The following is a 55,119-nucleotide window of genomic DNA, read 5'->3' on the forward strand; positions in this document are numbered from 1 at the left end:
TTATTCCTTGAGTCTGCCTTTTTAAATATTTGCTAAGAACAAGCATAATTGCTCCCATGCTGACCTATTCTTTGGCAAACAGCAATGTGTTTTGGCACAAATTCCAGTACCACTCTTTAGCAGCCTCTGCTGGTCATCTTGAATGTAGGAGGCTCATCTTGGTCCCAGAGAAGCCTTTATAGAAGGTATAAAGATACAAGTGGCTTCTTTTTAAAAATATTAAAATATAATGGTGAATGATCTTAATGCTTGGCTGATACCTACAGCCCCTTGTTACAAGCAGCCATGTTTGAGCGTAATTCAAAATCTCCCTGGCAGATCCTTCTTCCAAGGATTCCCAAATGAAAGAGCCTCACCACAGGCTGCCAGCAGTCAGGCCGGATCTCCAGACACCCTTTAGTCTTTCAGTTGGAGAGGTCTTAATCCTTCTATCCAAGGCTCCCTTCTCCAGCCCAGGTCTAGGGAAATACAAAGGAAGGGGCTTTGGCTTTTCCTGCCCAAAGCCCAGAGATATGGAATTTAACAAACCTTATGCCAGTCCCAAAACACAAGGAATGGCTATGTATCTGTGTATAGCTTCTATACAGAAAGTTTTAATGAGAAATTCCCATATGAAACCAATGAAGCCCCATCTCTAGATATAAAAAACTAATTTATTGTGAAAGGAAAAACAAGGAAAAGCAAAAATTAAACATGCAGAATTCTAAATTAAATCTGTACAGCTAGCCTAGCTAAATTAGATACTTATCCCCTTTCAATAAAGTGGAATTCCACACATGTTCAAAAAATCCATTGCAGAGAGAAGAATTAGTGAGAGATCATCTGGTCCTCATGCTTAGATTTTTGCTAGGCAGTCTGTTGCAGCTGCTGCTACTTCTTTTTGGAGCACGATGCCTAATTTTACTGAATATGGAGGACAATTGAAAACCAGCCTCTTGGAGAAGGCTGATCATTGCATTGCAACATCAAAGACAATGTTCCATCTCTGTTGTCCTGTGTCTTGCTGAAAAATGAGAAATTATCTAGGCCCTAAATCCTTCCTTATAACCTTTGGTGGGAGGCAATCCAGGGTTCACCAGTTGAATTTCACTTATGTCTCTCAGTATTGTCAGGTTATCATACCAAAACTAGAGACTTGCCAAAGCCAACCATCAATTATTACACTGAAAATCATCATGAATAATTGTTTGCATGACACTGAATCACAAAGCAGTCAACTACATTTTAGCTTAGCATATGGGGCAAATTAAGCCTGTGTGGTTAGTTTAGGATTCCATGTATTATGCAAATCTAGAAAACTAGGTTGAGAAGTTAACTGCGATAAGCACATAACATGAACACATCCCCATGATGGCTAGTGAGAACGTATGCATTATTAATTTACTTACATCAAGTTTTTCACTTTATTTTTATGCTGGATGGGACTGGACATTTTTCTCCTGTCCTTAATCCTGGTATCTTATTGTTAACAGCAGGTGTTATTCCTCCCACCAGCTCACACCACAAATCCTGAAGCATCAGCTTTGCTTCCGCCACAGCAAATTGAGAGACATGATCAATGAGATCAAACTATTGTAAGGACATTCCAGTGGTATTTAGTTGTCTGAAGTGGAATAGTGAATGGCGATGGTCCATGCATTAAGCCTATGACCAGTCTGGCCAAGTTGTTTGCACAGCTAAGACAGAAAATTAGAAAATTCCTCTCACTGAAAAAGAATAGTAGTAGTAATAGTACTAATTTGCTGCCCTTTCATGATAAGCAAAATCAGTATCTTCACTGCCTGCTGGCCTTGCCTGGGAAAGGTTTATGTGCAGCTCGGAGCACCCTTTTAGTCTCCTGACGGAACAGCACTTTGTTGCTTTATGTGGACAAGGATGTGAATTGGACAATGCAGCTCAAAACTCACCTTGACCTTTATATGATTTTTTTGGCCAAGTGATTGGTGATGCTAATTGATTTATCTTCTGTGAAATGGGGATTACTGCAAAAATATATACATTTAAGAACAATTAATTTTGCAGCTCTGATGTCACCTATGCCTAGGACATATTATTTGAAAAAGTTTTTTTTTAATAATTCCCTTTTAATATCCATTTTATGCCCTTCTAAGCACAATTCTATAATTTGCATTCTATTATTTTAAAATTTAACAGCTTTAACGTAATGTTTACAAAGGCATGAATTGAAAAATCTACTAAAATCTTTCCCATACCACCTGAATTTTTTTTTTTTTGGTACTAAAGGTGACTTTTCCTCCCCCCTTAACAAAAATATACGCCTCTTTCTTCTGTTGTTCTACTCTTCACTTTTTTCCTGCAAATTTTTTCTTCAAATTTTTCTTGCTTGAGCTTAACACTGCCTCAGAAGGCTGGGAGATCAAATAACCACTCTTTTGTGTTCTAGAACCTTAAAAAGTTCTAGAACCAAATCTGCAGTTTGGGAACTTCCTATACCTGCTTTTGCCACCTGGATGCTTCACTGAGAGCTTCTTGAACCTTTCTTGCCAGCAAAATAATATATGTGGCTTTACCTATGCTCTGACCAGAACAGGATTAGACTTTGCACAGTGGGCTTGCAAACTGAAGACTGCTTTGCACAACTGTCTCCAAAGAATAAATCATTACCAAGGTTTTATTACAAAACTTTATGGGCCAATTCAGCATCTAGGATTCTGTTCTCAAAAATGATGACACATGAAAGGAATTATCCTCTCCCAGGCTACTTCTTTAACATCCTGGTACTCACAGATGACACCACCATCAATGGACATTCAAGATTAATGCTAAAGGGAATACTCAGATGCTGTAACATGTCCAAGAGAAGAGGTACTGGCCAATAGCAGGGCCAGCCCAATGCCTCTAAAGGTCATAGACCAAGGGTCAAGATAGGCAAATGTCTCACTTTGTGTAAAATGAGAATGCTGTTACCAGTCATGTAGGAACTGTGGAGTCCTAGCAAGCAAGCCACCAAGCTCAGAGAGCACCAAGGACTCCACAGTTCAGTCATGAGCTACAGATATTCTCTTCTATTGGAATCCTTTAGGAAATTCAGAGGCAATGTGGGTTGGCACACACTAAGATTGCTAAGCCTCCCACCCTCTCATCGAGAACATGTTGCTTCCATGCAATAACCATAGGTATGATTTCTACTGAATGGAAAAATTCTACTTTTAATGGCATTCCTGGGAAGAAATGGTGATGATTTGGAAGCTTGCCCCATCAGTCTCTGTATGCTAATTATAAACACCACAATTGGCCAACCACTGAGTGCCTCCATATGTACTGTACTAAACTACAGTTTTCATCAGTCCCAGCCACCAAATAGCAAATTGCTCATTATGGAGTTGGAGTCCAAAAATCTGGAGGGACCTAGGTTTCCCACCCCCACAAGTGGCTAAGCAAGCCTTTCTTCCTCCATGAAACCCACTGTTCCCTTGCCGACAGTAACAGATTGGGAAACCAAACTTGGGGAATACACAGCAATGGCAAAATTCACAGTATACATCCAGAATTTGATTAAATTTAAGCAAGAATGGCTTCCCTATATATTTTATGTCACACAAGGCAAACTCAAATTCTTAAGAGTACAGTTTTTATCTTGATGTAAAGATAGTAACCAGAAGCAATTTAATGTTTACAAATAAACTGATGTAATCACCAGTTGGGTACAATGAGAGGGAAACTAGAACTTAATTTTTTTTACTGATTGCTTTTAACATTATTTTTTTAAAATAAGATCATGTGTATATATTTTATATAATGACAAATAGTGGTAGTATAAATATTAACGTTGACAGTTCTGCAGTGATTTACAATTGTTTCTAAAGGTAAGTAGTTTTATATATTCAATTAATCAATGAAATAATTTTAAATTTTATAACAATTGTAAATATTATTTGCTGATTTTTTATTTCCTATCCACTATGTCTTTTCTCATTTTCTTCTTTTGTGTAATCATTTATTTTATTCTTTAAATAAATGTTTTAAAATAAATTTATAAACCCACTGTTCTATAGCAGGACTGCAAGGAATCAAAAAAGGACACAGCAAAACACCAATCAGTTTCATGATTTTATTTTATGGTCAGAAAAGGGGAAGCCAATGATTTCAAATCTGTTAATCCAGATATACGATTTATAGACAAATCAATTTAACAAAAATCTTCTCTAAGGAAGGATTAGGGGAGAGGAGTTGGGGCAGAGACAGAGCAGTGAAGGAACCACACACACATACATGTGGTTCCAGTTCTAGCACAACTTTGGGACTCACAATAGTCCATTGAGCAAGGTTGTTGAGCTGGAACACACCCACCTGACAAGCAGAGGAGAAGCTCTGCAGACTTTCTACTTCTGACTGCCAGATTAATGGGATTTTGCTGGGGACAGTTGGACTGCTTGGGCACCATGAAGGAAAAGAATCTAATCAAGGCAATAATAAATACTGACAGGCCAGGCACATGATTTCAAAGGCAGACCAGACACATAAGGTATTCTCTGCTCTTGAATATTTGTCCATAACAAGCTCTTTGTTCAGATCAGATGAGGAGCAGCTCAGCTAGGAAAATGCCCTAAAAACTAGAAGCCACCCTATGACTTCAGTGCTCTGCATCCGGCTGGGGAGTGACAGAACAGAGAAATGGCAATGGCACTAGGAATTTCTACACCTATCAACAGGTCACCTCTCTCTAATCAGAAGCAAGGGCTTCTCTGGCCCCAGGGAGCCCACAAAGATAGTAGTCTGAACCGTGCTTAAGCTCTTGGGAGACCTCAGCTCAGCAGGAGGATTATCTGCCCAGAAGATGCAAACTGAAAGAAGGCAGGAGGGTATGCATGAATGGGACTGGGAAGCCTATTAAAAAAAGGGTAAGAAGGTTGAGCCCCTCCCTGGAGGATGTGTGTTATGTTACAAACATTAAGGCATCATGGTTACAAGAAAAGTATCACAAATGGAAAGGCAACCCACATCCCCCAAAGAGAAAGTGTAGGCCATGAACATGACGAAGCCTGGCAAGTGCCTGCCACCCCAACTGTTTCCAGCCTGCATGGAATGATTACTTCTCAGCACCTCGCCCTTGCTCAGAGACAGCAAGGTTTCCAAATCCTCTCCCTTACAGACAGAAATGTTGCTTGCTTCCCCTTTACCACCTGCCTGAAATGTACTGAAATGGGACAGAAGCAGCAGACCTCTTACTCAAGGCCAGAGAGGAACAAGAAGCACTTCTGCCTCTGCACTTGGGAGACACAGGGCAGGTTTGGTCATTGTTATTGATTCTCGGGAGGAAATACATACGGGGCATTGAGCCAAAAGGTCTTCCTGGTGAGCTAAAAATGGGAAGGGAAGGTTGTCCAATGCCAGCACTTTGGTACAGGGAGGGGTTTCTACTGTAGCCACTGTCTGAACAACCCTTGGGTCTTGGCTATGAAAGGGCTAATCTTTCCATTCCTTCTTGATGGTCAGGTTCCACTCCCAGGAAAGATGGTCTGTCTTATCATCATCTGTAAATTTAGAACGGATGTTATAAGTGCCCCGGGCCAGCATACCCTTAGGGGCTTCCTCCAGGGGGGTCAGGAACTCATATTCCTCAGCACGGGGCCCGTAGCTTCCAACCATATAGTCAGTCTTGTCAACTGGAAAGAGAAAAACAACTGTAAGGCATGAATGGCAAGAACAAAGTTACTGGAAGTCATGCACTATGAGCTGTAGATATCTGAGCAGCACTGGAATTTAGCTTTATTTTGCATGTGCTCAAGCACCCCAATATCTTTCAACGGCAGCTTTACTCCCATTTTTGGATGGGCCTATCGATCGTTCATACTTCTCTTCTGAAATCTAATTCTTATCCTTAAACCTATGTCCACTGCTGTTTTGCTCTGTTGTTGTAGGTTCTTAATAAACTCTAAATACTACCTTAAACAGGTATTTTTGGTGCCAAACGGTGTCTTCAGGGTTGTAATATGTTAACATGCCTCAGAAGGCCTAGCCATATCCAGACTGACTACCAGATACTGGACTTAACGTGCCCTTGTATCTGTCAATCAGCAGAAGGAAAAGTGTCTTCCTTCTTTTGGCAGTAATTCCATCATCTTGTTCTGACTGGGTGTAACACTCAGCACAGAGAGCGCAGCAGCATCAATGGATCTTCACACTGAATAAAAGGTGCCAATGCATCTTCAAATTGAAGAAAAACCAAAAGCCACCCACAGCAATTGAGGGTTGTGTGTTCTTTTGCTATTTCACCTCTTTTTTGGCTGTCATTCAAACACAAATTAATTTTCTCTCCATTAAGTAAGTACCAAGTTTCAACTCTACTCTGCAACTCTTGTTCCAGAGCTAGACACTACTCGCGGGAACACAAGGTAGGACCAAAAGAATAGAACCGACACTTACTTTTTACTCCTTTCCTGAATGTGTGTTGAATGTACTTCAACCCTGAAACAATCTCCTTCTTTACCTATAGTGAGAAAGAATATATCAAATCAATACACACCTTTTTGACAAATGCCTTCCCTCAAAATTATATGCTGAATTATTCACAGAATAATTGACAGGCACTACAAGAACTCAAAAGGAGATCTTACCTGAAAAGAGATCTTTATCCGGTACTCTACACCTTCCTTCAGCACAAATGCCTGCTTCTTGAAACTCTCCAAGTCACCTGAAAGGAGAAGATAGGAATGAGGCAAATTTCTCCCAGAAGATGCAAAAGTGACAAGCAACCTGTGGAGTCACTTCTATGTGCAGTATTAGCTTTAAAGCCTGGCTGCAATCACCATGGAAGTGAAGCTTTAAGTCAGAGGTAGGAACATAGGGTCCATGGGCACCAATATGAACCAGACAGGAAACTAAATAGGAAGCTCTGTGCAACAAAGCAAAGCATTTGTCTCTAATATACCTATTTACAGGAACACTTTTGGTCCCTGCAAAGCTGCCACTGGAAAATTAGAGTATCCTGGTAGGTTCCTCTGCTAAACAGGTCTGACTGAACAGGCCCACCAAGGCAGCCTTGTTGTGAATAGGCAGGTTTCCCTTAGCGGCTGTTCTGAATGGACCCAACTAATGTTCTCACAATTCCAGCCCACAAAGATTGCTTACTCATCCTTTGAGCTTACACCACCAACTTGGCTGATGATGTTCATCCACAGCATTTTTTAAACCAGTGAAAATCAAAATAGCAGCATAATGCATAGCACCAATCCAGGCTCTTCTAACATTAATGCCAGCAATGGCTTTCAAACATCCTACTAGATCATATGTATCAGATAGTTAGCTAACTACTGAGTACAACATCCTGAGGTTAAAATATGAGCCAGCTTAGGCTTTATAGAATAGATGAAATGTTTTGATTTCCAGAAGGACAGTCATGCTTACTGGGGTTTTTTTGCTGCAACAGACTAAGCACCCTGAGGCATCCTCATGGCTTACCAATTTATTGTGACATAAGATTTCATGGACTATACTTTGTTTTATGCATCTGATGAAGTTATCCAGAAAACCATACACCATAAACATATTTGTCTTTAAGGTGCCATAAGTATTTGCTGTATTTTTTGATCCAACCCATTTACCTGTCAGATCCAATTCCAAGGGACCAGGAGCAGTTGCACAAATCAAAGTCAGTTTTGTTACCACCACATTTGGACTATTCGGGTCTGCAAGAGAAGAGAAAATATGCCTCAGGGCAAAACATCAAACCTGGCCTCCTGTTCCTGCAGTGCAGCAGAACCCAAGTGTGTGCCTAGAAACGCTGGCCTTCCTTTGAAGAGCTTTCTAGCCCTCAGCACTGCAACCATGGATCCTTATGCAAATCTCCCCCAATCTGGTGCCCTCCAGATATCTGAAGGCTCATTAATGTCCTTTGTTCTCACGTTGTCCTTATACATGTGTTTCCTTTTCCTTCTATGCCTCTGCTTTTCCTGTCTTTCAAAAAAAGACAAATTGCAAAAAATCCCCAAACGCAAAACTCAAATTCTCATTCAGTATTACTTCTGGTTTAATTCTAGCTGGAAATACGTTTTATTTGTAGAGTTCACTCAAACTCTAAGCTTTTGGTTTGTTATTAAACAGCACAAAGGCTCACTTCAGGGTTCAATGGGCATATTCAGATAATATGCTAATTCCAGGGGTCTCATGAACAGTTCAAGAGCCTGAACTCTGAAGCCTCATATAGTGATAGAAAAGCACATCACAGTACTCAGACATAGACATACTGAATAAACCAGAATCAGGGATACATTTTTGCCATTTCTCTTTGGCCTATTAGGCCATTGGCTCTTGCTTGGAGAGTGGTTAGGAGCAATGGAGCTGTTGGTTCTGCAAAAGAGATCCCAGGACCTCCACTGAGATGCAGAGAAACTGACATTCCAGACAGACGGGGCTTCCCCCTTCTTGCTTCTACAAGAGCTGGCCCCACGGTATCACTCTGCGCTGGGCCTGCAAATCTTGCCATTGTCCCCCAATGCAGGGTCTCTCCTCTGCCTGAGATGCTCTACAGAGCAAGCAAGGCTGACACGGTCATACACCTGAAACAGACCCTGCACAAGGACCATTGGCAGCAAGGAGCAGCTGTAGGGTTGGAAGAAGCAGGCCCCAAACCTCGTGGTGATGATGCCAACCACCCCTTGGCCTATCCTGCCAGGCACAGAGCCATGTCTTCTTCTTGGCCTGGAACTGCTGGCCTCAGGATCTGCAATGAAACTGATGAATGCCAACCTTTCACATCTCTTCCAGTCAGCTGGCAAGAGCAAACTAGGCATATGGACAGAGATAAGAAGGATGGTAAGAAAAGAGTGCCAACTTGCCTAGAGCAAGAGAAAGTGCCTCACTCACTTCACACAGCTCAAAGTAGGAGAGCAGCTTGCTGATCTTAGCCAGGCACTCTGAATCCTCCCTGGAGTTGTAAGTGACCTCCTCCACTTGCTACACCCAATGAAACAGGCAGCAGAAAGACACAACCCAGAGGGCTGCCTCTTTCTTCTAAGTATTGTTGCAAGACCACATAAAGTGAGGTCAACACATTTCAGACCACTATGCTAAGCCAATGTTTCCTTAACTGTGGCTTACTATACAAACCTCAATTTGCTGAGTTCACCACAGCATATAAATTATGGTTTCTAAACCACATTTGCTATGTTCACATAATTTGGTGAGCTACACACCATGAAACCATATTGCAGCTCAGCGTAGCATATGAATCCAAGGGCAGCCAGGAACTCAAAAGAATCCAATACTTGGCACAGGCCAGCTGGATTCCATACCCCCATCCAGCCTATATGGAACATTCCAGTTTGTTAGGCTAAGTCAGGCTTCTCAAGCTGTCGCTTGTACTGCTCACACACACTCCCCAGTGAAAGACTGTGTCTTCCAGGAACCCACCAGCAGTAATGGCGACGTTTCCCAGTAGGGCTTCCTTATACTTGCGTAGACTCTCGTCATCTTTGTCCAGCTCCTGGATCTCCTGGATGCTCTTTTGGGCGGGGGGCTTGTAGTTGACGGAGTGCTCATCCTCCTCATTTTCAGCTGCAATCTGGGCCAGCTGCTCATGGGTAGGCTCTTGCTCAGCCATCTCTGCAACTCTGTCCTATGTCTGAGGGATACACACAAGGACATTAGTTAGTACCTTGGGGACCGCCAGTTTTATCTGCTTTTCACCTGGAAAAATAATGGCTTTTTAAAAGCTGGCCACGTTCTTTGGCTTTTTAAATAGTCAGGTCCACATTAAGACTCCTCTTTGGGAAGCAGAAGACAGTAGATTCCTAGGTGAAGTCCTGCCATCCTCAAGAGAAAGAGCTCAGAATTTGCACTTTGCCCTCTAGGAATAAGATTTTCATGGGGTGTATAAATTCTGCTCTTCCCACATCAAAAGAAGGTCAATTAAGCAAAGTCCACTGCTGTTTTGTAGCCTCCAGTGCAATACATTAGTTTATATCTGGCAAGTAGTACCCTACATAAGCTGATCACCCCACAAGTCACAAAACTGCAAAGTCTGCAGCTGCCTCTTTGGGGGAGGTGGGCATGCCCAATGCAGTCAACTGGAGAGTGCCAAGACTAAACAAGGCCAGCTCAAGGAGCTGTTTCATTTGGGGGAGGGAGCAGTAAATAAACTTCAAAGTACTCTCAGGACAATTAATAAAAAACAACGAAGCGGGGTGGCAAAAGTAACTAACCATTTGCAGTGTTTATAATCTGAGCAATTATTTCACACCTTCTCAAGTCTTCTGCAAGCTACATAAAGCACATAAGAATAGCTTTCACTGCTTCCTTTTGTGTCTCTTTCTCAGACTCAATTTGCATAAATATGCAGAGATCAGAAAAAAACTTAAGTTGTGCCATCAGACGCTTAGCAAATGCTGGAACCCAGTCAAAGAATAATTTACGCTTGGGACACACTAAACTGCCCAGATGTGAACATGCTGCTTCTAAAGTACACGCTTATTTGTATCACACAGTAGAGAGAGCAAAATCAGGCAGGGCAGACCCATAAGTTGAAATACCGCCAGATGCTTTGCCTCAGAATGTTACAAACAGGAAAGTAATGAAGAGATGCTAAATCAATTCCTTTAAAGCAGGGAGAAGCAACTTCTCTACTCTTGTGAGCACAGGTAAGATTTTGAGAGCTAATTATGGTGATTCCACAAAATGGCTACCATGAGGAACTTGCCTATTCACAATATGGCTCCCAGAACATGTATGGAAGTCCCCAAATATCAAATTACTAGATAACTAACTAGTGAGAATATACCTCGTTATCCTCCCCCCCACTAAAAATGTTTTTTACTATCTTCACTTATCTGAATCCTTTTTTCCGAGCAGGTAGGCATGCTGCCAAACAAATAACAAAATTGTAATTATCCATTTTTATCTTTCAAGAATGCTTAGAGAACTTATGTGGGACCCAGAAGCATTCCTGCAAGTAAAGCAGCATGCCCCTATATTAAAAAAAAAAAGCATTAACAGATTTTTTTTGTGAGTGTCAAAACAGGGGCTCCATTCATGTATTCATAGGAATGAGGACAGTGGACTTCTACAAACTCAACCTAATGATGCATTTAGCTCTCAATATGCATTAATTGCAACTCCCAGCCAAAAACGGTCACATGGAAAAGTATGGGAGCCATGGGAACTGTAGTTGAACATGGCCAGAGGACACCATCCTCCCGAACGCAGTTGCAAACTGACTAGGAGCAGCTCTCCAGGGTTTCAGGTGAAAAACCAGAAATGCTGGGGGTTGAATTTAGGACTTCCAGTACAAAAACATGGGCTGGACTAGAGCTGCAGTCCATAGCTGCACTCCTATGTGCAAAGCTCTGATGTCTGGCACATATCCCAGTCCTGGGAACACCAGAATGCTAGACAGCTAGTCACAGATTAATGTTTCACCTGAGTTGGCTTGACACAGGAAGCTCAGAAGCAGCAGTCTCTTTTCACACCTTCCACCTAAATTGTTCAATATACCTTAAGAAAGATTGTTCCGCCCTTGTTAAACAGGTAGAGTTGGAGCCAGAAATGTACTGCATTAAAGATTCAATCAGAAAATTGGGCTGCTAGTTTGTTTTCTAGAACAGAAATAGCAAATACCAGTCCTGAACACAGCACGGAATAATTTTTAGTGAGAACAAGGAATATACACAGTCAGGTGTGAAGCACTGGATCATCTATAAATGGGAAAATACAATTAGCCACATGGAACACCATGTAGTTTCTACCAATAAGCACTCAAGCCTCCTGAAAGATGAGACAGACAGGCAAGCGACTGGGAATTCAATTGTCTCATCCAGCCTCGAGTCTAAGGGCAGCAACCACTCTCTCCTCTCATCAGATGTGCTTATCTACTCCGGCAATTTGGCGACAGTCTCCACATCTTTTACACCTGGCTGTTTCAAAGGGATGCTTGGTTCCCAGCTTTTCACTACCCTAAGCCTCTTCCAGGTTTGTTTCAGCCATTTATTCTTGGCAGGGTTCTGTTATAGGATTAGTTATGACACCATGCAAACCCACATGCTGGCCACCTCTTACAAGCATCAGGTGTACATGATATACCACTGTGAAGAGGTAACTTGTAAAACAACAGTTTTCTACTACAATTTAGTATTAAGCCAAAATGCTGGAATATGTCAGGCCCTCTCACCTTTTACTTAGAGGAGAACAGAGAATGGGAAGAACAAACAAGGGGAGGGCTTTCTCAGACAATACAAAGGAACAGCTTCTTTCCCGTGGGAAAGGAAGCTGGTAGATTTAAAACCACATTGGAGATACGTTTCTGTAGAGTAACAAATCATCTCAGCCAGTCAACGTACGTGGCCGTTCCAAGGAAACCAGGTGTATGCTGCTCCTGAATGCTTTTTGTATCCAAGCTCCGGAAACCCCGTCTATCTCAGAGGACTGACACTGGATGTGCAGCATCTGCTCTTTACTGTGCAGCAAACTCTCCTTGGAACAGCCACGGCAAGACTACATGAAGAACTACAGAAGCTATGATTCTGCAGACAGAAAGTCTGATGCAATATCAAGGGAGCTCCTCTGTGATCCGAAAGGCTACTCAGAATAAGCAGCCACTCAGTCCTCATCAAGTCTTCACCGGTGTGCAAGGTGGCATCCATTTCCAGTCCACAGAGCCCTTGAGAGAACAGCTCCAGACAGCAGTGGCATTCCTAAGGCAGAGGAGCTGGCTCTCATGACTGAAAGTACAAAATGATGTAGCCAAGCCTTACGGCGCTGGAAGCAGCATGCCCTCCCTTCAAGTCAGGAAGTTGGCTTCTATCCCAAGGGTGTGTCCACATGCCTTTAACATTACTGAAGACTTTGCTACTAGTGGTACAACTCAGTTGCTCTCCTGAGCTAGGCTGAAAGGCTTCTGTTCCTGTTCCATTTTCCTCTCAATAAAGGGGAAAAGAAGCATTACGCTGGCCAAAAGCAGAAGTAGTTCTTACTCCACATATACTATACCTTGATATTCAAACTTATACTGCCAAGTTCACCATCACTCCTTCTCCTTTTCTAAAAGTTACCAAGAATATCCATAGATTTTTCAGACCCCCAACTTTGTGAAGATTTCATATATGTATGTGTTTATGCATGAGTAAGTATATTTAAAGAAAAATACATACAGTAATCACCTATCGCTGACCCCTACCCTGGGATCCATATGTGGATTATGCTTAAAAAATTACTTCAGGATGTGGGCCCTGACAGGGTGTTTATGTATTGGGAGCTGCTTGTGCATTAGGGATTTCCTGTGTCACTCTGGCTTGTTCTGGTTTGATCTGATATGTGACTAGTTAAAAGTCGAACTATAGTACCCTTTATAACAGTAAAAAACACACCCCTAGGAGTAAATATAAGATGCTAATGAGCCCCCCTCATGGCTTACTGTGGGGTACCTAGTCGTAGTATGCATGTGCATGATGTAATACACCCATGGATTTGTTTTAGCCAATACAAATTGTGATGAATATTATCTGCTTAGTGAAATGTATAAAAACCTTTGGACAATGCCCCTTTGGGCGCTCAATTTGGATTTTGGTCCCGAGTACGCCTCTTTGCTTCTGTACAGAAATAGAATGTGAAAGCCTTCCCTCTAATCTGTGTGTAATTTGGCTCTTTCTCGCACTGGGTAAAAATGTGCCCCAATTAGTGGGTCACCCCGTGGCCAACAAGGATGAGAATCTCATACTTTTGAGGCACCCTAGAAACTTAACATGTCCCTAACACAGAAGGAGCAACCGTAAGAGACAAGGACTGCATGCAGTAAAGGTGGACCATAAGAGGAACTAATCATAAACATGCAATGGTGTCCTAGCAGCACTGCCACAAAATGAGAATATTTTCTTCTGACGACCCTTGGTCAAAAAGCTAATCCTCTAAAGACTGCCAAAATGGTAGTGTGATGAGCTGTTTTGATTGCCAAATTTCCTAGGGAAAGCCTGACTCCACAACACAGGAGGAAGAACCATCTTAGAAAGATTTACACCTGCTTTTCTTCCAGACATGGACATCTGCAGTAATAAATATTGCTTTAATAGTAACAGGAATAGACAAAGAGGCCCAGAGATCTGTGCAGGGAGGTAAAGCAAGGTTTTGTGACTCCAGAGGTCAGGTGCTGCCTCTTGTATCATCAGATCATAGATACCATGCCCACATTAACAGAGGAAGGCGGTGCTAGAAATAGCTTGCCAGAACTTCTAAGCCGCCTCCTCCTCCTCTTAAGAGTTTACTAAGAGTCACTGGAATCAAGATGTCTAGAAGGAACAAAAGCCTTTTATCTGTCATTTCCAGGTGTAGCTAAATACCAGCAGATTCATTTAAATTACATTCTCAGGTCCCCTGTCAAGGAAACTTACAATGAGGGAAGTGCTGTGTGCAGTCAGAAACAGCTTGGAAAGGACTCCACAATCCCATTTTAACTTTTCATCTCTTTAAAATGAGTGAATGTAAACAAAGAATAAAGGTGCCAACTCTTGCAAGATCGAAGTCCCAATATCTTTGAAGTAGTACAAAGTAGATATTATGGCAAGGGAAAAAGACTCAAAGAGAAAGCATATCCCATTGCTCAAGGTTTCCAAGAAGTCCTAAAATCAATCTAACTAGTGTGTTTACACAGAAAAGGGGCTCAGATTTGAAATATTCCAAACTATTGGATGTTCCAAATATTATTTGTTAGCCTGTTCAGTAAGGGAAATCGCAGTACTGAAACAATGGAAAAACTAAAGAATAGTAACACACATGCAGCAGAACCCATATGCAGCATATTCAGTTTGCAGATAGGTATCTATAGGAAGTATAAATTACAAAAGGATGACAGTATTCTTCATACATTTATGACTTTTGCAGGTCTGAAAAGCAAAGGAAAGCTGAAGACAGATCATAAGCACAGTCATGGTTTCACTTAGCAACTGCTTCACTTAATGACAAAATTGCCAGTCCCAATTGTGGTTGCTAAAGAAGGACTACCTGTAGAATTCTATTCCACTTTTCATTCAGGCGCTGAAAGCAGTATATACAGCATTCCTTCCCCCTACTCTTCCACAACAACCCTTTGAGGTTAATTCTCTCATGTTCATCCTGCAGGAATCACTTTGCTTTAATTACCTCTGCATATTAAGATGTTTAAAATATTACCAAGTAGAACACACAGCAAAATTAGTAGAGATCTACATGCATATAATGTACCTGAATATACAGTATTCATTTGATTTCTCTGGTACTCATAAATGTATCATTTATTAACAAGTTTCATAGGAACTGCAATTATTGGCAAGTAACTTCATATTACCTAGAAGAAATATTAGATTGAAAATGAAGAAAGCACAAGCCAAGTTGCCTGATATTGTGTTTCTTTCCTGATTTGACTGGCAAGTGTTCCTTAGAATATCAGAGGGGACAGGAAGAGGGAGGAAGGTCAGAAAATGATGACTGTGAGAGCTTCTAGGAGTACTAAGAATGCTTCTAGTACCAATATAGAATAACAGTTTTTTAGGTACAGAAACATATCTAGTCCTAAATACAGCTACAGAAGACCAACTTGGAAATGTGCACCCTTAAAAACGAAGAGCTGTTTTCACATTAATACATTCATTGAAGATATAACCCCCAAGGAAGAGAAGGGAATCTCACAGCTGAAGCTGAATTTAAAGATTTAAGGCAGCTCCAAGTGTAGGCTAAGAGGTGCAAAACACATAAGAAAGCTGGCCTGCACACAAGTAGGCAATGCATCCCTGAAAACTGGTGTCTTGGTTTTAAATGAGCAGCTCTTTATATTCTGGGCAGCAATGAATGATTCTCTCGTTCATTGGAAACACTTTTATAGAGCAAAAAGATAGTGTAAAATAGTCCTTTAGTTCTTATCCTCTATTAATGCCCAGGATCCACTGTGATGACTGTGGAATGGAGAAAACCTGAGCATCCTATTTGCAACTTGCCCTAATCAATCTTTTTAAAGAGATTTTCTACTCATTCAAGCCTTGCAACATACATCAATTCTTTGGAGACTTCTAAAAGAAAGGAGAAACTAAATGGAAGCAAACTTTCAAGAACTTTCTCTTCTAAGAAAATAGAAATGGGCTTAATCAGATTATAACCCTGAAAGGGAAACATTCAGCGATGTAAGACAGGGGGCTTTGCTACTAGGAAAATCTGCAGCCAAATGGTCCTCAAGGTTGAATAATTAATTCACTTGGGTTCCAGCTCAATGAATGGAGATATCGTTAGCTTCAGACATAATGCATTATGCTAAAATGAGGGAAAATGAAATTAGTGAAAAGTAGGGATATATCAATCTTATATGCATCAATCTTATATATATCAGATACTTATCTAAGTATCATAAAAATAAGTAATAAACAGCTAGAGGGCTCAAGGAATCACTGTTAGATAGCACTTTGAATACAATGAAAAATATTTTGGCAAGAAAGTTCCTGGCCTTTAGTGTTGAAGAAAAAAACACTTTCACAAAGGCTCAAAATGATTCCACTAAGCACTGGATCTTCTTTGCTTGAATATTCTGAAATTGTCTTCTGGTGGCCAGTTAATCATACCACACACCAATTCTGACCTACAGCCTGCGTTCATCCTTCAGTTAACATTTACAGCCTTTGTGCATTAGCTGATAGTACAAGCTTACTAGGCTACAGCATATAAAACTTTTCACCAAGGAAACACTGCAGTGAATATTGACAAGGGTAAAAACAAGTCATTTCAGCAGCTTTCACTTTTACTGGAAATACTATGCTCCTAATTGCAAATATCAGGAAGTCCTCAGTCAGCAAATACTGGACTAAAAGTTTTGAGCCACCCAGAGTTGCGCAGATGAGATGGGTGGCCATACAAATCAAATAGCAGTAGATGAGATGGGTGGCCATACCACTAGTAGTAGTGGTAGTAATAAGAGTTGTGTGCTTGCAGCATTCTGAATGCTGGAAGAAATACTTTTAGAAGGACAAGGATCCTTACAGAAGGGTGCCACAAGACTAGCAGATGAAGAAAACCACGATCAGGCAATTAGGTAGACTAATTTTGGCACAGTGGTAGTTATTACTGCTGTTAGCACTTACTGTATTTGGGCCTACATGCAATCCTTTATCTGAGAGTACCTAAACCATGATTATGTGCAATCCACTAAATTATACCAGGCTGCAGGCACTGTAATTCACATATCACTCAGCTACAGCTAGTGTATTTCCACAACATATGGCAAAATAGTAACACCGTATCTTCATTAGCATTTTTTTTTTATCAGGAAGTTTTTCAACCAAGAGTGGTTAAGTCAAGGCCAGGCTTCTGCCCTATCACATTTACCTCTGCAGTGTTTCACCATGCATCAAAACTGGCCAGATTTTAGTTCCTCTAAAGGAAGCACAAGATGAACAGGCCCACTGAAAGGGCCCAGAGAGCATCCAAATTAACTGAGAAGGGACGGATATGGTTACTGTGGGCCTATAAGAATGGCACATACAGGTCTATCCTCATTCCTGCCACAGAATGAGGATAAGGCAAAACATTCCTTCAGAGGCTTTGTATTCAGGCCAGGACCAACTTCCTATACAGGGAAGTTTTTAAACACTGTTTTCAGACCTAAAAAGTTGTCAAAGAGTTCACATGCGGTAGTCACCTGTACAAGCAGCTTGTTGAGACAGGACCTCGTCCACATTCATCATCTCTGCTACTAGTGGGTGTTACAACAGAGTATCACCATCACTGCAGGTAATGTGTAAAAATACCCACTTGCCATCTGAGATCAACCCAGAAACCAGAACAGACTGCATGTTCCTTATAGTGATTTGATTTTTATCTATGCCATTAAATCTGATGCCAAAAGATGACCCCATTTTCATGGCAAAAACAAAACCCTGACATATATGTGACAATAGTTTTAAATTAATTAAATTAAGCTATAATGATCATAATGCTAATACCAAAATAGCTATTATTTATTACTCTGTTTTTCTCTTTACTGAATTTTAATAATTAAAAAAAACATTCTCTTTGATAAACTTCCTGAACAGTAATAGGTGGGCAACGTACTTCTAGTTCCCTTTTTATGCATAGTATCCCAGCCTTAACCTGTAATAGTCAACTCCAACATTACAACCAGTTTTCTGAAAAGGTTCCTCCTTAATCTGTAAACTATGCCAATATGGAAATAATAGATGCCTAGCAAAGAAAGACAAGCAAATGTAGGCTTCCAAACTTGCCAGAAGAATTAACTAAATCTACTCATGATGCTAGATAAAAAGCTCAATAAGAGATCCGCATAAAGCTATGGAACAGGGAGCAATACAACTATTACTGCTCTGAGCCCAGATAAAACTAATAATTAAAACCTGTTGATCTTTAAGTTGCCACAAGCCTTTTTCTCTCTCCAAAGAAGCCTGAAAAATTATAATTATACCTCATAATAAAACCATTTAATTATTACCCAGTTCTAATTCATCCCACGTCCGGCAACGTAAATCTATTTCCTCTGACAAACAGAATAGGTAAAAGTAGTGACTGCATTTCAGGGTTCCTGTAATAATATGAATCATCACACACACCACTGCTTAATTTTTTTTTTAAAAAGGGGGTGTTTATTTGTCCGACTGGCAATCACTCTGAAATGTATTTATTTTAACTCTAGAAACTTGGAGATATATTGGCTATGATGATATATTTTGTTCATACCAAAGTTCCCCTTCCTTCACTTGATATTTAGAAACTATGTGCTGGCTCAAACTAAGCTTGATCCATGTAGCTTATCCTGTTTTCAGACAACAGTCTTCTTTCAAGAGGCACTATGAAAACTTAATTCAATCCTTTATAGCTAAATCTTTATCTACTTTGAGCTGTTTATAATTGTAGCAGATGGCAGCATATAAATTATATAAATAATGCATACATACCCTAAATAAACTCAAATCATCCACTATAACATTGTTGTCCTAACATTGTAGCAGTTGTCCCAACCCAGCATCTATTCCAGACATATTTAAGTAGAATCCCCACCATTTCCAGTGATTAGATGGATAGAAAATACAGTGGACAGAATGGTACAGATAATCCTCATTTAGCGACCATTCGCAGTTATAACAGTGACCAATCCTTGCATTTACAACCTTCACAGGTTTATAAAGCAAAGGAAAGCTGAAGTAAGATCTAAGCACAGTTGCAATTTCACTTAGCAACCACTTCACTTAATGACTGAGTTGTCAGTCCCAGCTGTGGTCACTAAACAAGGACCACCTGTAGTAGAGTCAGGAAATGAAACTAACTATATTTATAGTGAATTCTGTATCCTATGGTTACTAGATACTTATGATAAAGAAATAGTGTTCACATGATACCCTGAACTACAAATTAACCGATTACATTTAAGGCCAGCAGGCTGTGAAATTCCTATCCATGTGCTTAAGTGACAGTTCTGAGTAAACCCAGAAAAATGAACTGCTTGAATAAATCGCAATTCAACTAATCATGGGTAAGCACTTTGAACAAATACCGTCATGGAGATTATCCAACGATAACAAGAAATTCGGGGAAAATAATCTTTAAGAAGAGATAAATATGGGTATTCCCTCATTTCTCCGCCCTTACAATTGATAATGACCTATACCGAGCGTGTAACAAGCACATGGGAGTGCTGCGAGAGAAGCTATCACTGCTCCCAGCACCGAGGATGAATTGAGAAAATGCTCCGAAAAAGTTATGGGTCTAAGGTCTGTAGCAGACGGAGAGGAGCGTCAGCTAGTCACGGCGCTCTGCAAACCGAAAGCAAGGAATGTTTCGCACGGCTGCTGAGCGCTTGCAGGCACTGATCATCTACAGCGCGAGCCTACAGTTAGCGTGCGAATGCCCTGCAGGGAAAATCGAGCAGACAGAGGCAGCTGCGGAGGCGCCAACCAGGAAGGCCGATGGGACACGACCGGGGGGGGGGAAACCCACCGGACACAGGCATCGGCTCGGCCCAATCCTCCACCGAAGTAAATGGAACCTACCCAGCACGTGCGTCCACTGCGCGATCCTACTGCTCTGCCGCCACCGGTGACGAACGCCGCCCGCCACCGCCCAGATCTACCCCGCGCGCACCCCCACACTTCCGTGTTACTGATCAAACGTCACTTCCTTTCGTGAGCAAGCCGAGGGCTTTCTTTCCACTGCTCTTCTCAGCCTTCCTCCTGAGACATCACTTCCTTCCAGTGGGCCCGCATTGGCTCCCAAAGCAAAGGCGGGGAAAGGGAACCGAACGTGTGAGAGACCATAGAGAGTACATGCTACGGCTAGAGCATCCTTGTGACGCCTTCTTTTGGGTGGAGAAAGTGGGGGAAACGAGGAAGAGTCGCTCTCCTCATCTGGCAGCCATCTTGGGGTGGTATTGGCGGACTTTCGGTTCCTAATGCGCAGGGCGATCACGCGCTCCCATTGTGTGGAAGAGAGCAGGAGGTCTGCAGGTAGAGCTCGAGGTCGCGACGCGCCTTCTATGAGTTGATTCCAGCTTTGCCTGCCGAACATTTTCGCACTAGCAGCAAAGCTTTGCCCAACGATTTCTCCAGGGACTTCAAAACTAATGCTCTTGATAGCTACCCAATTTAGCTGTTCTTTCTTCGGCACATTAGACTGAACAAAACTAGTTATCTTTCACGGGGGTGGGGAGGGCGTCGAGACTATTAACCCAAAGCTGCAGTCCATCCCTTTCCAGGCTTTACTTCCTAAATGTAAGCAAAGACTACAGCAGCTCTTGCAAATTCCAATGTAAATGGCGAGCGCCCCCCCTCTGATATTCATTGAGGCCATAATCCTGTGCACTTGATTTAGGCATTAAAGGAGAGGGAGGGGCAAAGAACCACTGTGTAATCCTGTATAGGACCACTGTGACGTTTATTTGTTGTGTAGTCAGATTATCTGTTTTGGTTTAGCTCATCTTGCTATCGTTTTTAGTTTGATACGAAACACCATTGCACAAGACCAGTTATAATGTAATAGCAACTGAACAGAAAAACACTATGGCAGACTACCCTGAAAACCCGAAAACCATATTGTTGATAGTTGTAGCGTTGGTGCTATACTGTAATTCCTACTTAAAGCAACTGAGTACTACGGTTGTTGTCTTGATTTACGTTGACACATAGCTGACTTAACACCAATTTGGCCAATTTGATAACAAAGTCGGAAAAATTCTAGCATACTATAGTTGCATTCTAATTGTGGGTTTAATCACAATTAGATACAAATCACTTTTCACAAAATTCTCTATTCCACAGAGTTTCTGCATGTTACATATTTTACCATAGAACATATTGTATAATCTGATCATTCAAGGGCAGCTTTTTCATAGTTTTTCTGAATTAAATATATGTACATGCCCTATCATGAATTCCTGAAGTATTATGCTTTCTTCATTCCCCTAGCAAAATACCCAATCAACAGAATTAAACGCAATGGTTAATCCCAATAGAATTTCAAAACAGGAACTAGGACTCTCATATTAGCTGTTTTCTTTACAAAGATGGGAAACTTGTGGGCTTCTGATGCTGCTGAACTGTTAACTCTCATCATTAGCTATGTGGCTGGGAACTGTAGCCCAATAATGTCCAGAGGATTACATGTTCCTCTCTGCATTATAATACCATAGTAATTAAGTTTCAAGCCTGTGTGCTAATTTCAATAGCTTTTGATTACATTAGAAGAGCTCTCATTTAGAACAGTGAGCATTTCGTACTGATGTAGTGTATCTGCATGATTATGAAAAGTACATAATGTTGCCTCAGTATACAAAACTATGAATTTCACATTACGTGGACTTTAAGTTGAAATTAAGTACAAATGGCAGCGCTACTTCTATTTTATATGGATGCATTTTGTCATTAGTTCATCTACACTAATTCATCTTTCAAGTGTATGAAGTTAAGCTTTCTATCTTTATATGCCTTAATTAGAGCTAATGTGAGGTGTTTACATCTGACCATTTTCCCCAAATATTTACTGTTATGTATATGAAGATTAGTTATACAAAAATGAATTGTCATGTATCACTATTTTCCCCTGACAGCATCTAGCAGCTACATATACTTGTTTGATTGCTATGTAAGAGTAATTTTTGTTCAGAATATTAAATAACCATCAAGGATCTTCCAAATTGGCTGTTACTCCTGCATAACTTTGGCATCCTGCTATATCCACTTTTTCAAATTACTGATGCATTCTAATTTCAGCATTAGGATGTTGTGGTGTTGAAGGGACAATGCATCAGTAACCAGGCAGACATTAATGCTTTTTAGTTTGAACAGAGAAAATGTTGAGGATGCTAGAAGAGAGAGGTCTCTTGAGTGCCACTACAGTATCCCCTTAGATGTCCCACCCATCAAAGATGATAGTGTTCACTTGACACATTAATGTGACATTTACTCCATTCCACACCAATTCACAAAATCTAGAAATAGCCTTAATTCATTATATAATAAGTTTGAGCATAGACCATTACAAATGCCTTTAGATTTACTTGAAATAAGAATTCAATAGGGAATTACAAGTTGAAAGACTAAATCTTTACTTGGCATGTTGGTGTCACTGAATTTTCACAGCAACTATTTTACAGTAAAAATACTGAGGTGGGACCAGCACTGAACTTTGGAATCAAGTGTTAAATACAAAACGACTTTAACAAGAAATTTACTCCCTCCCCATGACCTCCAAGGTCAAACTACTTCACCAGAGACCATCACCTCCCTGCAAAAGTAGTCACAATGGTGGCTTTAGCACAGACCAAAGGAGGAGAGTCAGCACATAGAAGATGGTGGGATGCACAGTTTACAAATCCCTTCTGGAGCAGAGTGGAGGAGGGAGACCTGAGAACAGAATCCCTCCTCTTGGGAAGGACAATCAGCACCAACTATTTAGCTAGGGGCTAGCAGGCAGTCTGCTCCCCCTATTCAGCTTTGCTTTTGCAGCCCCAAGGCTAGGCTCCAGCTGCAACATGAAGCAGACATTTACAGCTCTAGACACATTTCTATTTTATTACTGCCAAAGTGAAAAAGCCACCTTGGCCCAACAGGCAACCAGTAAAATTTTTCCCAAAAATAACTCAGTACAAAACAGATCTGTTTCAGAATTAAAAAAAAAAAAAAAGAAAGAAACCTTTACATGAGTTTAAAACCTATTCCAAAACATAAAAGTAAAACAAATTCCATTCTTGATATTAGTAGCCGCCGCCATACACCCTTTCCCTCCCGCTAGGGAGCATGGAATGAGATGTCTGCAGTCCTTCCCATGCACGTGATGCATCGTCAGATTTAACTGGTGTCCATCTGGGCAGAAAGGAAAAGACAATTACTTGGCTGCTAGCAATTAAGTTAAAAATTTAAGAAAGAAACAGGCTAAGCATGGTGAGTCTCCAGTGGCAAAGATCAATCTGGTATTACTGTATTCAGCATTAATAAACACTGTTACATACTTTGCCATGAAGTATTTCAAGGTAGGTTCAGGCCCAGGAAAGGATTTTTTTCACAATACTTTTCAATTTCAGCTCTAAAGTAGTTGGAGGAGCACAATCCCCAAATTCTAGGTTTTCACCCGAGAAGTCATTTAAAAAGATGTAGAATTCTTTCCCTATATATGTATGCATAAATATCTGACTTGAACCTATCTCCATTTAAATACAGGATTGCTGACCATTTAATACATGCTAATTTTCAGGGATCATCATTCTATAACAATGGGGATAACTGATTGAGGCTGCTTATTTTTAATAGCCCATGATTTTGATTTTGTAATGTATTTCACAAGTGCCATGGCCATGCAGATAAGTATGCAAGGATACACATTCTTGCATGCATACACATGTGCACACACACACCAGTAAAATTCTAGTTCCAAATAATGTTTGAAGGTAGCATAAAATGCAGCAGTTTACCAAATCTGACCCAATCAGAATAGCAATTTAAAAAGGCAAAATATGTCTGGACATATTCATGAAAAGTATATAGAATTTAGAATTGCTATTATAGAACTTAATTTCTTTTATATTTCATCACATGTTCTTCTGTGTTAATTTAAATGGGTCTAAACCATTATCAGATCATACAACTAGAATTGTAATTAACTAGTGTTGTCAGGACTGCCTCTAGGGTGGTTTTCATACCTAGGAGGAATGTACAAGCAACTGAAAGCATATGTGCCAATCAACTGTTCAACGTAAACATTGCTGCAAAGTTACGTGAATTGTACAAGTACATGCCAATTCAGCCATCAGGGCAACATTCTGCCTCAGCCTTCTTCAATTTACCATTACTTACCCTAGCATTATAAGCATCCAATTGTGCATCCAATTCTTCTGCAGAGAGTTGCTGTTTGGAACTCCTACCAGCACCTCTGCCCCTGCCCCTATTGCCACGACTGCCTCGTCTGTTGCCACTGCCAAAGCCACCTGAGCCACCACGGTTTCTTGTCATACCTCCTCTATTTACACTAACATCAAAAGAAATACTGAATTAGAGGCACTTAGTTATCCACAAGAGAAAATGCAAGATACATCACAGTCTAGAGGCTAATGTAAGAGTATGCTGTACTAAAGACCATGATTTAGGAATCATAAAAGTGAATCAGCATATCTAATGCCTCTTATAAATTGGAGGGCCTTTGAATACAATTACTTTAGAAAATATGGAATTTATCTACCCTCTATTTTAGGTACCAGAGAGATGTGATACACAATATATAGGCCTACTTTGGTTTGACCCTTTTCATCATGATCAACAGTATGAGGGAATCTATATTTGGAAATAGAAAAATCTTTTCATTGGGGAGCAGAGCTGCAATATGAAGAATATAAGATCAGATATCAATTTTGGCTACTTGAGCAGCTGCAATGTAAGTATTATTTGGAAAAAGGTACAAACTGGCATTATACACATTTAAAATTATTTCTGAAATCTAGTTATGGTCTGCAACTCGGAGTGTTTCAGAACTGCCTTCTACTTATAGAGGATTTAATAGGGTATAAAATAGTAAGTCTACAACTCTTAATTATAAACAGTTTTAGATTATGAAGTTAAAAATTCAAAGATACAGAGAGGCAGTAAATACTTGCATAATATCAATGGTGTGGAAAATAACAACGGTTATTGCATGTTCTTACAACCACAAAACGGTTAGTATTACCAGAATAGAACTTATTCTCTGCAAATATACAGTGAGCTGAAAAACCTGACCCCTTTCTATATTTGAACAAAGCATTAATACTGAGATTCATGACTAAACAGTTACTTAGAAATTTGGTCTGTTTATTCTATTTTGTAAATTTATTTTCCCTTTTCTTCTTCTAAAGTTAGGCAACTAATTTAAAGAAAAACAAATCAAGTATACTGTAAGATGAAAATATATATACAAAACTAATTGAACAGTCTATGAGTGAGGAATAATCATGTTGTAAGCTTCCCCCCGCTTCATTTGTTAAAACAATGTTACTGTGGTCCACATAACATGCTTAGCCATCCCAAATTGTTGTGCAAGAACCGCCTACGTATGATTATACCACACTTTAAGTTAAAAATTCAAGCTTTAGATTTTCTATATGGGTAATAGAGCAGAGTCCCACCATTCTCTGTAGTAATATACAGGTGCTGTCACACACAAAGTCCTGAACACTGTGGGCTACAGCACAGTCAATCTTAACTAAACAAATGAAAATCAAGGTAAGTTTCCTACCTCTGTATTGGTCTCCTCTGTGTATCTATCTGTGATGTAACCAGCTGAATGTTCATGGGACGTCCTAAGAACGAAAAGAATTAATGTCCATGAAAACAACTGAAAAAAAAGATGCCTAGCCCAAAAAATGCTAATAGGGAATGGTCAGGGAAAGACCCATGCAGGGAAGATGGAGAACTCTCTTTCCCCAAGCACATCACTATATTTCTGTGCTGAGTAGAGAAAGGTCTCCTTCTTCTAGCAGCCATCTTGATTTCTATGCTGGGCACACAGAGAGGGAATGAAGCATGGGACACTCCTTTACTAGCCCACTACTCCCTTATATCGTATTCCATGTACTTGCCCTAAATGTAGTTCCTTGTCACTTCAGGAGAATCCTTACATACATGTAGTTGGCTTATCACCAAAACCATGTCAGATCACCCCTTATCCATGTGATTAGCAAGTACATACATACCATCCAAGGGAACGCCATTGTATTGTTTCATAGCCTTCAAAGCATCTGCTTTCCTCTCAAAATGAACATCTGCAGTACCTAGACTACGTCCAGAGCGATCATAGTGTACTGCTGCCTTCTTCAGTGTCCCAAATTCTGCAAAAAGCTCCTGGAAAAGTGGAAAGGCAAGATTAAGATCCTGTTACCATCCTCAGATATATTATTAAAATTATCCAGAGCAGCCTAGAAATATATCTATAAATCAGATTAAAAGAGAGGATACTATATCCCCCTGCACCAAGTCATTTTGCTCTTATCTTTTGTCTATAAAACAGTCCTCATACTAAAGTTGCCTTTTTCCACTTCAATTTATATTTAAAGATTAAGAAATAATATCACCTCCCAATCAATATAAGTCTTCCAATAAATCAGTGAATATTTAGCCAGCAAGGTTAGTAATTTTAAGACACTAAAAAACTGCCCATAGTATTCATGTCAAACTATTTATTTACTGATTTCTTCCATTTACATCAACTTTCCTCCAAAGGAGATAAAGGTAACTTACATACAAGGCCTGTTTTGTAGATGTTTCAACTCTGTGAGGATGGGCTGAGATAGAGTGACTGACCAAAGTCCCTTTATGAGCTCAACAGTCTAATGTGGATTTGAACCTGAACCTTCCCCATCCAATATTCTAATCACCAGTCTCCTAGAATTCTGTGTCCTAGGATTTGGTCTAGAGAGGAAGCAGTAAGCACACATCCATAGTTTCTCAATGAAGAACAGTTGCTCCATTTGAATTCGATACAAGTTACCTTTTAGTCTTTCCAATTTCAGGAACAAACCAACAGAGTATTCAACAATATGAATAGGTCATCCAAAATAAAGGTTCACTTAAAAGATGAAACATACTCCCTGAAACTAAATTTCCATGAAGTTCAAATGTACATGAAAGTTGCTTTACAGTAAAATAGTATTGCACAAGCATTTTATAACAAGCCAGTGTTTTTTTTAAAATCATATGCTATAACTTTCAAAATATATTTACATTGGATATTATGGCTAATAACGCTACAGGCCAATACTGGAATCAGATTCTCTGCCATAAAAAATTTGCAAGACTAAAATGATCATAGTATTGTTAAAAAATAAATGAGAACTATAGCAAGTGACATGGTTAACTCCATTTACGTACTATCCTGGATCCTTTATTAAGAACAAACATAAAACATACTTGTATGTCTGCATCCGAAACACCAAAATCCAGATTAGAGACAAGGAGCTTTCCACCCGTTTCCACGCCAGCGCCAGGACCAAAGCCACTATCAAACAGATCATGTTGCCATTTTTCAGGGAGTTGTTTTGGCTGTAAAGAGAATGAGTTCCAATCAGTATAACCCAACCTCTCCAAAGACAACCCCCGGTCTTTTCTATTCAGTCAACCTTTTCATTTCTGTTTCTTTCCCAAATATATGGTCTAAACTAACCCTAAATACACCCGGGTACCGAACCACGCCGCAAATCCCAACCGAGAGCGTCCCTCTCTAAAGACGCCGGAGAATCTCGGTCCATACTGCTTCCCCGTTAAAGTTTAAAACGCCGCAACTATGTCTTGATCATGCCCATTATTCGACGGAAGGACCTCACAAAAAGGTCCTACGGCCCACATGCTCAGCCTCCTACCCGGCTGTAGGGCGCGGGCCTGTTCCTGCCGCCTCCCCGGGACAGAGCGGCTCTGTTCCGGACGGGGCCGCCTCCACCTGCGCGCCCGGCTCCGCCTCGCCCAGCTCCGCCACCTCGACCCGTAGCTCCTCTTCCCCGGCCTCGGCCACCGCCGGCCCGGCCGCCTCCGCCTCGCTGACTCCTGTTCAGCTTGATAATATCGTCCAAAGACATATCCATTTTGTCGCCCATGATGGCGGCTCCCTCCGGCTCCTGGGCCTACACTTCCGGCCGCGCTATACCGGGGAGCGGAAGCGGATAAGGCAGGATCAAGAGACGAGAGATGGAAAGAGCGGACACATGCAAGCTTGGTTTCGCGAAAGAAAGCGAAGGCCGCCTTTACTTGGCAAGGCTTTATAGGAGCTGAGCCTGCATAGAAGTGGGGGTGGTTCGTGGGGGCGGGACCTCCGTTGTGGTTGTTGAGAAGAGTTGAGTTTGGGCGCGAAGGTTGGTGCGGAGGGAACAGTACTTGTAAAGGGGCTGGGCGGCGGCCGCTTGGGGAGAGGCGCTGGGGGTGGAGCTCTCTTGTAGCTGGAGGCTAGTTTTGGGGGGGGGGAAAGAAATGTAGGTGGTATTCGCAGGGGCTCCTGAATCACTAACTCCCTAGTCACGTGTTAGCCTTACGTTTGTAAATTTGCAACTTAATTAGATAAACCAGGGATTAGCGTGTTGTGCGAGCTCAGCTAGTATGAAGTGTTTGCACTTTGCGACCCTTCTTTCAGTGAACTCAATCCGCCGGTATTCAACCCGCTTGCAAAACTGCATTTACTTGTTCATCCGTTGCCTCCCTTGTTTTTTTCTAGTGCCGAAATAAAGTGTTATAAACAATCCAAAGGTAATAGCAAGGCAATGCTACGGAAACATTACCCAACTTTTGAATTTCCCGGAATGTTTCATCTGATTAAATAGGAGAAAAGAAAGGGAAAAATGACCCCCCCTCCCGCCGAAGGTGGGGTTTAATTAAAAATCTTGGTCTTAAGTTTGCCATATTGGAGTGAGTAAAGAAAAATGTAATTGCTTACTGTAACAAAGCTAGTAATTAACGAAAAACCTGCCTCGTTTTTCTGTCTGAGTATTCTAGTTAGTACTGGAGAATCAAACAATTTTTAATAGTATTAATGATATGATTATTTTCGTATTTGGCTATGTCTCAAGTTTTCATACTGCATAATTACTGCAATTTAAGGTTTACAAACTGTAGGCAGAGGCTTTTTTGCCATATCAGTTTTGGTGGAAAGGCAAATTAGAATTTAATACCTTCAAAAATTACAAAATGCAACTTTGAACAGTCATTGGGCTTAATTTATAAACTGTTAGTGAAATAGGACTTGGAGATAGATAGGTCAAAGATTACATGATTAAATGGATGCCAAATTTGGATACTGTAACAGAGATGCAAGAATGGGAATTTCAATGGCTAAATATTAAATTTACTCCAAATATTATACTCAGAGAAAATTGGTACAAGATGTTTTATCATTGCTATGTTATTCCAGTCTTAATTGCTAAAATTAATAATTTTCTAAAAACTGTTGGAAGTGCAATGCGCAAGTTGGATGTTTTTTTTCATATTTAAGGACAATGCAGTAAAGCTCAACAATTTTGGAAAGCAGTGTATATTAGAATAAAACAAATTTTAAAAGTTGAATTCCCTCTGTGACAAGACACATTTTTATTAAATTTAACTAAACCATACATTCCTTCAAAGTATACTGAACTAACTTTGTTTATACTAACCAGTAAGGATATTATGTTTCTTATTGGAAAGGATGTTCGATCCTTTCCTTGAAGAATGTCTAATTAAGTTATGGGGCTATGTTTCAAAGTCCAAAATAACCTCTCATTTGAAAAGTAAAACTGGAACTTTTCTTAGATTATCATTTACTCTGTGGATTTCTACCACATCCTAAACTTGGGTGTTTCAGAGTTTATAGAGTTTATACTTCAATTTTATAAGAAATTAGATTCCTAAGTGTTGACCTAATCTGTTCTAGCCTATAATTTTAGTTAGTGGTTTATATTGTGTTAACCTGGTATTTTTAGTTTGAAGCTTAATTACAACTTTTAGATTGTCCTTTAATAAGTGATATATGTTGTAACTTTATAATTAACCAAGGATATAGTGAAAAACTCTAACCTCCATTACATTTTAGTAAATGTAATAATTCTATTATATTTTACGCTTTTATTCTTATATGTTTTTCATGTTTCATGGTTTATAATCTTTTCTAAAATGCTTAATTTTTTAAGAATGTAATTAATACCTAAAGCAACTTCATTTTCTATTCTCCGATGCTGTTTTCTTAAGCATCCAGTTTCAAGGAAAACAGGTTAAATTTAAAACATGTTCCCTGGTTTTGTAATGTTTTAATTTTGGTTACTTTTCAACTAATGAGTATATCTAACTAGGAGTTGCTACTTATTTGCCAATAGAATCCAATAGCATAGCAGATCTTTGCTGTAATATCAATAGAAGAGAATATTATTCTTCAAAGGAGTAATATTCACTAGAGAAGAAGAAAACAACACACTACCCTTCCTGGATATCCACTTCAGCAGAGGAAATTGTGGCAAATTAGAAACTCAGGTCAATCGAAAAACAACCCACACTAACCAAGTACTCCATTTCCAAAGTAACAATCCAACCTCCCACAAGAGGAGCTGTGTGAGAACATTATTCAAACAAATACAAATGCACTCCAGCAACCCAGAACAGCAGAAAAAGGAAACAGATCATCTACATAACATCTCCCAGCAAAATGGACATCCACGTAACTTTATCAAAAAGTGCCTGACCACTCCACCTACTACAGCACAATCAACACAAGCTATGAAAAGGATAATACTGCCATACATCAGAAACATCTCAGAAACAACCAACAGACTATTACAACCATATGGCATCTCTGTAGCAAGCAAACCAACTAAAGTCCTTCAAAACATCTTAAGTAAACCAAAAGTAGCCCAAGAAAAAACGAGTCATCTACAACATACAGTGTAAGGACTGTAATAGCCACTATGTAGGACAGACAGGCAGAAAGTTAGCAGAGCACATCCATGAACACTGACTAGCAGTCAGAAGACATGATGAAAACTCCTTAATCTCACAACATATGGACACAACTATAGTTTCCCAAAACACAAGGGAATTCCTGAAAGCTTGGTATTCAGACAAGTCAGCCATCAACAGACACATAGAGATAAACATCTACACACTATTTAAAAGACAAGACCAGAAGACCACCTCATTAGCAATTAACACCTAGATAAGTGGAGATTAACACCTGATATCCAATCAAGCAGTTAACAATAGCCTAATCAAGGAACTACCAAGGAGAAAACACCCCCACCAACACTAACAGGGCAAGTTACTGAATAGTAAACAGAGCAAACCCCACTCTCATCTAGCACTGAAGATGTTACCTAGCTGGGTAACTAAATATCTGCAAGAAAACAACCAAGCTCAGAGAACCCCAAGGACTCCACTTTGCTGTAATGTTTTACATAAAAATAAAACTTAGTAGTTTAGGACGTTATGGTAAAAGAGTGATTACTGTATACAGCCATCTCTGCTGTACATGATTTTTTAAAAAATGATTTTTAAAAAAATTATATGTATCAGTTGAGATAGATTTCCTATTTTAATTCTTTCCCCAATATAAGCTTCACTTACATCTTATTTGGCAACTTTTAAGTTTTTTTTCTCTATCTCTAAAAGAGGTCTTCCTTAAAAGAGATGTTGGAGTTTTATGGAATCTAAGAATTGTCCCAGGGACTTCTGCCAAGTGAGAACTTATCCACATCTTCTTTATGCCACCTTTTAATCATAAATACAGTGGATGACTTAGTAAAAGTAATGGCACAGAACCTCTGAAGAATTATAAAGCTCTGTAAAGAATATGCAATTCTGAATAACAAATTTGCATACTTGAAGGAACTGTAGAAAGAGCAGCAAAAAAAAAAGTTGCAATTAACCTCTTATTTTTTTCCCTCCCCCTCAGATACTATTCTGACTGTAGTAGTCTGGATACAATGAAGGTGAAAATCAAGAGCTGGCATGGAGTTGCCTCTTGGCTCTGGGTTGCTAATGATGAGAACTGTGGCATTTGTCGAATGGCTTTTAATGGATGCTGCCCAGACTGTAAGTATTAATCTTTTCGTCCTGTGATAGTCTTCTTGAACTGCATATTCCTCTGACTTTGCCCTATTAACACTTGTGTTTTGCAGGTAAGGTGCCTGGAGATGATTGTCCTCTTGTGTGGGGACAGTGTTCACACTGTTTCCACATGCACTGCATACTGAAGTGGCTTAATTCTCAACAAGTTCAACAGCACTGTCCAATGTGCCGACAGGAGTGGAAGTTCAAAGAGTGACCATGGCAAAACTTCTCTCCCTCTTCTCCACCAGCTTCCTTTGGATCTCATGAACCCATAAAGCTTGTTGAGATTTCATCCTCTTCCATCCCCTGAACATTATACATACCTTTTGAGTTCCCACAATTGCTAATATCAAGATAGAATCAAGGAGAAGAAAACTGTTACTGTATATTACTATGTTTTCTCAATACCATTATCCCATGTGGAGATGTTGTCCTAATATGTGGTATAGTAAGAGCTGAGCTTTCAAAATCTATAAAATATGAACAGAGTGATGGCTATTTTAGTATGAAGGCTACAAGCAAGTAAACATCCAGTTTCAATCTTAGTAATTGACTGGAATGTAATAAATTTGATTTGTGCAAGATATGTGCCTCAGCTGTATTAATGATTAAGACTATTGTTTTAAATACTGTTAAATGTGTATTTTCCACTGCAACATAGAATACCTAAATCTCACTTTTCTTGTGATGTGTATTACTGATGCCTTGTTTCAGTGTACAAATAAAAATTCTTGGTTCTTGACCCTTTGTAGCTTTAGCCCTCAATTTTAACTTCACAATATGGGACTGACTTGTCCAGAACAGGAAAAACAGTTCTGCTAATATATGTAAACTTTTGATTTAGATCCAAGACCAAACGTTGGCAAGGAGTGCACAACTCAGGCTTGGGCCAGCATTTTGCTGCACACTTCGCCTGCAATGTAATATGTTTGTTCTGAAAAGGCTGTAATATCAGACAGCGTTGATTGCCAAGTACTTGCCCACAATATAAAGGAAACCACTTGCACACGGGATGGTTCCAATAAATCATTTGAGTCATTCCTTGTAGTGCTCCTTGCCTGTTTCCATCCAGATTGTGATTCTTCAAGTTTGGTTATAGCCAGGAGTGCAGCTCTATTGCCAACGCTCTTGACAGTTACACAGTGAGACGTGACATATTCATGATAATTTTTCAGTCAAACGGATCATTATTTTTTATGGCAAAAGATTCCCACACTAGCTTAGCTTTGTAGCCATGCAGCCTACAAACCAGCTGTTTTTGGTGTTTCATCCCGATTTGGGTGCCCAACCATTGCTGTCTATACCACCCCTGCCTTCAGTGTGTAATTGGAGCTCCTTTATGGTATCCAAATGAAAAAGTGATGCTAACTGAAGAGTAAATACCGCCATTAAGGAGAAATTCTGCATCTGTGAGAACTGCCACCTTTGATGATCTCCAGAGTCTTCCCCAGACTGGAGAATTGTGCCTTTTTGCCACAAAGCATGACACCAGAGTCTTGTAAGACAACAGATCACTACAATTGACTATGGTTAAAGTACGCTCTTCCTCAGTGTTCCCCAAACTTCTAAACTGAGCAAATTTTAATTAAAACATAAACTCTACTCTTGTACTTGCCTCCATTTTATTTCTAGCTGTAAGAGATATCTTTTAGCTTAGCTGCTCTTCTGCTTTCCATAGGAGTTACTGCTTGGCTCCATACATTTCTACCAAGCTATGTTTTGCTTAATCATAGTTTGTTACATAAGCTTTAACTGGCGTGGTTCAGACAACACTAAGGAAGATATTCTTGTCAGGGACTACAATTTGGAGAAGGGAGCTCTAAGGGCATGCTTCCTATTGTAGCAGAACATTTGAGTGTTGGGGTAAAGGAACAATAAATGTGTGAAGTTTTGCTAAGGCTTAACACTGTTATGGTACACCCTTTGATGGCTAAATACACATGCACGCGCACACACACACACACAGCCCCCTTCCCTGTTAGCATTCCAGGAACCCTTAAAATCTGGCTATTGCAAAGGGCTTGAGGAAGGGAATTTTTAGGAAAAGGGAAGCCTCCTGCTATTAGTATGAATTGATGTGTCTTTGGTGCAAGTTTATTGCAAGTGTAATTTGTTTCATGTTGTTACTTTATTTTGATCTATTGTTTAAAATCCTCTTAAAAATGAGGGTTTTATAGGATGCTCTGGGTGTCCATGGATTAGAATGAATGAATGAATTCTTTCCTGTAGCTGAAGTTCAAATCAAACTTGCAAATACTAGCACTTAATGCCTTGAGCCCTAAACCACTGACAACAGTAGTGTTATGATCCTCTTGAGATATTCCTAATGCTGCCACTAAGACTGATTTGAAGTTTAAGAGATTACCTGTCCTCAACAGCAAGCAAGAAAAGTAGTGAAATCATTATTTTTCAGCTAGAAAATGGCAAGGCAAGAGTTGGCTCGAAAAAGTAACAGGCACCCAATTGTGTGTGTTTGTGTACATCCATACACACTCAGTTGGGTGCCTGCTTTTTTGAGAAAATAAATTAATTACATACTCCTGTATGTATGTAATACTGAAATTGCTCCAGGTAAGTTTCCTCATGATGCGAATTACAGCTCAACGTATCTGGAGGGCTTGAATTTCTGGTTTAGACCATAACATCATACAAGTACCCACACTGTATACCATAGTTGATACATGGGTTATTGGATTAAAAGTAAACTGGATTAGGAATCTTTTAGATGAGCCAGATACCATAAGAGGGCAGCATCAAACACCATATTGTATTTGTGGGAGAGCTGTGTATGGTAGCAAAAAATCAGGAATCTGATTTTCCAACTAACATTTTTTTTAAAAAAGGCATTCATTTTTCATGCGCTGAAATGATGAAGTGAGCTGCAGCTCACGGAAGATTATGCCTTTTAATAAAATTTGTTAGTTGGAGAAGGTGCTACCAGGACTCCTGATTTATATTCTACTTGTTAATTGATCAGCATTTTACTACAGCTGTGAAGCCGCCTACTTAAAAAAACAAAACAAAACGTTTTTTCTGCTGAAGTTGAAAGACTCACCATCCTGTTTTAGCAAGGAATGGTTGCCCAGCCCAGAATCAAGGGATTACAGTATAACAGGCAGCAGAACATTGTAGATATGGCAGACAGACACAATGCTGGACAAGGCCTGGCAGCAGTTCAATTCGCCCCCCCTAACCACAAAACCTCTTGTAAACATACCTGAAGATTTTAAAAGTGTGAACTGTTTACATGTGGGAATATGAAAAATAAATAAAACACACATAATCCCAGACCGTGTTCTCACTAGCCAGCTACAGCTCTTCTTGTGATATGATGTTTCAGTGTCTGCAAGTCCAGAAAAGAACATGGGATTCCGTGACTCACGGGGTTCAGTGAGCTACGGGTGTTTGCTGCGACTTCAGTCGCTGAGGGGGCTCCCTCGCGCTTCTTCTCCGCCACCAGGGAACCTTAACTCTGCTCTCGTCCTTGTTTGACGGAGGGGCGAGCCGAGTTTGAGTCTGTTTCTCCCGGCCGAAGGAGAAACGGGAGGCGGGTGTGTGGAGCCCCACAACGCATCGAGCTTCAACTCGCGAGGCGAGTCCGCGCAGCGGGGGCCGTCAGCGGGCTAAGGCAAGTCCCGACGGGGAAACCCGGCGTCGAGCCGCCCTCCCTGCTGGCGGCTGAAGAAGCAGGGCAGGGCAGGGCGCTGCCTGGTGAAGAGACCGCCGGGTCACGTGTGTGGCGCGGCGCGCGTCCCCCCCGCCCGCTCCGAGCCGGGCGACTGGTCCCCGCTCCTGCGCCCCTGGTCTTATAAAAGGAGCCGCTGATGGCGACCATCAGCCCAGCTGCTGCCAGCCTCTCGCAACATGCGCAGACCGGCCGCCCTGGCGCTGCTCTGCCTCGCCCTGGCCGTGCTGCTCAGCCCGCCCGCCGAGGCGTGGTATAAGCAGGCGGCCGGCCCCAGCTACTACTCCGTGGGCAGAGCGTCGGGGCTTCTCTCCGGCATCCGCCGTTCGCCTTACATGCGGCGCTCCGACGACAACAGCATCGCTGACAGTAGTGCCGAGGGCGGCCCCGCCGCCGCCTCTCTCGCGATGTCCGAGTCGCGGCAGAGTTCTAGCGGGCTGCGCAACATGGTAAGAAGTTGTAGGGCTTCGGGAACGGGACGAAGAGCTCCTCGGGGGAGAGGAGGGAGGATGCTCAGGGGCCCCCGACGGTGAGGAGGGGACCGTCGAGTTGGGTTTGGTCTCGCGCAATGAATCTTCTGATGCCCTAGCTGTTGGGTATTGCATTTGTTATAAGAAACGTGCTTGACGCATCGAACTTTATGCTAACTGTGCTATGGAGTCCTTGGGGTTCTCTGAGCTCGGTGGTTTTCTTGCAGAAAAAACAACTTTTCTTCCACAGTTCAACCCTGAGCTACATATATTCTCTTCTATTGGTAACTGTGCTGTTAGCCCTGCATTGCATTTTATTATATTGTAATCTGTACTATAGTCTGTCCATTCCTAATTCCCTGGAGAGCCATCCAAAAATGGAAACAACATAGGAAATTGGTACCAATGGAAATTATGAACAAGAAAAATGTAGCTGTATCAAGCATATGTACTATTATTCATATTGCACCACAATGCAATGTGTACTTCTCCAGAAGTAAATTCAGTTCAGTTCAGTGGGGCTTACTTTCAGCCAAAGTGGCTGTCAGAGCGCCAGTAGAATTGCTAAAAGCCCAGGGAGACCATCTCATACAAGCCGATTCTCCTCCCCAAGGAACCTATTACACAAGAGGTCCATAGGACATATTCCCTGGGGAAAGGAGGCGCAGGTGGGTGCCTGCTCTGTTGCACTTTTCTTTCATTTCTGTCTCTTTTGTCTTTTCTCCAGGCAGTGTGTGTGAAGGAGGTGGCTCCAGAGCTGCAAAGCTGCCAGCTACTGCCTGGTGTGCCCAGCATCATTCAGTGCAAGGCGGATGTCACCGTCTCTTTGGACCCCACTGACTGCACTAGCCCATGAGCCTTGAGCAGGTGCCCTTCCCTATAACATTTATGGAGGCACCTGGAAGCGCGACAGGCAGGCAAGAGATGGATTTACTCTCTGTGTCAAAGGCAGTTGGATTTGGGGGTGGGTGAGGAACATGATTTTATTTTTTCTGCATCTGTTAATAAATGTGTTTTAAAAGGCTCCAGTGCCCATCCATGTCTTTAAAAAAAAAAAAAAACTCAGCTCCAGGAGTCCGAAGCATCTGCAGGAAGAGTGGGTCTCAGAAAACAGAGAGGAGTTAAAGTTCACTTTGAGGCTAAAATCCTTGTGCACATTTGCCCAGTTGTAGTCTGTGGAGCTCACTTCCCAGCAAACAAATTCACAGCAGTCCGGCTGCAGGGTGCCATGCTCTGTTCTACTGGCAATCCCCCCTCCCCTGTCTCCCCCCCACACACACACACACTTGAACACAGGTAGTGGTATAATCAAAGTTTTTCCCCTGATTTGCTCACCCACTCCTTCATTCTCTGAAGCGGGAGAACAGTTTGGTGGAATTTGGCCAGAGCAGAAACTCTTCCCCCCACCCCTAAATAAACCTGTGTAATTTAAGAACAGCCCAGTAACTTCTTGCAAGGATGCAGATGTATTCTTGATTTTGAAAGAAACCTTTCTATGAAATACTTGTGAGCGGATTCTTTTCAGTGACAGAAGCAAATCAAATGGGGCATCCTGCAGGCAAAGTAAGTATTCTGCAATGAGCTTTGATTCTCCTTCTTGCTCTCATAATGGGAGAAGGAGAGGGGGGTTCACCATCTCTATCCCATGTGTCCTACAGAATACTACAGTGTTTGGCTTCTCTTTGGAAGCACAGTGGCTGAGCTTCTGATCTCTAAAAGCTCTGAAAAAGTGCCTTACATCAGCTGGACTTCTAGAGCAATCCCTTTGACTTCCCAGCTCCTTCCTAATACAGGAAGCTTACCATAGGCAAAGCTTGCTACTTTTTCACACTGTTATGATGTTATGGTGCAAACCTGGGGAACTAGAGTACATCACAAAAACAGGAATGTAAAATTTTCTCAATGTTTCATTGGGTCAAATAGGTTCCAAAGGTTCTACCAGAATGTGAAGGCAATTTAGGCTGAAATCTTGGTCATATATTAACTTAGGAGTAAGCCTTACTAGAAAGAATACAGTGAAACACTTCCTAAATAAACAGAACTTAGCAAAGTACTGTACAAATGTAGTAAGTATATTTAGTCAGTACATTTAACTGAAAATTATGATTGACTGATGATATACCATCAAGCTGGTGTCGACTCTTAGCGACAGTATCGATTTTCTCTATGACAATCTATCCCTAACCTGGTCTTTCAGGTCTTGCAATGGTGTACCCATTACCACTGTAGCTGAGTCCATCTACGTTGCTACTTGCTGGTTGTCCTCTTCTCTTTCCTTCCATCTTTCCCAACATTAGAGTCTTCTCTAGAAAGCTAGGTCTTTGCATAATGGAAAATTATAACAATCCTGGATAGATTGTAACCTTTGTTACCGTGTGCCAGTATGTTGATTCAAAAATAGGAACTGAATCCTTTACAGCATTTGGTTTTTGTTCCTCAGAAAAGTTTGTCAGAGGATATAGACCTTTTATACTAGGAATGCATTTCTGATGCCATACTCAGTTTCACAGCATAATGGGAAAACACTACTGCTGTTAAAAAGAATTTCCCACATTCTCATGATAGAAAAAGCTGATTATTCAAAGAAATAAATGCAAAGGTAAAAATAAATTGAAAAATACGTCCTGCTTTCATCCTGTTACGATTTTGAAGTGGAAGAAAATTCATATCCCTCCTCTGCATGACTAAAATAAGAGGTATAGTGTTCACTGGATGCTCTGCAGAGTAAGAGAAAATTGCTCAGAATGGTGAAAGTAGGTTTCAGAAGAAATCTAAAAAAGTTTGAGGGGAGGGGGAATGAAAGGAACAGATAAACAAAAGTGAAATGTACATATTGTCAGATTAAATACTAAAATCTCCCCATGAGTAGCAGATGCTGGGCTTCACACAGCTGATTTTCAAAACAGACATTTTAAAGATGACTCTGAGTTAGTGAAAAATAATTCCACCAGTAAAATATAGGAATTTTAAATGTGTGAGTATAACAGTCATTCTGGTGGTGAAATATACAAAACAGAGTGATACAGAATAGACTCTCTTCCCTAGCATAGCACTAAGGGTACAAATTGCCTGTAAAATAGGTAAGGGCAGATCTCCATCTGCATTAACCCACCTCTCTCCCCCATGCAAAGAATTCTCACAAACAAGAACAGCAGTTCATGCGTGTACTCCCCTTCCTCCTTTCAGCAGAAACAGTTAAAAAAAAAAACAGGATGGAGGAATAATCAAACTGGGAAAGGAAAGGGGAAAAAAAGGGGAAAGAATTGCATGGGGATGAGAGGCAGGTGTTGGGCAGAAGAAAACAGAGACTCTCTAAGCAGCAGTTCAGTCTTTCAGCCAGGTTTCAAAGGCATCTAATGTTTTTATGCACCTCAATGCAGCTCAGTGCTTTTCTCTTCAGTAGCTTCTTTTATAATGAGCAGCAAATATAAGATGACCTCTGTCCCCCAACCAATTCACTAAAACCTTCCTTTTCTCACCTGGCAAACATGATACTTTCAGAAAGATGCCCAATGACGCTAAGAAGACAATCCTGTCCCAAAGAAATACCCCCTCATTTGGCACCTCAGGCACTGTACTATTATCCCCCAACTGGATTCAGTACAACTGCCATCAACTGTGGTAGTGGAGTCTGCCAAGACTCTGGTAGCAGAGAGATTATGGGAATCAGAATCCAACACAAGAGGATCAGCTTAAGGAAGGGAAGGCTACATGATGGTCCAAGGAAAGAGACACAACAATATTACAGTTGAGGTGATGAGAACAACCTCACTTCCATGAGAACCATTAAGAGACACACAAGATAATATTGAGCGGAATATGGTTTGCTTTGAACCCATCTTTCACGGGACTGGTTCTGATTAAAGGACCTTGTCCTGTTTGATTACTTTGATAATAACTCATCCAGGCTTTATACATGATGTAAAGATATCCCCAGGTTTACCTGGGACTCAGCAGAGTTCTCAGTCAACCACAGCTACCTGTATGGGAGATGCATTTGCAATTTTCACAGTCACTGGGCAGTTCCACATTCTGTGGGGCAAGTGCAGCTGCTCCACATACACCAGGTTTTGTGTAGCAAATCTGTAAAGTGTGGTTAATACAACCATAGTTTTAAACACTACAGTAACACGAATAAGCAACTTTTCAGTTGATTGTTAAAGGTATCCACATTATAAATGTGTTCGTTGTGGAAGGTACACATAGGTAGTGTTTGCCATATAAAGTGGGGCTGTCTGAACTTAAAATAGTTAGGTTCATGTACAGCCCCCCCTTCAAAATTACAGACACATAAAATAGATGATCTGATTTAATCATCATCATCATCACCACCATGTGTTGAAATAAACTATTTAGTAAGAAGGATAAATTCTACAGCTTAAGGAATGCTGTCAAGCAGAACTAGTAGTATCTGCAGAATAATTAGAAGTGACAAGAGCTGCTCAGAGAAGAAGCATTGCCAGGAATGGAGGTCAACAAGAAGATGAGAAAACCAACGGGCTTTTTCCCCAACATTTCAAAAGGAATACCCAGTAGTTACCTATAGTTGCTTTTGAATGGAATAGAGTGCAAGGACTAGTGAGAGATAGAAATTAAATTGCTGTAATGGTAAAGCAATTGCTTAAATACAGTGAAGAAATTCTAAGAAAAATCTAAGTAAAAGCAGTGATCTAAGCTTCTAGCCCAGGAGTTAATCTGGTTTCTCTGGGGAGATGGGATCTTTTTCTGTATTTTAAAGCAATGAATTTGTTTAATGACAAGGGAAATGCTGGACTGAAAGTGGAGCTTTCCAAGGAAGAGTTCAAGAGTCTATTTTGCAAATGAAAAGGAAGTCTAGGTCTAAGTTTAAAAGAAAGATTATAGAAAGTTATAGTCCTTTATATACAGTGTATGCTTTTAGGATGCTAGAGATACTCCCCATTGTTACAGACAGAAAAGAAATCAAGGTCCATGTTATAACTTTGTTTATGTATCATTCTGTTATCCAAGGGTATATTTCCCTTTGCTATCCAACTATCGACTATAACACTTAGGAAAAAAATAGGATATGTAGTACCAATGTGCTGACTAGTACCAAGAAGAAGATATTAATTAGGGACATGTTACTTCTGTGTCTTTGATAATTCCTCTTGATGAGTCTTGAATGGCTCCTCAGAAGTAAAATAGGATCCCAAAAAGAGATTAATTATGTTCATCCTGAAAAGAGTCCTGAATGATTCCTAGAAAAAAACAAATAGAAGCATATTCATACTAGCTATATAAAGTAAAAAGTTGTACGAATGATGCTAGAGATGGGTAAGAGAATGCAGTTCTTTTTCTGCCTCAGTCTATTCATAAACCTGTCTCTGCAGACCCTGGAGCTTAATATACAAAGGTAGGTGAAGTTTATCAATAATGTACCACTGTCCCAAGAAGTAAAAACTTTACAAAATAGTTGTAAGAACTCAATATCATCCTGGAAGAAGGCAATGGCAAATCATTTATGTAATGCTGCCAAAAAACCTAAAGGGGTGCAATTACTAGAATTTGAGCTCAGCTTAAGGATCTCTCTTTCTCTCTCTTTCAAGTGACTTTATAGAGAGCAAAAGTTGCCCCCCAAGACAGTTACCATTGTGTAAGTTCCTTCTAACCCAAACCAGATCTTAATATCTTGATGTCACTTATCATTTATGTTTAGAGAGAGCTGAATCAAATTCATAAGAAGAAGCTTCACATTATACTGGTTTTCATTTTGATCTTTTTTTTTTCTATCAAATTTGTTTTGCAAGAGCTTAATCTTACCAAAGCTCACTTAACCTTTTCTTTGTGCTCACCTAAAATAACCCTCTATGCTTGAGATTAAATTCTTATGAGTTATCCCCCTAGGTAGACATCCATCTGAAACAGCAGAGGTAGGTTCTCATAACAACACTGATTTAGATCATTGCATCAAGATCAGTATCTAGGATCTAGATCAATGGATCTATTTCTATAATTTTCAAGAGACTTTTTTACAATTGTATCACATTTGCTTTTATCTAATATATGTTCAAGACATGTTCCACTGCAAGAAGAAGGACAGTACTAGAACAATTCCAATCTATAGACCTCTGGAATGTATGAATGCCAATGTGGTAATAGAGAAGCCAGAGGGGGAATCTACCGACTGATGGTTACTTTTCAGCAATTCAAGGGAATCAGCTCACTGCAAGAGGCTTTCCTGTGTCTTAATGGATTAATTAATTTAGTAATTTCCAGATGTGAGACTGGTGGCCAGGTGGGAATATGGGTTGAAATAAGAAGCTGGTGGAGGAGGATATAATATACCTCCTTCCATCTTTCAGAGCCCTTCTGTTTAGGAGCCCTTGCCTAACCCTAACCCTTATACTGTAATTGAAATGTAGAGAATGATATGAAAGGGAGAACAAGGGGAGGTAGAGCAGGGTCTTATGGGGTGGTATTCTGAGCCCCACTCATGGAAGGGACTCCAGCCAAAGCATAGTTCAGTACTTGAAATGCCCAGGTGGATCAATACTTTCTATTTGAGCCAATAAAACTAGTAAGTTAAAATATAATCCCGATAGTTTTTTTAGCATTTTGGATTTCTCCATACATTCTCATTCAATGGCCCACTGACTAAAATGGATTTAAAAAATAACGGAGAAAAAATATGTAGGGTACTTCTATACCTCCATAGATTCCATTTATTAATGCCTCAAAAAGAGCCAGTTTGGTGGTGTGGTTAAGGCACCAGACTAGAAACTAGGAGACCATGAGTCCTACTCCTGCCTAAGGCTGGATGACCTTGGGCCAGTCAGTTTCTCAGGCCTAGGAAGCAGGCAATGACAAACCACTTCCGAAAATCTTGCCAAGAAAACCACAGGGACCTGCCCAGGCAGTCATCAGGAGTCAAGACTGACTTGAAGGCACAAGGGGAAAAAAAAAACTTACTCTCAAAAACATTTTAAAGACCCTTGATTGTCTCCAGTCCCGCAGATCGCACAGTACTGGGAACAAGCAGCAAAAATAATTGTCCCAGCCCAAATTGCCACAGGTCCTGCAATAAGAAAAATATGTTCCCCATAAAAATTCTGCACCCTACCCTAAGTCCTTGTTTCATGTTGCATGCATTTGTCTGGTATGCAAATTAAAAATCCCAGCAGTTCCTATGCTGTGGAACTCAAAAGAGGTTAAGCTATCTTTTCCTTGAGAAAGTTGAAGCCCAGGAGCCAGGAGATGTGGTGAGATAAGAATTATTTTAAATGGGGAAAAGCACTTCATTGAATCACAGGCCTTTAGAATTATTAGGGAGAAGACAAGCAGGGGCTCAAATTAACAGTTTGCCCCAGCCTTCCAGAGTCTTCAAAACAGTCCTAAGAGGAGCATCTTAATTTATAAATTAATTGAACCTGGTTCCAGAGTTCACAGAAATCTTTATTCCCATGACTGCCTTGTAGAGAACAGAATCTCATTTGAGGGATAATAATGCCCACCATTTGTCAAGCAGAACCTTTCCTTCTGTTCTCACTAGAAGTGGCTTTGTGGGACTCATAGGCCCTATTAGGCTTGTGACAGGAATGACTAAGTTTATGTGCTCCTGCCAAGTGCCTTTGTTGATCAGCTTGTGGAAAAGGACTGGCTGGCAGCAATGGATAAACTGGTGTTTATCAATAGTGCATTACCTCCTCCAGAGTCATGGCACTCGAGAGTGACTGAAAGGCCATGGAGCTGAAACGGAAAAGAGGCCAGCACTCTGGGGGAACTGAAGATTTGCAAATTAGGAAGAAAGAGAGAGGAGGTTAGCCAAAGAAACCCAAATATTAAGGCCACTGCTTTCTGAAGCTATTGTTACGTGCCTCTTTCTCTGTCTTTCTTGGCAATACCCACCTTTTCTTCTTTTTCCTCAGCAAATGATTTACTGAACTTTCGGATTAATTTCTGTACATAACTTAGCCCAAAACATTTTGCTGCCTCCACTCCAAAAGTTCCTTAGATGGCAGCTGAATTTCGTTTTGACTCTGGCAATGGGCAAGCCACATCTCCTTTAGACGAGGGCTTAGGAAAGGCAGGCCAGGCTACATGTGACAGATACAGCTCAGTCCTCCGCCTGGTTGTTACTGCTCTCTGCCCTCTAATATCTACAGCCCAACCAATCCTGCCTATACACAGGCACATGCACACACACAGACACCCCCCCCCCCCCAAGCTTACCCTGCTACCGAGATCTTGATACTTGGTTTATCTCATTGCTGTTGCAACCAGTTGGCTGCCCTGCTCTGGCTTCCTTTTACATTATATCCTGCATTCTTTCTTCTGCAAGTCCAAACTGTGCGCAGATGCAGATACCCACAGGCATGACTTAGATGGAAAGCCTATCTAGTCTGCTCCTTCATTAAAAGCAGTGCTCCCTGCAATTCACTGCTTAGCTTCAACCTGCATTGGAAGTCCATACTGACATAAAGAGAGGTAGAAAACATTGATTTATTTATTAAATGTATATAGCCACCCATCTCACATATGTGACTCTGGGTGGCACACACAATTAAAATAACAAAAACCAAACAATCAAAACAATCAAAAACAAAACCATTAAAATACAATTAAAGCAGTTAAAACTACAGGTGGTCCTCGCTTAACGAACACTAATTCAGCAACCGTTTGAACTTGCAATAGCACTGAATGAGTGGTACTTACGACCGGTCCTCAAAGTTCCAGCGTCGCAGTGTCCCCACAGTAACATGCAATTGGCGTCTAGCTTGCAATTACAACACTGCAGCATGCCATGGTCACATGGTCACCATTTGCAACCTTCTTTGCTGACTTCCTACAAGCAAAGTCAATGGGAAAGCCAGCAGGAGGTTGCAATTGGTGACCACATGTTGTTCTCGCTTAACGATGGTATGGGATTCGCTTAATAACAACTGGGAAGTTCCAGAACTGCTGTCGCTAAGTGATGTGGTCAAGTCTGTGCTTTACAACCATGCCACTTAGCAACTGAAATCCCAGTCCCAATTTCCATAATTAACTGGGGACTACCTGTATAATAAAACAAAAACATGGGAGAGTGCATTCCAAAACTTACAAACGGTATAATCATTTTGTGGGCTCCATACTTCCATGGGATCCCCAGGCCCAATGACAAAGCCAAATTTTAAGGGTCTTCTGGAAGGTCAATAGGGTTGAGGCCAATCTCATCTCGGGGGGAATGATGTTCCAAAGGGCAGGTGCCATGGCAGAAAAGGCTCTCCTCCTGGGTCCCACCAGACAAAGCTCCTTAGCAGACAAGTCCTGCAACTTGCTTCTCCTGCCAGACCTGATGGGATGGGTAGATGTAACCAGGGAGAGGTGGTTCCTCAAACAACCTGGCCACATGCCATGTAGGGCTTTAAAGGTTTTTCCACCTTTATGACATGGCCATTTGGAACGTAAATGCCAAGGATTCCCTGGTAGTCCAACTCAATCTGAGGTACTCTTGGTTCTTCTCTTATTCTCACCTATTATATATACCCTTTGGAGAAATGTCATGGCAACTTTGAAATGGTGAGGGGGAGACTGGGATTGCACAGTTGATCAATACTATATGGGAATTAACAAATCAATGAGTTTTCTCACAGGAGAAAGCCTCTTCTTCAAATGAGTCTAATCTGTACTCTATTGGCAAAGCGTTTATCCAATAGTTTCATAGAATCATAGGGTTGGAAGGGTTCGATTGCTCCTTTTCTAATTTTTCAGTAATATATTTTATCAGATTCAGAACATTTCTGCATTCTTTTCTGGGCATCTCCTAGTATTGTCCCAGTATGATTCTAGACCTTGCATTTTCAAGGATGTTACCACAGTCACATAATCAAAAGCCTTTTCCTTCCTTGTCTTCCATCCTTTTTCCCCACCCCAAAAGCACAACAACCATCTAAGATAATAGCTGAGTCCCCACAACAAACTGAACCAGAACTACTTAGCCCCATTTTACCCTAGACTAGACTAGTATATTGTATGAATCCAACCACAAATTATTTTTCTGAGGTATATACTCAAGGGAGTCATGTTTAAAAAGTTCAATGTAACAGAGAGACAGATAGAACTTCATATTAAATGTATCGGCTTGACTACAAACCTGTGTGCATTTTCCTGGGAGTAAGTTGTGTTGAATTCAGTGGGGCTTGCTCATGATAGCATTGCATTCTGGGTTATTTAATTAGAAATTTGAAAAATCCCATCCTGCTCAGGATTATTCCTTCTTCACTGCCAGTAAAAAGCAGCAGAAAAGCAGCATTCCTTAGGAAAATTGATGAAAGAAAGAAAAACCTTGTCTCACTCTCTTCCTCCTCACAACCACTTTGTCCCAAATGCCCAGCTGCAAATGGCAGCAGTCTTTAGGAAGATCACTGGGATGGAGAGCAAAGTAGAGTCAATGGGAAGCATGATCTGATTTACCTGCCCTGTCCTTTTTATCAACTGGCTGGCAGGAAGAGAAGGTGGGACTTCCAAGGGCACCGCAAGTCACAGAAAGATGACAGTTGCCCACTTATTCATTTGCTTAGTAGGAAGCAGGAACATCATCAAAGAAAGGAGGAAAAGCTTGTTTATTTTTCTGTTCTCTGATTTCATCTTTGTTAACATGATGAAGATATGTTATCCTCTCATTCACATGCCAGAATGCAGCAATGATCCTGGCAGATATCATGACACTTGCTGTTAATATTCAGTCAGTTGTTCAGCTGCTTCCAACTCTTTATAATGTGATGAATTAGGTCAGTAACTGCAGCTTTGAGTTCTTGTAGGTCATGCTCATGATATTGATCCTAGCATCCAGCCATCTTGCCTGGACCCTTTCTGTTGCCTTTGATTTTTTCCAGAACCATGGGCTTCCCCAGACATTCTTGCTTCTGCATTCTGTGTCCAATATATTTAAGGTTTAAATTCATGATTGGTGCTTCCAGTGAGCTGATTTTACCTCATCAAGTATTGAATGATTTGTTTTTGCTGTCCAAGATACTCTCAAAGATTTTCTCCAGCACCACAGCCCAGAAGCACCAATTTTTCTTGATTCAGCCTTTCTGATGGTCCAACTTTCATAGCCATATGTCATGGCTGAAGAGACCATGGCTTTCACAAGCTGTACCTTTCTTGACAGCGTGATGTCTCTGTACTTTAATCTTTTATCTAGATTTCTTGCTCTCCTGCAAGAAGCAGTTTTTTTTTTAATTCAATGATTATAGTCACTAACCCTGTGGATTTTTGACCCAAGAAGATAAAGTCTGTTATTTCTTCCACTACTCCTTCATCTGTGCTGGGTTGGCACTAGCAGATTAATTATATATATATATATAGAGAGAGAGAGAGAGAGAGAGAGAGACCGAGAAAACCAGCTTTTGCAGTCTTGTCTGTCACCTTCAACAAGATATTTTTAAGCCTTCCTTGATTCCAGCCACCAGTGTGGTTTTATTAGCATACTTGAAGTTAACATTTCTTGCAGCAATTTTAAATCCAACTTCTTCCAGTCCAACATTTTTCACAATATATTCTGCATATAAGTTAAATGAAAAGGATGACAGTACACAACCTTGACACACTTGTTTCCCAATTTTGAACCAATTTGTTACTCTAAGTTTTCATCACTACTGCTCTGAAAAATTATAGGTGCTACACAATTCTGTGTTCCTCCTTGCAATGGAGTTGAGGATATCACCACCTGCAAATAACAGAGCACAAAGCCTTCTCAGTATTAATTATCTGCTCTTCATACATTTGTAATGAGTTTCTATGAACTCATTACCCTAGGGACCTGATTTGTTGGAAATGTTGGAGAAAGCTAGGCAAGTCCTCGTTCATGTACATGTAGTCCCCAGTTTAAGAATGAGTTCTGTTCCCAAGGTCTGTCCTTAAGTCGAATTTGTATGTAAGCCAGAACAATATGATTGTATAATACTGTATAAATAGCATTGTGTAATTAACTCTAACTGTTGTGTATTTAATTCAAATCATTGTGTATTTAACTTGAATTTTGCTACAATAGGCTCCATTCTTAACTATGAGTAGTCCTTAAACCAGGCATTCTTAATCCAGGGACTACCTGTACATGGGATTATTCTTTTGTTAGTCAAAACTGCCCTTTCAGGAGGGACAACAGAGCTGGGGGAATCCATTGTTAAGGAGATAGAACACTAAGGTAATCCGATGAGTATTCCTCATTAAGGATGGAATGTTGTGGTTTCTCACCTTCTTATTGTGTTGTAATTTCATTATTAGGACTGCCCTCAGGCTGCATGGTTAGCAGGTAAGTGAAGCTTCTATTCTTTGATTTACATGGATTGCAGGGCTTTCCATCAATCTTAAGAAGCTTAACAGCAATTTACTTAACCTGTTGTCCTCTAGATGGGGATTGTGAAGAGTCCTTGGTCTGGAGAAATCCAGGTTCAAGTACCTACCAGGCTTTAGAGTTCACTAGATGACTTGGGGTCATTCACTCTCTCAGTTCAGTCTATTTCACACAATTGTTGCTATGTGGATAAATGTGGAGGAAGTTGATACTATCTTAATCTCTCAGAAAAAACATGATAAAATAAATAGACTAAATCTGTAGCCATATGTAAATAGCTTCTGAATCCCATATTTTGTCCCTAACTATCCTATAGCTCTAAATGGCACTAGGTTAAACAACTTGCACATCCCTGATTGCTTTTATACTCATTTTCCAAGTCAATCACCATCTCATTAATTAAGAAGTAAAATTACATCTGCACTGCTTTCCCATTACTCAGGGATAGCTTGGGCAAATGGAACAGTAATTCTCAGTCATTTATCCAAGAATTCAAATTATAAGTGATTAGAAAGCAACAGGCAGCCTATACTAAATGACCTTGAAGACCTTTTGATTCTGAAATAGGCAGCTATGAGCACTGCTGGTTTATTGAAGATATTTTTCTGCCTGAGATAAAGGTCATGATACAACTCTCTTCATTTCCATCTACAGAAGCCAACTAGATGGCAGTTGAATCTTATTTCAACAATGATTGTAGGGACAGCATCTTTTGCTGCATCTGAGGGCAATGACCTAGTTTGTGAAGAGGAAGAGGGCAGGCCTGCATATCACACATAAGCCACCTTCACATGATACACTTAACTTCACATCATACATGGTTCAGTTAACTGAACCATGGTTACTGTAAGAGATTGTGGGAAAGTGGGGCATGAGGCATTTGAAGGTTTATATCAGAAGAGACAACTCAGTCCAGATGTGAGGGACATGGGGGAAAAAGCACTTCAAAGCACTGAGGCTGGGAATTTACACTTGCCATTTTCAAGAGTCTGTTTTTACTCCAAACTAGCATTAAAAATACCTTCCTGAAATCAATGTTGTGCTTGTTTCCTTGGTTTTGCCAGCTATGTGGGGCTTGAGAATTATTCAATTAACCCAATTTTTAGGGTATCATGACACACAACAGTAAATTAATCACACAGGCGTACCCAGCATATTAGGATAAAATATGACTCATTAGCTTGTGGTTCAAGATGTCATGCAGATGCACTTATAATGTGCCATCTGAGGAAACATCTCCTCTCCCTAATGATGGGACTACCTTGGCAATGAGTTTACATTCTTGTCACATGAACAGGAAGGGATGAAGCATAGGACCAGACCCCCACTTATAGCAGATACTGCTTGTTTAAATCAGCTGCTTCTCATTATTTGATGACATGATGGGACTTTTAACCAGTAACCTGTTTCTAAAAGAAAGTGGAAGAGAGATTTCAGTTTCTACTTCTAGACTATCAAAGGTAAGAGAAGAGGGAAGAAACCCTCCTATATGCTTTCAGCAGAGAAAATGCTCAACAGGATGGAATGACCAATTTACCCCATGTGACAGTGATCCCTGCCTCCACCTTATTCAGAGAGAATTGTCAGCCTCAGAAATTTAGAAATGTTTTGCATCTAACACTGAGAATTTCAAACTGATCAAAAATAATAAAAGCAGAAGGAGCAGGACAGAAGGTTCCAGACACTTTTGGTACTAACCTGCTGGGCTAGTAATTCTACATTTGGAAGATATCAGTTCCCATATAGTCTCTTCTCTAATGTATCATAGTTACCTTCCCCTGCTCTATTTTGTATAACTCCCACTGTATCTGACAAAAATAATTTCTTTGCATCGTGTTTATACCTTTCAACGCATATAAGATGCACATAAAAACTGAGGGGGAGGGAGACAATGCTCACAAATCTACTCCCAACAAAACTTTCAAGATGACTGTATATCAAAATTGTGGTACTCTTTTTGAAGAGCACTTGCTCAGGCATTGTCATTGAACTAATAATCTCACTTGCCCTTAGTGCAGTACTGGAACACTTCCAGATTCTCTGTAATAAAAATTCTGTTTTGTTGCAGGAGCAGCAATATTCTCAGTCTAATAATTAAAATAATGGACAGTGCTTAAAAGGGAAAAAAGTCACACTGAATTTTAGTGACTAGTCCAATACCTCAAAAGATATTTTCTAGGAAAATAACTTGCCATTGTCAAAACATATGATAATGGGTTATCTTTTGTATTTGGAATTTTCATCATTAATTGATGGTCAGCATAGAAGTTATGGTCTACACAGAAGATTTATAGATGCTCTCATAATTATTTAGCTGAAGTCTGGCATGTAGCCATCAATTACAGTAGTCAGTATGGAAGTCTCACATTTGGGTATGCTAATAACGTGTTTGATTCACAGTGGCTAGACTAGACTAGGAAGGAAGAGATTCAGCATCTATCCCCATAGTATCCGTATGGGGAGAACAAAGTACTGAGAGATCAACCTGCTTTCATTCCTAACAATTGTTTGTATCTTTCAATCCTATGTGACTCTGCTGTCATGGACAGATCACTTCCTGGTCAGTTTTAGGCTAAGGCTGGTATAACACTCTGGAGGTGTGGAGGATGAGTTAAAATAGTCTGACCCAAGAGCCTGATGGATCCAGATGGCTTCCTAAATGAGTTTGGGGAATTCCCCACATTATCTGTTGGTGATACTGTCAGTCCTGGTTTATATGCAGAATATGGAGTTGATACTATGATTTTAGGTGCCCTGCCTTCTCTTTCAAAGCAGCTCCTTAGTTTGTTAGGGACCTTAGCTGAAAATCATGAGGCAGATGGGAGATAGCTGGAGTAGAAGTGGAAGCACTGTCAGGATAGATCAGACTGACTGATTGAGGCTGATCTGAAGGCCCATTTGAATACCTATGCCAAAGCGATGAAGGTATCCAAAAACACTTACTTTTCTGACTCTAAAATGTTTACACAGAACTATCTGCTGCTGTTTTCTCCATTGTGTGACAACTTTTCTACCAAGGCAACCTGAATGAGTGGTTAGAAAATATGACTATCAAATATGCAGATGACAAAAAGATGGGGGTGATAGCAAACATCTTAGAGGACAGTATCAAGATTCATGAAGATCTTGATCAACTGGAACAATAGGCAGACACCAGTAAGAATTTCAGCAAGAACAAAATGTGTATTTTTGGGTAGGAAAAAACAAAACAAACAATAGAAGGGGTGAGGGGGTGAGAACCATACTAGACAGCAGTATGTGCAAAAAGGAATTGGGTGTCTTCGGGGATCAGAAGCTGAACATAAGCCAAATGTGAAACAGCTGCAAAAAAAGCAAACACTGTCCTAAGTTGCACCTATAATATCTAGATCAAGATAAGTCAACATTCTCCTTTATTCTGCATTAGTCTCATCACAACTAGAATATTGCATCCTAGACACCTCATTTTAGGAAGGACATTGACAAACTAGAGAATTTCTAGAGGACTATGGTGATAAGGGGCCTGGAAAGAAAAAAATTATGAGGAACAATTGGAAGTGTTGGATATCTGGAGCCTGAAGAATACTGCAAGGATACATGATAGCTTTCTTCAAGTAGCTGTAGAAGATGGGGCAAAGAGGTTCAGTTGCTGCAGAACACAGGACAAGAAACAATAGGCTTAAATTATGAGGAAGTAGATTTTGGTTGGACTTCAAGAATAATTTCCTAATCGTGAGAGCTGTTCAACCATGGAATAGACTGGAGGTGGTGGACTTTCCTGTGAGGTTAGATGGCCGCATGGCAGAAGTGCTGTACTAATGGATTCCTGAATTGGGCAGGAATCAGGCTAGATCATCTCCGAGGTCTCCCAAACCTTACATTCTATGTTGGATGGAGGAAGCTGGAACATTTGGTGTTGCTTATGAACAATTTGTGTTCTTTGCAACGGTGATGATCAGCTGCATCTCAGTTTGGACTCCTCCAGCACTCAGGAGTCATTAGAAATGTAACCTTGACAACACGTTCCTTTTATTTGAGATTCTTTTCAGTAGAAGTTGAGGATGTGGACAAGGTGTGTGGAGAGATTAAAACTGCCACTTTGTTCAAACTTTGCCCCTTCTGGCTGATTAAATTTCCCAGGGCAGGACATGATTGAGGGAATCGATGCCTCCTGATGGGAGGGATGTTTTCTCCTTGCCTAAAAGAGGCAATAATAAGCCCATTACTGAAGATGCCCTTCCTTGACCAAGAAGATTCATACAATTATAGCTTGGTCTTGTTTCAGTTCTGAAAAAGATGGTTGAGAAAACAATAACCTTATGGCTCCAACATGGATACATTTTTCCTGGGCTTTTGTCTGAGATATGCACTGAAACTGGTCAGAGGTGACCATGGAATTTGCAACAATGGGATTCAAGGGCTATATTCACTTCCAAGGCCTCAAGTTACCTCTCCATGTTGTAAAGTTCTAGTATGGGTATAGATAGTCCCCAGTGCTATTAGAACTGAATAAGAATCTATTCATCACCTCAGGAAATTGAAAACTTTATCATATATTGTGTATTGTGTTAGTTGCATATCACTTATGACTCACAGAAGGGGAAACATAGTGAATTGTGGAGTCCTTGGTGTTCTCTGAGCTTGGTTGTTTTCTTGCAGATATTTTGTTCCCCATCTAGGTAACATCTTCAGCAGGTAGACTGCAAGAAAACAACCAAGCTCAGAGAACACCAAGGACTCCAGTTCAATCCTGAGCTACATATATTCTCTTCTATTGGTACATAGTAAATTGTGAATAAGTGAATAGGAGAAAATTCCTTATATGACAAAAAAGAACCTAGAAAGATCAGAAGCAGAAGGTAACTTGGGAATGAGGTTTCTACTAGAAATAGCAGGCTAAGGGCTTTCCCTCACTTGCATCTTAAGACTTGAATTAACATATTTATTCTGCCATGTCTCTGTGTTATTGCCTTCATCTTATCCTCAGCCCCCATAAGATACAGTACCGTCTGTGCTGAAGCAGTGTTTTTCTCTTTAGATGATAGGCAACCGATGGCCACTTCTGACGGAGCATGATCTGCCATGCATTGACCCCCCGACTAACAGTTTAGTGTGGTCGCGAAAGCTGCTGAAAGTGGTAGGTTTGAAAGATGGCAAAATGTGGGGTCTAGCTATCTATTAAAACCATCTGCCAATCACAGGGGATAGGACAGCAAATTTTATATCAATATAGTTTTCTGCCAGCTTATGGATAAGTGGATAGCACTTTAATTGAGTTATGGGGTAAAATCTTAAGGTTTGTGAGCAGCTTATATAATTTTGTAACAAAATTGTAACAAAATTATTGGTGTTCAGCTCAAAGTCTCAGGCCTTTTTATAAAGATCAGTTTGACAAAGAGACTTTATGACGTTCTAGCTGCTAATATTGAAAACAGTTGGAACTCCTGTGTGTGCTTTTTGTGTGTGATGAGAAGTAGGAACAAACCTTTTCCTAACAACGCTTTCTAATATGCTCCATCCATCCGAGGGCTATTTTTAATAAGCCTCACAAACTAATACAGTAGCTTCTACGAGGGAAACCAGTCTACAAGATGGTGGTGGGCATAGCACTGTGATCCAAATCCCACCCATTTTGTATCTGTCTCTTAGACTGCAACACTGCACTCACCATCCTGCAAATTTTGATACACACACACACACACACACACACACACTCCTTGGACATTCCTGAGGTAATATAAGGCTTGTGATACAAGAGTGGTGGTGCAGAAAACTGAAGCCTCTTGCTCAACTTAGTAAACTCCCACCTTAGTAAAATAATACTTAAAGGGCTGGTCTGTTTCTCTACAATTAGAGGGACAAAACATTGAATTGGAAATCTTCATTAATCTAGATCAGTTTTCTTTAATTTGCTGCCTTCCAGATGCACTGGATTTGACTCAAATTCCCAAACAGCAAAGTTTTAGAAAGAAGGTGAGGTTAGATTTGTGCTACAAACATCAAGACCCTAACAGAATTATGTGTTCTTTACTGACATGTTGGACTGTGGCCAATGTTAATAAGTGGATCCCAGGACATTCCACAGACCACTGAAAGCTTGAGAATGAACTGAAGCTATGTTATTTTCTTACCTTTAAATTGGAGTACTTTTGGCTTAGTGAGAAAGTCATGAATCTTTTTTGGTCCGATGATAACATTGTTTCCAGGAAGCATGATAAGAGTGGACATGTTCCCCCCATTCCTGAACTATTTTCCTGGCCATCAAGATGCCCAACACCCATGCTCCATTCATATACTGAAGCTGAGTGAGCCTTCCTTGTCCTTCTCATCTTAGAAAAAGTGAACAGAGAGTGAAAACAAACTGCTACCTCTCAAGATGTAGTCAGGGGGAAAGACATGGACAAGTGAAATTATATTTGGGAGCTAATCTCCTACTTTCTCTCCATTCTCTGAAAGGGTGCAGCACTGGGAGAAGAGAGAAACCTCAAAAAGGGCACCTACAGGCCAGATGAGAAGGGGCCAGAAAGTCCCTATATGTCTAGCCACAATGGAAGAAGATTGCTCTTCCATTGCCAAGCCCCAAAGCTTTATTGAGTCAAGCAGCAGTAAACAGCCTTGAAATTTGAAATTTGCAAACCATCCCCATAATTTATAATCCTTCACTCTCATTCCCCAAGGCAGAAACAACCTATCAGCAAACAT

General features: G+C 40.6%; 4 protein-coding genes across 9 annotated transcripts; 2 read left to right on the plus strand and 2 right to left on the minus strand.

The window, feature by feature from the left end:
* Positions 1 to 4,058: 4,058 nt before the first annotated feature.
* Positions 4,059 to 20,121, minus strand: ARHGDIA (Rho GDP dissociation inhibitor alpha). The gene is made up of 6 exons (XM_007427788.3): positions 19,965 to 20,121; positions 9,373 to 9,583; positions 7,566 to 7,649; positions 6,579 to 6,655; positions 6,388 to 6,451; positions 4,059 to 5,627 (listed from the first exon to the last, which is right to left on the minus strand). The coding sequence occupies exons 2-6, from the start codon at positions 9,560 to 9,562 to the stop codon at positions 5,428 to 5,430; spliced, it is 615 nt and encodes a 204-aa protein (XP_007427850.1). The 5' UTR covers positions 9,563 to 9,583; positions 19,965 to 20,121; the 3' UTR covers positions 4,059 to 5,427.
* A 164-nt stretch (positions 20,122 to 20,285) lies between these two features.
* ANAPC11 (anaphase promoting complex subunit 11) lies at positions 20,286 to 32,727 on the plus strand. 6 transcript variants are annotated; one of them, XM_025166395.2, is made up of 4 exons: positions 20,286 to 20,417; positions 24,652 to 24,831; positions 31,828 to 31,967; positions 32,054 to 32,727. In XM_025166395.2, exons 3-4 carry the CDS (start codon positions 31,859 to 31,861, stop codon positions 32,197 to 32,199), a joined length of 255 nt encoding a protein of 84 aa, XP_025022163.1. In that variant the 5' UTR covers positions 20,286 to 20,417; positions 24,652 to 24,831; positions 31,828 to 31,858; the 3' UTR covers positions 32,200 to 32,727. The 6 variants fall into 6 exon arrangements, with proteins under 6 accessions (XP_025022163.1, XP_087994553.1, XP_007427849.1 ...); XM_015887997.3 differs by lacking the exons at positions 20,286 to 20,417; positions 24,652 to 24,831 and adding exons at positions 28,201 to 28,273; positions 28,630 to 28,661; XM_088138427.1 differs by lacking the exon at positions 20,286 to 20,417 and having other exon boundaries at positions 24,646 to 24,831.
* ALYREF (Aly/REF export factor) lies at positions 22,490 to 28,068 on the minus strand. The gene is made up of 6 exons (XM_007427783.3): positions 27,788 to 28,068; positions 27,339 to 27,470; positions 26,126 to 26,273; positions 25,669 to 25,732; positions 24,258 to 24,429; positions 22,490 to 23,270 (listed from the first exon to the last, which is right to left on the minus strand). The coding sequence occupies exons 1-6, from the start codon at positions 28,016 to 28,018 to the stop codon at positions 23,256 to 23,258; spliced, it is 762 nt and encodes a 253-aa protein (XP_007427845.1). The 5' UTR covers positions 28,019 to 28,068; the 3' UTR covers positions 22,490 to 23,255.
* Positions 32,728 to 35,733: 3,006 nt separating the features above from the next.
* NPB (neuropeptide B) lies at positions 35,734 to 37,158 on the plus strand. Its single transcript, XM_007427782.3, has 2 exons — positions 35,734 to 36,119; positions 36,868 to 37,158. Exons 1-2 carry the CDS (start codon positions 35,850 to 35,852, stop codon positions 36,994 to 36,996), a joined length of 399 nt encoding a protein of 132 aa, XP_007427844.3. The 5' UTR covers positions 35,734 to 35,849; the 3' UTR covers positions 36,997 to 37,158.
* Positions 37,159 to 55,119: the final 17,961 nt, after the last annotated feature.

The sequence above is a fragment of the Python bivittatus genome, unplaced genomic scaffold (assembly GCF_059951505.1).
Source record: "Python bivittatus isolate LINGU-HERP-01145 unplaced genomic scaffold, Pbiv_v1 ctg000220_np1212, whole genome shotgun sequence".
NCBI classification, from domain to species: domain Eukaryota; kingdom Metazoa; phylum Chordata; class Lepidosauria; order Squamata; family Pythonidae; genus Python; species Python bivittatus.

Excerpts from the sequence above, each read along its gene's own strand:
- ARHGDIA (XM_007427788.3), bottom strand. The coding sequence starts at position 9,562 with ATGGCTGAGCAAGAGCCTACCCATGAGCAGCTGGCCCAGATTGCAGCT. Across the intron at positions 7,650-9,372 it reads AAACGTCGCCATTACTGCTG|ACCCGAATAGTCCAAATGTG; the intron begins GTGGGTTCCTGG and ends CTTCTCTTGCAG. Across the intron at positions 5,628-6,387 it reads ATTCAGGAAAGGAGTAAAAA|TTGACAAGACTGACTATATG; the intron begins GTAAGTGTCGGT and ends TTCTCTTTCCAG.
- ALYREF (XM_007427783.3), bottom strand. The coding sequence starts at position 28,018 with ATGGGCGACAAAATGGATATGTCTTTGGACGATATTATCAAGCTGAAC. Across the intron at positions 26,274-27,338 it reads TTTCGGATGCAGACATACAA|GAGCTTTTTGCAGAATTTGG; the intron begins GTATGTTTTATG and ends CCACTTTTCCAG. Across the intron at positions 25,733-26,125 it reads CAATGGCGTTCCCTTGGATG|GACGTCCCATGAACATTCAG; the intron begins GTATGTATGTAC and ends TTTCGTTCTTAG.
- ANAPC11 (XM_025166395.2), top strand. The coding sequence starts at position 31,859 with ATGAAGGTGAAAATCAAGAGCTGGCATGGAGTTGCCTCTTGGCTCTGG. Across the intron at positions 31,968-32,053 it reads TAATGGATGCTGCCCAGACT|GTAAGGTGCCTGGAGATGAT; the intron begins GTAAGTATTAAT and ends TGTGTTTTGCAG.
- NPB (XM_007427782.3), top strand. The coding sequence starts at position 35,850 with ATGCGCAGACCGGCCGCCCTGGCGCTGCTCTGCCTCGCCCTGGCCGTG. Across the intron at positions 36,120-36,867 it reads CTAGCGGGCTGCGCAACATG|GCAGTGTGTGTGAAGGAGGT; the intron begins GTAAGAAGTTGT and ends TCTTTTCTCCAG.